At 37.6% G+C, this 72,089-nt stretch overlaps 5 protein-coding genes and 1 long non-coding RNA gene across 7 annotated transcripts in view; 3 read left to right on the plus strand and 3 right to left on the minus strand.

The window, feature by feature from the left end:
• Window positions 1–9,166: 9,166 nt before the first annotated feature.
• On the minus strand, window positions 9,167–18,757 carry LOC126809763 (E3 ubiquitin-protein ligase CHIP). Its single transcript, XM_050534526.2, has 7 exons — window positions 18,491–18,757; window positions 17,017–17,215; window positions 14,955–15,120; window positions 14,534–14,609; window positions 13,509–13,565; window positions 12,671–12,787; window positions 9,167–11,914 (listed from the first exon to the last, which is right to left on the minus strand). The coding sequence occupies exons 1-7, from the start codon at window positions 18,578–18,580 to the stop codon at window positions 11,789–11,791; spliced, it is 831 nt and encodes a 276-aa protein (XP_050390483.1). The 5' UTR covers window positions 18,581–18,757; the 3' UTR covers window positions 9,167–11,788.
• LOC126809755 (glutathione hydrolase-like YwrD proenzyme) lies at window positions 18,315–32,744 on the plus strand. Of its 2 annotated transcripts, XM_050534511.1 has the most exons (12): window positions 18,315–18,422; window positions 19,741–19,901; window positions 22,163–22,316; window positions 22,949–23,102; window positions 23,652–23,742; window positions 24,510–24,625; window positions 26,002–26,242; window positions 27,433–27,604; window positions 28,753–28,912; window positions 30,299–30,407; window positions 31,115–31,259; window positions 32,437–32,744. In XM_050534511.1, exons 2-12 carry the CDS (start codon window positions 19,790–19,792, stop codon window positions 32,663–32,665), a joined length of 1,683 nt encoding a protein of 560 aa, XP_050390468.1. In that variant the 5' UTR covers window positions 18,315–18,422; window positions 19,741–19,789; the 3' UTR covers window positions 32,666–32,744. The 2 variants fall into 2 exon arrangements, with proteins under 2 accessions (XP_050390468.1, XP_050390469.1); XM_050534512.2 differs by lacking the exon at window positions 19,741–19,901 and having other exon boundaries at window positions 18,326–18,422.
• A 404-nt stretch (window positions 32,745–33,148) lies between these two features.
• Window positions 33,149–41,052, minus strand: LOC126809749 (putative ankyrin repeat protein RF_0381). Its single transcript, XM_050534501.2, has 2 exons — window positions 40,891–41,052; window positions 33,149–37,374 (listed from the first exon to the last, which is right to left on the minus strand). The coding sequence occupies exon 2, from the start codon at window positions 37,358–37,360 to the stop codon at window positions 35,072–35,074; it is 2,289 nt and encodes a 762-aa protein (XP_050390458.1). The 5' UTR covers window positions 37,361–37,374; window positions 40,891–41,052; the 3' UTR covers window positions 33,149–35,071.
• LOC126809768 (uncharacterized) lies at window positions 41,033–41,712 on the plus strand. Its single transcript, XR_007674936.2, has 2 exons — window positions 41,033–41,411; window positions 41,527–41,712. It is a non-coding gene; the product is annotated as an uncharacterized LOC126809768 (long non-coding RNA).
• Window positions 41,713–42,120: 408 nt separating this feature from the next.
• Window positions 42,121–48,691, plus strand: LOC126809746 (uncharacterized). The gene is made up of 2 exons (XM_050534498.2): window positions 42,121–48,390; window positions 48,506–48,691. Exon 1 carries the CDS (start codon window positions 42,763–42,765, stop codon window positions 46,969–46,971), a length of 4,209 nt encoding a protein of 1,402 aa, XP_050390455.1. The 5' UTR covers window positions 42,121–42,762; the 3' UTR covers window positions 46,972–48,390; window positions 48,506–48,691.
• A 4,107-nt stretch (window positions 48,692–52,798) lies between these two features.
• LOC126809759 (protein arginine N-methyltransferase 6) overlaps window positions 52,799–72,089 on the minus strand; it is a 21,177-nt gene continuing 1,886 nt past the window's right edge. Inside the window, exons 2-13 of the mRNA XM_050534516.2 lie at window positions 72,024–72,089; window positions 70,891–70,956; window positions 63,265–63,374; window positions 62,398–62,498; window positions 61,846–61,893; window positions 59,827–59,895; window positions 59,338–59,408; window positions 58,878–58,960; window positions 57,996–58,105; window positions 57,185–57,294; window positions 54,533–54,643; window positions 52,799–54,038 (exon numbers count right to left, since the gene is read on the minus strand). The exon at window positions 72,024–72,089 is cut by the window's right edge and continues 15 nt beyond it. Coding sequence (XP_050390473.1) covers window positions 53,954–54,038; window positions 54,533–54,643; window positions 57,185–57,294; window positions 57,996–58,105; window positions 58,878–58,960; window positions 59,338–59,408; window positions 59,827–59,895; window positions 61,846–61,893; window positions 62,398–62,498; window positions 63,265–63,374; window positions 70,891–70,956; window positions 72,024–72,089 — 1,030 coding nt within the window. The 3' untranslated portion in view covers window positions 52,799–53,953. The remainder of the gene's footprint in view (window positions 54,039–54,532; window positions 54,644–57,184; window positions 57,295–57,995; window positions 58,106–58,877; window positions 58,961–59,337; window positions 59,409–59,826; window positions 59,896–61,845; window positions 61,894–62,397; window positions 62,499–63,264; window positions 63,375–70,890; window positions 70,957–72,023) is intronic.

Consider the following 72,089-nt stretch of genomic DNA (forward strand, 5'->3'; position numbering starts at 1 on the left):
ATCGTTTCTGTTTTTACTCTAATTTCTAATTATATACATCGGTAGTATTCCCCTACATGGGATATTTTTAGTCTCGTTCATCGAGTCACTCCATACAACCGGCTCTCGAAACCATTTTGGCAAAATTCGAGTGCCAATTTTAAAACTTTCAGTTTGTCTTAAATATTGGATATTCAATCTAATTAAAATATAGATCTATATTTCGTTTCGTTTTTTATACTTTCGATGACCTACACTACATGTAAAATCGAAATATTGAACTATAAAAACAGAACGAAATTGGATCTGTGTTTTCATCACATTGTTGGATATTAGAAGCTCATCTTTTCAGGGTAAGATAACAACATCAATGTTGATTTAAACTGACCAATAATTCGTGTTTGCAATGTCAAAGACTGTGGATGCTATTGAGTAAAAGACTTTGCTCCTTTAAGCAATTCGAATGCAGAAGATTGAGGTAAATCAATATTATGTACTTGTATAATATTGTCATATTGCAGTTCATACCGATTTCCAATAATTTCTATTCTACAAGATAACACGAACTGTCATGATAAACCTAGTATCAACATTTAGAGTAAGAAATTACAGAGATTGTGAGCTAGTCATTCGTCAGTATCATTGTATCTAAATATGAAATGAAATGAAATGGGGTTTAACGTCCTACTGTTTTGCTCCTAAACTGGGCTAATGAAGACGGGCATACGCCATACAGTGTGCTATGAGGGAAATTTTGCCCGGGCAGCAGCGCTACGGCCTACTCTTATATCGAATACCAACTGCCAAGGGATCTTTTACGTGCACGCCAATGTGTACACGGGACCTCGGTTTTCCGTCCCATCCGAACGACTAGACAGCTGTCCTTGCCAGGCCCTCCGTCCTGCATCACTGACAAGGGGAAACCACGCCGGAAAATCTGGATGAACTTTCTCGGCCAATGCAGGGATCGAATACCCCACCTCCAGGCTAGCGAGCCAGCGTCTTACCCACTTAGCCACGTGATCCCCGTATCTAAATATGATAATTTACTCCTGCAATGGCTGGGTGAGTGGAGAGCACCGAGGCTCGTTGAGTAAGACGCTGGATCACTAACCAAAAGGTTCCGGGTTCGATCCAGGTGTTGGCCGAGAAAGGTTTTCAGCGTTTTCCCGCTTTTACCGCTTTTCTCGCTTGGCAGTGGTGCCCATACACCTAGTGACCGGGAGATGTTGGGTTTGATCCCAATATTGACGAGAAAGTTCCTCGTCGCATTTCCAGAGTGGTTTCCCCTTGTCAGTGGTGCAAGGCGGACAAAGCTTCGTTTTAACCGGACGAAAAACCGCGGTTTTGCCTAACCGTAAAAAATCTGTTGACCCTTGCCTAGGATCTGGAAGAAATGAAACGGTGCGTTACGGCGAGTTCTTGGCGTGCTTTGGGTCAAAAGCCGCTAGTATGACCCCTGACGCAAACCCCCAATACAACTGGCCAGATCTTATGTAGTAGAGGCCATCGATAGTATATAAAAATAAACCGAAACGAAATATAGATCTGTATATATATACTATCCAGGACAAAATTCCTTTATAGCCCACTGCATTGCCCATCTACATTAGCCGGTGCGAGCTTATAGCCCACAGCAATGCGCGTCTACATTAGCCGGTTGGAGCTTATAGCCCACTACATTGCCCATCTACATTGCCCGGCGCGAGCTTATAGCCCACTACAATGCGCGTCTACATTAGCCGGTTGGAGCTTATAGCCCACTACATTGCCCATCTACATTGCCCGGCGCGAGCTTACAGCCCACAGCAATGCGCGTCTACATTAGCCGGTTGGAGCTTATAGCCCACTACATTTCCCATCTACATTGCCCGGCGCGAGCTTATAGCCCACTACAATGCGCGTCTACATTAGCCGGTTGGAGCTTATAGCCCACTACATTTCCCATCTACATTGCCCGGCGCGAGCTTATAGCCCACTACAATGCGCGTCTACATTAGCCGGTTGGAGCTTATAGCCCACTACATTGCCCATCTACATTGCCCGGCGCGAGCTTATAGCCCACAGCATTGTCCGTCTACATTAGCCGGTTGGAGCTTATAGCCCACTACATTGCCCATCTACATTGCCCGGCGCGAGCTTACAGCCCACAGCATTGTCCGTCTTCATTGGCCGGGCTAGAGCTTATTGCCCACTGCATTGCCCGTGCACTATTGTATAGACCGATTTATACTAAATAGGAAATATTTGTATCCAGGTATGCTTCAAACATCTTTATTTGATTTTCTAATACTTCGGAAAAATGTTTTAGAATTTAATTTCAAGAAGGAAAAAAGTTAATATTGTGAGCTAATGAACTCGCACCGAATATCCCCGGTTGATCAGTTTGATAAACTTGTAGGGTATTATAATGGTTGCAATTACCTTGTTCAAACCAGTTATTAATATTATCTTCCAAGATGGTGTATTTACTCTGGTATACTGGTCTGTAATTTCTACCACCTAATACCAAGCTTATTCAAACATAACTATAATCGTCTTTAAGGAGCTAACTCGCTAATATTTAGGACCTAGACATTGATACAAATAGGTCGCAATGCATATAATAATGTAATATGAATGTATATAAACTGATTTACATTCAATCGTTTCCGTTTTACTCTAATTTAGAATCAGTTATGTTCCTTAAAACACGCCAGAAGTCCCAATCGAATGGCAACATCTAGCGTCTGGTTATTCCAGTCTATACTTATAGTATTTATTGTGCATGCTTTTTCAGATCAGTACATGGCGTCACCGTTTGGCATGACTTTTGGAATATGTCTAGCCTCGTTCTTCGAGTCCCTTGTTACAAATGGCGCTGAAAAGCATTATGGTACATGATACCTGTACCAATGGTAAAATGTTTATTTTGTCTTATATATTGGATATCAGAAGCCCATCTTTTCCCGGTAAGATCGCAACACCAATGTTGATTTAAATTGACAAATAATTCGTGTTTTCAATGTCGAAGACTTTGGATGATAATGAGTTAGAGACTTAGCTACTTTAATTAATGGGTTGTACATCGTGTTTACAATGGAATTCAAAAATCGCCCCACACCCTCTCCCACCCACCTCTGGAACCGCCTAAGATAAATGAACAATATGTTTGTTTTTAAATTAATTGCAACCACCGTTAAAATATAATTCGCTTTAAGAAATATTGACTGAGCTAATTTTGAAATATTAATGAATATGTATTTTTTAATTCATTGCAAATATTTATTGCTTCACGAAATATTGATTGCGATCACTTTGAAATAAATGAGTCTGGTTATTTCCTATTGTACGCGTCTTTAAAACCAATTCTATGAAAGAAAAAAAAAGTCCACATAATACAGGTGCGAACACACATAAACTCGGTTTTAAAACAAGGTAAACCAATTCTACTCAGGTGAAATAGGTTCAAACACACAACGTGGCTTAGAAACAAACACAATCGATGTCAGCAGCATATTATGTTTTCGAAGTGACACGACGTCACTCGGCAAACCTAGCTGTAGGGCTACTGGACTCTCCTGAGGTTTGCCGAGTGGACAAGACGTGTGATGTAAAAGCTAAAGTTCGCTGGTTATAAGCCTTAAATGAAACAAACACTGTATTAGATGCATAGAATATAATCCTTGAGTGGCATTTAGCGATTGAACACATTAAAAACACAACACAGTTTATATGGAAATACAATCACTGGTTTATAAGTATAGCACGACGTTTCGACAAGTATTCTCTTATCGTTATCAAGCACAAATGATGATGTGCTTGAAAACGATAAGAGAATACTTGTCGAAACGTCGTGCTATACTTATAAACCAGTGATTGTATTTCCATATAAACTGAGATGCATAGAAATTCTATATATTATATCTATTCATAAACATATTTATACGAGACAATTAAACATATAATTACATAAAATAAAGTATTAATAATATATATACTAGTTTATGTAAATATTAATATGGCATTAATACTTTATTTTATTTTAACATAGACTACAATCCACAATAACATAAACTACAATCCTTTATAAAATAGACTACAATCCACAATAACATAGACTACAATCCTTTATAAAATAAACTACAATCGACAATAACAAAGACTACAATCCACATAGACTACAATTCACAATAACATAGACTACAATTCACAACAAAATAGACTACAATCCACAATAACATAAACTACAATCCACAAAAAATAGACCACAATCCATAATAACACAGACCACAATCCACAATAACACAGACTACAATGCACAACAATATAGACTACAATCCACAATAACATAAACTACAATCCACAATAACATAATCTACAATCCAAAATAACATATACTACAATCCACAATAACACAGACTACAATAACACAGACTACAAAAAATAGACCACAATCCATAATAACATAGACCACAATAACATAGACTACAATCCACAATAACATAGACTACAATCCACAATAACATAAACTACTATCCACAATAACATAATCTACAATCCACAATAACATATACTACAATCAACAATAACACAGACTACAATCCACAGACTACAATCCACGATAAAATAATACGTGTCATACCTGATATCGGTTCAGGAGAATTCCAAATTTATATAAGGATTTTAATGCACAAAATCGTTAAGGATGCTTGTCCCATATATTATATGAAATCTAAGTTTAATTTAGTAGAAGATGTTCACTTGTATATCTCTAGATCAAAGGTCTATAATGTTGTTGTTCCAAAATGCATTAATAATACTCAGCTCTTAATTCTGTTTATCATTCAGGTTTTAAAGCATGGAATCATTTTCCAATTAAACTGAAATGAAATGTCAAACTTTGGCGATTTAAAACATAGGTTAAAATGTATTTGTTAAAGTTCCAATCAGGACAGGATGAATGACTTTTGTTTCCATAGTAACGAATGTAACAGTTTCTAGAATAATAATAATAATAAAAAAAAGAAAAAAAAAGATCCAGACTCGTCAATCAGTTGGAGAACTGTCAGAAGGTTGAATAGCGTATTAAAATATACAGAATACTGTGCCGTGCCGTGTGAACAAAATCAGACTATTGTAGCAGCGACAAATATATATAAATCTTATGAAATACTGCATGAGGGACATTGTTTTAGTGATTAATGATAGTTGTTGTATAAATGAATAAATTAAATAAAAAAATAAATAGTGTTATATAACTGTTAATAGTTTTCTATATTTCATTCCCCGTGGGTGATCCTCTCTACCTGTGGGTTACGTGAACTAAATCAGCTTACAATAACCCAACTGATTATTATTACTCCTGGAAACTAATAACCCTTGATACGCCTCTAATCATTAGAGTATCAGAGATAATTACGAACCACAATTATCTCTATCCTATAACGACTATTAGAAAGATGTTCTGGCCAGGGATTTCAGACGTAGTCAAACATAACCAGCTTTTAGTTAAAATAGATGATCATTAATCTCCAATGGATAATAATTATATTACGGATACTGAGCGACATCATTATATAAGGTATATCATGTTATACCATTTGAAAATATTATCACCTGAGTCTACGGATGAAATATATTTTCCTCGAATTTTCGCTTGCATTTTGGCTTACGTAGTGTGATGGCGACTTTTCAAAAGTCGACAGCACTACAGCCAGGGCCCACGAGTGGGACACTTGTTAAAAATGTAAAAAAAAAAAAAAAAATAATACCGTAAAATACATTCGAGGATAAAAATCAATTAAATGGGTTTTTTTTTTTTTAAGAAAATGATATACAAATTCGATTCTTATATATAAAATAAATAAAAGATTCTACTCTCAGGTAAACTTATATAGAAATATGAGATTTGTAGAAAGAAAAAAAACTAATTTCATCTTAGCTAGCGCTTTCAAAAACTACGGGGATCACGAGGCAAATATGACAGCCCCTTTTAATTGGATTTCAGAAAAGAACTAATCAAGCTGCTATATGTGTAATATAGTACTTTTTACCGTTGATCAATCCAAATAGAATTAAGAGATCGAATTAAAGGGGAGCACAGTTTTAGCGGACGAGTTAAATGAACAATAAGTTTTAACGAACGAGTTACATGGACGATCAGTTTTAGCGAACGATGAGTTAAAACGATGATCTCCTTTAGCGAACGATGAGTTAAAGGGGTGATCAGGTTTAGTGGATGAGTTAAAGCGATGACTAGTTTTAGCGGATGAGTTAAAGTGACGACCAGTTTTAGCGGATCAGTTAAAGGGGAAATCAGTTTTAGCGGACGAGTTAAAGGGATGATCAGTTTTCGCGAACGAGTTAAATGGACGATCAGTTTTAGCGAACGAGTTAAAAGGGGGGTGGGGGTCAGTTTTAGGGGACGAGTTAAATGGGAGACGAGTTAAAGCGACTATGAGTTTTAGCGGACGATTTAATCGCAAGGTCAGTTTTAGAGGACGAGTTATATCTGCGATCAATTTTAGCGGACGAGTTAAAGGGACGATCAATTTCTCGGCCAACACCGGGATCGAACTCATAATTAGTAAGCTATTCAGTCCCATGCTCACAGAGCCACCGAGGCTGTGATCCCCCCCGCCTCCAAAAAAACAAAACAATAAAAAAAAAAAAAAAAAAAATAAACAAAAAACACAGGATTAAATGTCTTGGAATGTGATTATCATTCAATAGATTTTATCCACTTATTATTATTATTATTATTATAGGCTTGCAGCCAGACATTCTAGCTTGCTTAGAAACCCAATTTTATACTGGTCGGAGATTGTAGCTGGGTGGTGGTGGTGGTGGTGGAGGGGCTATTACTATAAGAGTGTATTTTGACAACTGGTTTCGCCTGGAAAAAGAGCCGGCTCCTTAACAATCGTCCTTCATAAGGCGACAACCCGACATCACGACAACCCGCCATCACATTTTAACCCGACAATACGACATTTCACTCGGCAAACCTCCAACAGATTCCAGTACCCTACATCTAATCTCGGCTGTATAACAAAGTCCGCCATTAGAACTACTTTCAAGTTCCCGGATTACAATGGCGTTGTCCATGACGACCAATGACGTCATTGATGACGACGTATTGGAAGAATGTTTTATCTTACAAAATTTTCAAAGTTTGAAGCTGTTTTTCTTTCAAGTTTATCCGATTTTCTTTAGACAAGGACAAATTTGCACTGAAAATTCTACACATTCTTCGAACGACGCAATTTTGAGAACTTCCTTCTAAACGCGGGCAAGTTTCCCTTATAAGTAAACCGGTGCCGCATCGCAAATGTATAGGCGTAGGTACATATCACTTACCGTCACACAGCCGAGGCTAGATGTAGGATACCGGAATCTGCCGAGGTTTGCCGAGTGTACGACATTTTACGCGACATCACGACATGATACCAATCAGCCACCATACAAAATATAAAAATCAACCATATTGACAATTGATACGTTTGTTTTTGATCCAAGTGAAAAAGAATTGTCAGTTTTATTCAAATTTGTTCGCCATTTTAGAAAAACATAGTATAGAAAGTAGAGTAATTGCTGTAATATAAATGTCGATCTCCTATAAAGGTCAAGGTCCAATATATAGAGTAGTTTACCGCTTCGTTGATAAAATGTGACAGGTTTAATAATGGAAAGGAAGTTGGCGTCCCTTGACACCCATAATAATACCATCAGTTTAATAAGTTCTTTCCCAAACAAAACAGAAATGTGGTATAACATCCAGTAGCGGATTATCAGTGAGGCTGATGAGGCTGCAGCCTCAGGGAGTCAGGCCCAAAGATTTTGTAAAAAATATTTTTTTAGACTTGTCTGATTCGATTAAAAACGCATAGACAGTGAATGTTAGGGGGGTTGGGTTTAGGCCCAACGGGAATCAACATAGGCCCTGACCCGAAATTAATTAGGCCCACGCCATTTTAAATAGGCTCTCCAGCAACTGCCGCCTCAGGCCTTGGTGGAGCTTAATCCGCCACTGATAACATCCACTCGATACAAACTAAATCATTTCATGACTTCCATATTGTTGGCTACAAGTTTAGTTTAAAGTTGCAATTTCATATTTTTAAGTTATATTTTTAAAATTTATTAAAAAAAAGCCATAAAATAGATGGTATCTATAAACAGTCCTACCTTGTTAAAGAATAATCCTATTAATCCTATAATTCACTATTGCCAGTTGAGAAATTGGCAAAAATATCATTTTCATCTTCAAATTCCAACGTTTGAAGATAACTACTCCATGGTGGAGAATAGAAAACAAGGGAGGTAATTGTGTTATTATTTCCGGTGTAAATGAGTTTTAAGTGTGAGAATGACACCTATGATCGTATAATAGTGAGTTGACAACCTATTGAGCAAAAGACTTAGAAATAATTATGTTTTGACTTTCTTAGAAAATATGAAATTGTAACTTTAATCCTGGGGTATTTAGAAGAGAGAGAGAGAGAGAGAAAGAGAGGGTCAGAGTCCACTCGACACAAACTAGGTCATTTTGGGACTAACATATGGTTCAATTTTATTTCAATAATTCGCTTGTGCGTAGGGGTCTTTAGCAGTGGGAGGAAACCAGAGCACTCGGAGAAAATCCACGAAATTGGACAGGCAACCCTACTCCTTGTCATGTAAAACTGGGGAATCGAAACCACGCCAGTTGACTCAATGACAGACCATATGATCCACCTCCCCCAATGAGCGTCAACAAGCACCAAATGAAAGACTTTAAAGAGGCACTACCAAAGTTTGTTTACCATGGACGCGTTAACGCGGGTGAAAATGGGGCTAATTTCCATGTAACCAGAGGAAACGCCACGAAAACACCTACATGGAAAACGGACCTTTCTTTAATGAGATTAAAATGAAATGAAATGGTATTTAATGTCCTCTTCTGCTCCTATGCTGGGCTAATGAAGACGGACATACGCCATACAGTGTGCTATGAAGGAAATTTTGCCCGGGCAGCGGCACTATCGCCTACTCTTATATCGAATTCCAACTGCCAAGGGATCTTTTACGTGCATTCCAATGTATACACGGGACCTCGGTTTTTCGTCTCATCCAAAGGACTAGACAGCTGTCCTTGTCATGCCCACTGACAAGGGGGAACCACGCCGGAAAATCTGGATGAACTTTTAATGAGATTCAAAGGAAGTAATATTTACAACATCTTTTATTACAAGTTTCAATTTCTGTCATATACAAAGATAATTATTACACATTTCAATTTCTGTCATATACAAAGATAATTATTTACATCCAGATGTATATAATAACCCAATAGTTTAAAAATACTTTCTAACAGGAAAATATATTTAAACACACACACAAATAATTGAAATCTAAAATTATTTTAGTGTCTGTGGAATTTTTTTAAAGAGAGAGAGAGAGACTAACATATGGTCCAATTTTCTTTCATTAATTCACTTACGCGTAGGGGTCTCTAGCAGTGGGAGGAAACTGGAGGACCCGGAGAAAACCCACGAGGCTGGACAGACGACCCTACTCCTTGTCACGTACAACCGGGGATTCGAAACCATGCCAGTTGACTCAATGACAGGCCGTATGATACAGCACGCACGTGCTAACTATTCGGCCACCCAACCCCCTTTTCCATTTCTACTGGACATAACTCATCAGGGTCCCAATCTGGTTAAAATACAGATCCTATTTCGTTTTGTTTTTATAGTTCAAAATTTCGTTTTACTTGTCTTTACTACACTTGGATCTGGAATGAAGGGTCAGCCAATCAAATGGTCTGTCGAATCAAGTGTTTGACCTTTTTTGCCCGGAACTGTGAGTAATCCACTAGTAACATCAATGCTGATTGATTAATCAAATGTCTGACGTCATAGGTCGGTCTTTTGACCCCTGACGTGACCTATCGCTATAACTTGTCAGATCTTCATGTAGTGTAGGCCATCGAAAGTATAAAAAAAACGAAATGAAATATAGATCTGTATTTTAATCAGATTGTCAGGTTCCAATATTTATTTTGATTTAAACATACATTATTCAAGAGTTAAATCTGTCTATTGCAGGTCTTTCTTTAAGTCTGAAATGTTATCTAAATTATTAATTAGACATTAATTACACATTTATTATCAACTCTCGATTTTTACGGTTCGCCATTTAAAAATGGGAAAGCGAGGCAAAGTCTCAAATATACCATTGCCCTGGTTACCACAATGCACGCATCTTGTCAAAACTACAAACAGTGATAACTTGGCTCAGAATGAAGTAATTTGAATGAAATTTTCAATTTTTTCTTTTTTTATCATCTATTTTTGAATTATTATAGCAAGAATGACTAACTCTTTAACTAATGTATCTTTAAATCAAAGGGTTCATAGTTTCCTTAATTATATTAAAATTCTAAAAATTTGTGAGATCGAGATCTTTAAAAGAAGATGTGAAACCTCAAGCAGTCAGTCTGGGACCTATTTCACGAAATTTTAACTAAAGATAAAATTCAATTTTAGTAGATACTTCCATTTTGAATGGCTAAGCACTAAAATCAATTGAATATTATCCAATCAAATTAATAAAATTTGGATTTTATCTTAGTTAAAATTTCATGATGTTTAACCCTATTAAAATCATTGTAGTCTAAAATCATCTTTTACGATCGCAAAGGTTTTTTTTCAACCCAATTCACAGAAAATATTATACATAATGTCAGTAGGTTGATAGATGTGCCAAAGGGCCTCAAGATACATCATTCTTTTACTGGTTTTAGTCATGAATTATCAATGTTCTGCATTACAAAGAGAAAGATAGGTTGCCAGGCAAACAGTATCCAAGTCATCTGGCCTGACTTGCTAAAAACAAATTATTCTGTCATCGATTGACTTGCTGAAATCAAATTATTGGGTTATTGACTTGCTGATAACAAATTATTGGGTCTTAGATTGACTCACTGACAACAAGTTATTGGGTCTTTGATTGACTTGCAGACAACAGATTATTGGATCTTTGATTGACTCGCTGACAACAAACTATTGGGTCTTAGATTGACTTGCCGACAACAAATTATTGGGTCTTAGATTAACTTGCTTACAACAAATTATTGTGTCTTAGATTGACTTGCTGACAACAGATTATTGGGTCTTAGATTGACATGCTGACAACAGATTATTGGGTCTTTGATTGACTTGCTAACAAATTATTGGGTCTTAGATTGACTTGCTGACAACAGATTATTGGGTCTTTAATAGATTTGCTGACACTTTAACTTCATTGGCATTTTTTTTTATCTAATCGATCTTTATAATAGACAATCTGTTAGTCTGTTTAGAAAATGCAAATTTAAAGATATATTGTAAAACTTCCAGACACAAGCTGGGCTGCAACCCAAGTAAATGCATTGTTGAAGGAGTCAAAGCTTGTATCTGACCTAATTTATGAAAAGCATACTTTTTTTTTTGTGCAAAACTGAGATTCGCCTTTTGACTCCACACCACAAAAAAATATTTAACTATGAACCTAAATAAAAAGTGTTATCCAGTGTTCTAAAAATTCCCATGTCTTTTGCATGACAACCATCAGGACCTGAAACTAATGCCCTGCCTTTTGCATGACAATCATCAGGACTTAAAGCTAATACTCAATGTCTAGCGAGGCCTTTTCCATCAAACCCAATTTAAATATCATCAATCCAGAATTCTTCCTTCCAGGAAAAACACATTTCACAGGATCTAGCAGAGAGCTTTTGATTTAAATTAAATTGGTGATACTCAAAATGTCAAACAGGAGAATCGTCTTATATTTAATAAATTTAATAGTCTTCAGCCCATGCATTCTCTTCTAGGAAATTATCAATGACTTCTTTCATGGCGAGATTAGGTATGAGCTGTTCTTGTGTCAGGACACTCCGAGTCACTGGATCAAAATGGCCAACTCTCTGAAATAAAACCCCAGAAAGGTAAATTAAATCTGTAATAAATGATATATATTTAAATATGTTCAAACATCTGATTATTCTGTGCCAACTGGTTTGGTGGAGCGAGAGAGAGAGAGAGTTTAAGGTCCACTGACACAAACTAGGTCATTTTGGGACTAACATATGACTCAATTTTATTTCAATAATTCACTTGCATGTGGGGTTCTTTAGCAGTGGGAGAAAACCGGAGGACCCAGAGAAACCCACGCAGTTAGACAGGCGACCCTACTCCTTGTCACATACAAGCTGGGAATCAAAACCATGCCAGTTGACTCAATGACAGACCTTATGATACAGCGCGCATGTGCTAACCATTCGGCCATCCACCCCCCCCCCCCCTCACCCCATATGTATAGAACATATTGTATGCCTATAACTGATATATTGTTACCTGTAAATGCTCTATAAAGGTAATACCACTGGGACTTATAACTGATATATTGTTACCTGTAAATGCTCTATAAAGGTAACACCACTGGGGCTTATAACTGATATATGGTTACCTGTAAATGTTCTATAAAGGTAATACCACTGGGGCTTTTAACTGATATATTGTTACCTGTAAATGTTCTATAAAGGTAATACCACTGGGGCTTAAAACTGATATATTGTTACCTGTAAATGTTCTATAAAGGTAACACCACTGGAGGTTATAATTGATATATTGTTACCTGTAAATGTTCTATAAAGGTGAGGTTATAACTGATATATTGTTACCTGTAAATGTTCTATGATATCTTGTTTATTATAGGTAATACCACTGGGGGTTATAACTGGGTCTCTCATAACTTCAAAACTTATTTTACCACACAACACATCAGGCACATCGCGTCTCTACAATACAATAGAATATAAAATATAATGAAAGGAAACGACAAGGAATTTTGCCCAGACAGCAGCACCACGGCCTCGAATTACAACAGTCAGTGAAAACTTTTACTTGCATGCCCCATCTGAACAACTATATGCTGTCCCTTGACAAGCCCTCTGTCCTGCACCACTGACAAGAGGGGACAGGAAAAACATGGCTCCTAATATAATAAAATTATTATATAACACAAACCATCCTGGAAATATTGATAGTCGTACCAGATTATGAACTAGTATTTTTGATCGCAAGATAGAGAGAGATATTTCCATTTCCGATCCAGAGATATGGAGTTTAACCTCCACTTGACAAAAACTATGTCATTTTGGGACTAACATATGGTTTTAATTTTACTTCAATTGTAAGCTTGTGCGTAGGGGTCTTTAGTAGTGGGAGAAATCCGGACGACCCAGAGAAAACCATGAGGTTGGACAGTTGACCTTACTCCTTGTCACATTCCAGTGGGGATTCGAAACCGGAGTGGTTTCGAATCCCCACTGGAATGTGACAAGGAGTAGGACATGAGTTATATAACAACTCTTCCAGATACTAGTGTAGTAAAGACAAGTAAAACGAGATTTCGAACTATAAAAAACAAAACGAAATAGGATCTTGTGTTTTAATCAGATTGAGATATGAATACAATTGAAATATTTCATCAAGAGTATAGTTAGTAAACTACTGTACCTTCCTTCTGTCATCCACTTCACTAAATAATCGATTTAACTCTTTTAATTTTAAATCCTGAAAAACACCAAAAACAAAACTCTTCTTATTTCAGGGCAACTTTTATAAAGATGCATTATGTAAGAGTTAAAACTGTCTATTGCAGGTCTTTTGAAAGGGGCTACAAATGTCATGTAAATTATTATTTAGACACATGGCAAGCCCATAACCAAGTAGCTAGACCATTGGATTGCTGTGATTAGAGAGAGAGAGAAATGGGGTTTAACGTCCATTGACACAAACCAGATCATTTCGGGACTAACATATGGTTCAATACAAATTGCATGCAGTGGGAGGAAACCTGAGGACGTAGAGAAAACCCACGAGGTTGAAAAGGCGACCCTACTCCTTGTCACGTACAACTGTGCTGTGATAAGAATACAATCGCCATTTAATAATTCAACAATAAAACGGATAATCAATACTTTGATTATTAAGGTATATGGAAATTGAAACTATATTGTCAAAACTTCAAACACTTATAACTTTGCTCAGAATAAAGTGGGCTATACTATATACCGGAAAACAACCGGAAAAAAAATGGAAAACTACCGGAAAACACCATGTTATACTGAATACCAGAAAACCACTAAATACTGGAAAACACACTAAATACCGAAAACCACAATAAATAGGTAACCCGGAGAAGGGCTATACTATAAACTGGAAACTAACCCTAACCCTAACCCAGGCACACAGAGGACTAGGCTCCCGGCTACCTATGTAGGGTGCCAGTCTCAGGGTTACCTATTTAGGGTATTTTACGGTATTTAGTGTTTTTCCGGTGTTTTCCGGTATTCAGTATAAAATGGTGTTTTCCGGTTGTTTTCCGGTATATAGTATTGCCAGAATAAAGTAATTTGACTGAAATTTAGAATATATTCTTTCCCTGTGATCAATTCCATCATGTAACACACCTCTACATTAACTCTATTAAACTGGATAATCAAGAATAATCATGTTTTTTGATTATCCAGGTAACTCACATGATCTGTTTCTATATTATCTGTTATTTCTTTTACATTTGCTTTACTCGACGTCTTCTTGGCTGTGGCCACCTTCCTGGAAATAATAAATAATAATCGAAATTTGATTAGCACTAACATTTGGTTCTATTTTATTTCAATAATTCGCTTGCGCGCAGGGATCTTTAGCATTGGGAGGAAACCGGAGGACCCAGAGAAAACCCACGAGGTTGGACAGGCAACTCAACTCCTTGTCACGTACAACCGGGGAATCCAAACCCAGCCAGTGGACCAGGACATATGGCCTGCTAGCTCAGTTTACCCTTGTCAGTTGAGCAAGACATACGAAGTTTTCTCGCTTACATGGAAATGGTCCCATTAAATTAGTATTAATCTGACGTTTCTGCTGGCGAAATGCCACTCCTTGAACAACCCAACTTACCTGTCTTTGTCGTCTTTAAGTAATTTATTAAGATATGTCTGTAGAGTGATTTCCTGTTGAATTCTTTTCTCTTCTATTCTGTTCCATCGTTTCTTTTTGGCTAATCTTAATGCCCCAGTAATATCATCTCCAAAATTTAACTTCTGTTCTTTCGCCAGATCAAAGGCTGAAAATGTATTTGAAACTAACATATTGGTATTTTTTTGCATGTGTAATGCATAGGAGGAGAATTTTAACCCTGGCATCACCAACCCATCAATAAATCTCAACTGTCTAGGGATCTCTTAACTCAACCAACCCAATACTAACTTTTAACTGTCAAGGGATCTTTCAACCAACCCATTACAAAATTGCAACTGTCTAGGCATCTTTCAACCAACCCATTAATAAATTTCAACTGTCAAGGGGTCGTTCAACCAACCCATTACTAAATTTCAACTGTCAAGGGATCTTTCAACCAACACATTACTAAATTTCAACTGTCGAGGGACCATTCAAACAACGCATTACTACATGTAAATTTCAACTGTCAAGGGATCTTTAATATGTACAGTTGTTGTCAGATTGATTAAACCTCATTTCTTTCCAGTTTAACAACATTTTTCTCCAGCATAACAACGTTTATTTTAGAAAAAAAAACATAATAATATAACCAGAACATATCGATGAGATTAACCCGATAGTCGACCCCATTCATATTTAGTACAAGCTTGGAATCTGAACCATGGATTTGACTGCAACCTCAAGGGGGACCTGATGAAAACCCACGAGGATGGACATGACTCTAAAAGCTCGGGATCCAAACAAATGAAATGGGGTATAACGTGATACTGTTCTGATCCGATTGAGCTAATGAAGACGGGCATACACCATACAGTGTGCTATGAGGGGTATTTTGCCCGGGCAGCGGCACTATGGCATACTCTTATATCAAATTCCAAATTTTGTCTCATCCGAATGACTAGACAGCTGTCCCGCACCACTGACAAGGGGAAACGTCGGAAAATGGATCCAAACAAACACTTAAGTCAATCACAGAACTTAAGCTCTAACACAGTCTGATTAAAACACAGATCCTATTTCGTTTTGTTTTTTATAATTCAAAATTTCGTTTCACTAGGATCTGGAAGAGTTAGTACATGTATATAACCCACAATGAACCGGTCTGTTATGGCGAGTTCTTGGCGTGTGGTTCACGGAACTGCAGGTATCCCACTAGAAACATCAACGCTGATTTGTTAATCAAATGTCTGACATCATAGGGTCAAAAGCCGCTTGTATGATCCCTGAAGCGACCTCCCACTACAACTGGTCAGACTTTCAAAGACGTGTAGGCAATCGAAAGTATAAAAGAGAGAGAGAGAAATGGGGTTTAACGTCCGCTCGACACAAACTAGGTCATTTCGGGACTAACATATGGTTTAATTTTATTTCAATAATTCGCTTGCGGACCTGGAGAAAACCAACGAGGTTGGACAGGCGACCCTACTCCTGGTCACGTACAACCGGGGATTCGAAACGACGCCAGTTGACTCAATGACAGGCTGTATGATACAGCACGCACGTGCTAACCATTCGGCCCGAAAGTATAAAACAATGAAAAGAAATGTAGATCTGTATTTTAATCAGATTGGATCTAACATGGTACAATTTGACTTTTAAAAGTTTAAGTAATTGATATGGTACAAGGATCTAGAGAGAGAGAGAGAGAGAGAGGGAGAGAGATGGGGTTTAAGTCCACTCGACACAAACTAGGTCATTTCGGGACTAACACATGATTCAATTTCATTTCAATAATTTGCTTGCGCGCAGGGATCTTTAGCAGTGGGAGGAATCTGGAGGACCTTGAGAAAACCCACGATGTTGGACAGGCTACCCTACTCCTTGTTACATACACCCGGGGAATCGAAACCATGCCAGTTGAATCAATGACCAGGGAAAAATCACGATGTTGGACGGGAGACCCTAATCCTTATTGTGTTCAAGCTTCCTAGCCACTCCACTGGCCCTCCCCCCCACCCCACTCCCCCTCCCCCACACAAATCTAATAAACATGTCTCACCTTTGTGTAGACTAGCAATGGCCTCATCATATGAACCCTGCTCCACAAACGCTTGACCCAAGAAGAAATGACCTTTGACCAATAATCTATCTAAATCTAAAGCTTGTTGACAATCCTTCACTGCAAAATCCCACTGGCGTAACTTCAGATAACATAAAGCTCGGTTGGTGAAAAATGTTGCAACATTTTGATTTTTAGCCTGAAAAAAATGAAAATGAAACAGGGTTTAATGTCCTACTGTTCTGCTCCAACTGGGCTAATGAAGAGAGAGAGAGAAAGAGAGAGAGAAGTTCAATTTTATTTCAATAATTCGCTTGGGTGTAGAGGTCTTTAGCAGTGGATGGAAACAGGTGGACCCGAAGAAAAAAAAACAAGGTTGGACAGGCGACCCTACTCTTTGTCACGTACAACCTGGGAATCAAACCTGGCAGTTGACTTAATGACAGACCGTATGATACAACGCGTTGTAATACTCCAGTTTCTTCTTTTTGGGAGAAAGGGGGATGTCGTATTGATCCTTTACAGGATGATCAATATTGTAATATAAGTCATGTGAGACAGGAGTTATCTGCCCCTGTCAACTCTTCACTGTAATATATATATTGAAGTTAATAAAACAGAGGACACATATACGCCGCATGCGCTAACCATTCAGCCATCCAATGAAGACAGATATAAGCCATACATTGTGCTATGAGGGAAATTTTTCCTGGGAAACCATACTGCATACTGGAAATCCAGATGATCTTTCTCAAACCAAAATGGGGCAAACCCGCTACCTCCAGATTAGCGAGCCAGTCTGAAAACAAATATGTAAAAACAAAATGAAAAATTCAATTTTTGTTGCCAATCTCTAATGAAACAGTTAGTTCATATGAATACATTATCTCTAGTATCATTATTACACATTCTATAGCACACAATTGGCATGCTATGATTTTAGATTTATATAAAAAAAATGACAATTTGGCATAAAGAATGTTATGATATCAAATATCGATATCAATTATTGTGATGTGGGTTGAAATAATGGTGGATTTTGGTAGATTTGGCTAAATATATCACCCGAATATTTGAAGTTGAAAATTTTAGATAAGGTACACTGACTATCTCATCTGAGTAGCCTATTTCTTTGACACAGTGCAGCCTTTCAGGCTTTTGATTTTACTAAGTAAGAAACTTTGTTTCATTTAGAGACCCCACCCCCCTCAAATTTTTAATTGTTTTTTTTTTTAGTAGAATAGAATATCATTCTACCGGATGCGGAAGTAGCAAAAAAAAAAAAAAAAAAAAAAAAAAAAAAACCCCATTAAAATCTGTATCGTGTATCCAGCAGTTTGTGTCCAACTGTCTAGATGAATGAATTATAGATGAAGCCGATACTGGAGATTTGTTTATTTTTCTTGGTAAGGTCTTTATCCTTTCTTTCCAGTAATACACCTCGTGATCGGCTTAAACTACAGCTTTTACTTACTATTGCTTTCGTGTAACAAGAAATGGCATTGTCATATTTCCTGGCAGCAAATAACTTGTTTCCCTGATTCTTCAGCTCTACGGCACTCATTTCTGCTAATTAAACTTCACAAGTAAAAAGATGAACTGTGGTATTAAAGATTTGACAAGGTCATTGTACAATATTTTATGTTACCATCCAATACGCAATAATTGTTTTTGTCACCTAAAAAGTTTTTGTTTGTGTCGACATTGCCAATCCCATCGCTTCCGGAAATACAGAAATTGTGAAATAGAGTTATTTCCCTTTAACGATAAACACAAACCATTTCATCTGGTCACAGCTCACTAATGATTTCCCCATTGACTTTAATGTTAATTCTCGTCTCTTAGACTGGCTCTAACTTTTCCCAAAATTTTCGTTGGGTAGAACGCTTTCTACCACAGATGGAGCAACATGTGGCAAACTCTTGCCCAAAAGCACGTATGAGGTTCTTTATGAAAAACTTGAAATAAACAAGCTGGAAGTAGAGATAAATAAACATGCAATTTTCGGCCCTACATTTCAACCTTACCAACCTCTCAACTCTTTTATCCTTCCGCCTCAAAATGATGAATATTCACCAAAACCTGACAGAAAATATATTTTCAAACCCTTTTCTTCGATTCTACCCAAAAGGGAGAGAAAGACTAAAAATAGATTTTGTGTCCATCTACAGGTATATACTTATCTATCACTAAATGAAATGTCTGATATTTTGGTATTAGTTATTTTTAGGTTTAATTTGGATAAATGGGGACTTGATGTGGAGGCGCCCTTGTTCAATAATATCGTAACGGGTTTCTTTATAGTCGGACGGGCTTACATTCATAAAGGCGCATGCAATCTATGGGGTTACAATATGTTAGTCCCGAAATGGCCTACTCTCTCTCTCTCTCTCTCTCTCTCTCTCTCACTCACTCGCTCTCTCTCTCTCTCTCTCTCTCTTGCCGCCATTGCTAACCCCGCATTTTCTGCATTCCTGTCCCCGCTCTTAACCCAACTCATGTACCCAGTCCTGCCCCTTTACTATTTCTGTCCTCGCAAAGGTCACACCGCTGACACACCCCACCCCCTCCCAAACCTTGTTGTCATCCTAGAAGTATTACAAAAAAGTATAAATTTTAAACGACTCTTTCACTTAAATGGGTGATATAGAGTGTTGTCAACTCCTAATTGTAACAAATCGTCTTCAATTATAGTCACGTGACACTATGATCGTTATCTTATAGGTCTTGTAACTGAAGACGGGGTTGAGAGAAATAGAGGAATACATAAACAATGGCTGCTATTATTGAAGATGAGTATAGGTTTACGTCACGTCGATCACCAGTCATCTCAATACATGGCCTAGTATCAACCAGTCAACCTCTAGCAACACAGATCGGTATCGGTAAGATCTATAGGCCATAGCTTTTTAACCTGCTGTATAGCCTACGCCTTACCTATATAACCTGCTATATACGTCATGGCTTTATAACCTGCTCTATACGTCATATTTATAACCTACTCTATACGTCATGCTTTATAACCTGCTCTATACGTCATAGCTCTATAACCTCCTCTATATGTCATAGCTCTATAACCTCCTCTATACGTCATAGCTTTATAACCTGCTCTATACGTCATAACCTGCTCTATACGTCATGCTTTATAACCTGCTCTATACGTCATAGCTTTATAATCTGCTCTATACGTCATAGCTTAGAACCTCCTCTATATGTCATAGCTCTATAACCTCCTCTATACGTCATAGATCTATAACCTCCTCTATCCGCCATAGCTCTATAACCTCATCTATACGTCATAACCTGCTCCACACACACATCAATGCCTTTATAACTTGCTCCATAAAGTAGGTCAGCTTTATTACTCTTATCTAAAATATGCACCATTTAGGTCGGGGAAAATTAGGTCAGTTTTATTATTCTTATCTAAAATAATAAGGGGAGCACGAGCACCCATTACGAAACTATTGTTTAAAAATGGGCGGGGATGGAAGGATCACTGTAAAAGGAGAAGGTGGTAGGGGTGCTGGCAGTGAGTGAACACTAGTTTTTAATACTGTTTTACCACGTGTCTCTCGCTCACTCTGGGTGCACCCTACCCCACTCCGGGGGGTTGGATGGCTGAATGGTTAGCGTGCGCGCGCTGTATCATAAAGTCTGTCATTGAGTTGACTGGCGTGGTTTCGAATCCCCGGTTGTACGTGACAAGGAGTAGGGTCGCCTGTCCAACCTCGTGGGTTTTCTCCGGGTTCTCCGGTTTCCTCCCACTGCTAAAGACCCCTACGCGCAAGCGAATTATTGAAATAAAATTGAACCATATGTTAGTCCCGAAATGAACTAGTTTGTGTCGAGTGGACGTTAAACCCCATTTCTCCCTCTCTCTCTACCCCACTCCCCTGAAACACCTTGACTCAGTAAGGCGCTGATTGATTAACTACGTTTTCCGACGTGGTTTCGCCTTGTCAGTAGTGTAGGACGGAGGGCCCGACAAGGACAGCTGTCTAGTTGTTTGGATGGTACGGAAAACCGAGGTCCCGTGTATACATTGGAATGCACGTAAAAGATCCCTTGGCAGTTGGAAGTCGATATAAGAGCAGGCCATAGTTCCTCATAGAACAAAGTATAGCGTATGCCCGTCTTCATTAGCCCAATTTAGGAGCAGAACAGTAGGACGTTGAACCCAATTTCATTTCATTTTCATTATATTTCCATAACTAGTTCGTCCCGGGTTCGACCCCTTGGCAAGGCAAGGGAAAGTCTCTAGTCGTACGGATAACCAAACAAACCGAGATTCCATGAACAGGGTGGCGTGCACGCAGATCAAATTAAATGAAATGAAATGGGGTTTAACATCCTACTGTTCTGTTTCTATGCTGGGCTAATGAAGACGGGCATGCCATACAGTATGCTATGAGGGATATTTTGCCCGGGCAGCGGCACTATCGCCTACTCTTATATCGAATTCCAACTGCCAAGGGATCTTTTACGTGCATTCCAATGTATACACGGGACCTCGATTTTTAGTCTCATCCGAAGGACTAGATAGCTGTCCTTGTCAGACCATCCGTCCTGCATCACTGACAAGGGGGAACCACGCCGGAAAATCTGGATGAACTTTCTCGGCCAATGCAGGGATCGAACACCCGACCTCCAGACGCAGATCAAAGTGTTGATAAAATTATAATTATACTTACAACTTTACAGCCATCGTTATATTTCTCTTAATATAATTGTGATAATGTTAATCATACATTATGCAAGAGCTAAATCTGCCTGTTGCAGGCCTTTCTTTAGGCCTGAAATGTTTTCTAAATTATTAATTAGGCATTAATTAACTGACCCAGGCCATAATCAACTCTCGATGGCATCGGATTTCTCCAATATTAAATTGATTAGAACAGTTCAGCCATATTTTGATTTAAGCTAAAAATGGACCCTTAGCTTCGAGTACAGTACGGTAGTTGAAATTATTGCACACGTCTTGTAAAACCTTCAAAGGCTAATATCATCACTCGCAATAGATTAATTTGAATTAAATTTTCAAATTATTCATGTTACAGTATCTATGTTCGAATTAGTATACCAAGAATGGCTAGCTCTTTATCTAAATCTTACATAATGTATCTTTAATCGACTTTTGTTTCAGATATTCTAAAAGCTGGTGGTAATGCCGCTGACGCAGCTGTAGCCGTAGCCGCAGCTTTAAATATAACCGAACCCTGTTCAACTGGTATCGGTGGAGACGCCTTTTGTTTATTCTACGATGGTAAAACTAAATCTGTCCATGGTGTCAATGGAAGGTAAACACATGTTAAGAAATTGGAATAAATGACTGGATTAAATGAATGAATAAATTGAATGGATTACATGAATGGATTAAATGAATGGATTACATGAACGGACTTTATGAATGGATTAAAATGAATGGATTACATGAATGGATTAAATGAATGGATTAAATGAAGGGGTTATGTGAATGGATTAAATGGATGGATTAAATGAATGGATTGCATGAATGGATTACATGAACGGATTAAATAAATGGATTATTTGAATGGATTTAATGCATAGCTTACATGAATGGGTTATATGAATGGATTAAATGAATGGATTATATGAATGGATTAAATGAATCGATTACATGAATGGATTAAATGAATCGACTACATGAATAGATTACACGAATGGATTACACGAATGGATTAAAATAAACGGATTAAATGAATGGATTAAATGAATTGATTAAATGAATGGATTAAAATGAATGGACTAAATGAGTGGATTGCATGCTGTTAAATTGCACATCAGCACCAAATCACAAAATGCAGACATGAAAAAAATAATAAATAGACCCCAAATAGCAATGTAAGAATCCACTGCATATAAGGCCATTTTGAGACTAACAATGTGTTGTTTTTTTATTCGTTAACAGTGGCAGAGCACCGTTGGCAGCTAATCTGGAATTATACAAATCACGTGGGTTTACACGTGACACGCCTGTACCAATGAGACATGGTTTAACTGTGACTGTGCCAGGCGCGGCGTCTGCCTGGGTTGACACTATAGACAAACATGGCAGCGGAAAGGTAGGCCAACGTGTAGCAATTCCTTCTAATAAATAAAAGCCCATTTTTATTTTATAAACGATCAAAGATGTGTAAAGAAAAAAAAACGTGAGTCGCTGTTTTGATTTCATTATCTTGATATCTTATTTATTTTGGGGGCCGCGGTTGTCAGGCGACAGGGCTCTGTCACAAAGATTCAGAATGTCCACGTCCATGGGGTCTGATCCTGGTTAACTGCCTGTTGGGCTGACAAGGAGAGTGTCCCCTGTCCTACAGGTAAAACTAAACACTTAGGTCCACCCGCATACACATTGGTATGCGAGTGACATGGGATCTCGACTTTTATTTCCGCAAACGACGGCATCACCAACCTCGGGAAACCTGAATAATTCCTCCCCCCCCCCGACTCCCTACCGTGGTTTCCTTACCCAGCGGAAAGGGACACGTGTCAAGAGATAGGAGCCGCGTGGCTCAATAGTAAAACTCAGCGATGTAGGACAGAGAGGCTTTCAAGGAACATCGTCAAGTCGTTCGGATAGGACGATAAACCGAGTTCTTCTTTATTTTTAGTTGACGTTAAAGGAGATTTTACAACCCGCCATTGATCTCGCAGAAAATGGAGCACCGATTCAACAGACGACGGCACATTTCTGGAACCAAGGTTTGTATACCAAATATAACACATACCTGTTATCTATGTGAGTTTCTTTAGTCATAAGTGTTATCAGGTGTCCTTTCTAGAAAAATGGGGGGTTGGATGGCCGAATGATTAGCACGTGCGTGTGCTGTATAATAAGGTCTGTCAATGAGTCAACTGGAGTGATTTCGAACTCGTGGGTTTTCTCCGGGTCCTCTGGTTTCCTCCCACTGCTAAAGACCCCTACGCGGAAGCAAATTATAGAAATAAAATTAAACCATGTTTTAGTCCCGAAATGACCTAGTTTGTGTCGAGTGGACGTTAAACCCCATCTCTCTCTCTCTCTCTCTCTCTCTTCTAGAAAAATAGCATACCTCGCATTGCACGCGATATCCGTAAATATATATTGCTAATGGACTGATATTTTCTACATTTTCATTAAGTTTAACCATGTTTTAGTCCCGAAATGACCAAGTTTGTGTCGAGTGGACGTTAAACCCCATTTCTCTCTCTCTCGTCTAGAAAAATAGCATACCTCGCATTGTACGCGATATCCGTAAATATATATTGCTAATGGACTGATGTTTTGTACATTTTCATGAAGTTTGACCATTTGGCCAAAGGTAATAGCACATAAGCAACGAAAAATAGAAAAAAAACCCAACACATCTTGGCATTCCCGGGGTATATAAGAGTTATTTAGGTTAACTGCCGACTGGCAGTAGGACGGCATATCGAAGTTTAACTGTAAATACAGAGCAATACCTGGTATTTGCGTATTTTCTTTATAGGTTGTCATTTATTGAAGGATCCGAAGAATATACACGGCAAAGATATGTTATTAAATGGTGAACCACCTGCACAAGGTGACGTCATTAAAATGCCCAAACTAGCCAATACATTCAGAGTAAGTTTTAATATGTCACTATTTGCAAATGAGAGAGAGAGAGAGAGAGGAGAATGGGGTTTAACGCCCACTCGACACAAACTAGGTCATTTCGGGACTAACATATGGTTTAATGTTATTTCGATAAGTCGCTTGCGCGTAGGGGACTTTAACAGTGGGAGGGAACTGGAATACCCATAGAAAACCCACGAGGTGGGACAGGCGACCCTACTCCTTGTCACGTACAACCGGGGATTCGAATTTAGGCCAGTTGACTCAATGACAGGCCTTATGATACAGCGCGCACGTGCTAATCATTCGGCCCCCCCCCCTCAATTGCAAATGAACTGAAATGGGTTCAACGTCCTACTGTTCTGTTCCGAGTGAGCAAATAAACATAGGTAACGTACAAATCAGTGCGGCACAAAATGGCAGAGTCAAGGTTATGTCTGACAATGTCTGTGACAGTTGCCCCTTTTTCAGGCTTGTTATTGATACCGATACTGATGCCTAAAGTGTATTATAAGGGAGATAATCAAACTCAGGGGCAAATAACTCATCGGAATCCACACTTAAAGATTACATTCCCGCGTACAAACTGGGTGATTTGATGGTATATTTGGCCTAAAAACATATTCATACTAATTAAGTTATCATAAATTTGCTTCAAATCCTTCTCAAAACATTGTCATTGTCAAGGAATACTCTTGCTATAAAAAAATCGATCAAAAGCGGTCATGCTTGTGTCACGTGACTTACGGGTGCGAGGTCGTAGGAGAATTCATTCCATACGCAAGACGATGCTGTCTCTAATCGCTGACTATTTATTACAAATATCGAATCCTAATTAAATTCCCCGATTATCCACTGCCCGCGCCTTTTTCCGTGATTTTTATCTCAGAAAGTGTTGAACGTCTAACTCTTCATAAAGTATATCAACATTTACACCAAACGCTCAATCTTCGCGTGCAACCTTCGACGTCACGCGTGCAGGTATTCCTAATCGTCCGGCTGTCGATTAGGGGAACCCTTACATTTTGTCCTGTATACTCCATGAGTGTTTTTCAGGGAATCCAGTATTTTGCTAGTAAGATTGGATATTTATACTTTCCATATATACTAAAATTGCCATACTTTTATTGGCAATAACCACCCGATAAATACTTTTCTGGGAACCGATCTTTAAAATATATTCTGAATTTCTGAAATACATTTTCACAACCTAAAAATGAAAATTTTTTGATCACCCGATTGTTCACCGTCGCTTAATAACTAATAGATAGCTTTTTTATTTATGTGTATATCTGGAGATGATAGCAAATGTTGTGGTAGGCTATGTGTTGTAGTTTTGGAGTAAATCGAGATCTCAGATTTCAGTTAATGTATTATTTTGGTAGGTATTAGCTAACAATGGGAAAGATGGTTTTTACAAAGGAAGAATAGCCCAGGCCGTAGTTGACGTCATAACTAATCATGGAGGAGTTATGTCCCTTGAAGACCTTGCGTCACACAAGACCACTTACGATCAGGCAATCAGCGTTGATTATAAAGGTTATCGTGTTTGGGAAATTCCACCAAATGGACAGGGCATTGTGGCTCTGATGGCGCTCAACATACTCGAAAAGTGTGATTTAAAAAGTAAGTATCCTTTTTCGGTAAACTTTGAATGATCCAAATCTGTCTCAATGTAACACGACGGGTAAATCTAATTGTTAAGTTCAGCTCAATTTTTGTCAAGGTCGCTGAGATGTAAATAAGGTTAGGGCACGAGATTGTTGGCGAGATTGTAGTTTAGGGTTTGGGTAAGCATTGGGACTAGGTCCAGGGTTAGGGTTAGGGTTGGGATAAGCGCTAACCCTGTTTACATCTCGAGACCAATGGCGAAAAATTGAACTGGCCTTATCATTTAGCACTAACTATGTAACGATGGAATAATAGTACGTAACTAACGTACGCAAATCAAATGGTAGCTAGCTGTCTCTGATGTTCAGAATGTGAAATACGATGATACGGTTTACACCTGTCAGTGGTATAAGACAGGCAAGTCCTGTTTATCCCACTGACAGGTCTGGAGCCACTCTACTTTGTGCGACATTTTTCGGGCATCGATTATTATTTGTGAATTCAGCTGCAACATTCTGGTTGGATGGTTGGAATTCAGAGTGGGATTTCGGTTACAAAACCATTGGATACTTTTGGAGTTGCTTATACGGGCTAGAATAGCAGAAAACGCATTTGCGGTGGTTACATTTGGACCAAATTGAAGTCGCAGTATACGCAGGCTGTGGACTGTAAACGATTGCTCTTTTGATTGGAATTCGAGTCAGCCATCTTAATTAGGCTATATTAGACCACTTTGAAGTTGCTTTGTTCACTGGCTGAAATAACAGGAAAACGTGTTTGCAGCCGTCAAACATTTCAAAATTTTCTTGGGGGGGGGGGGGGGTCATACAAGGTAAGCTCCGCTTCTTCGCCTCTTGAGGAAGACCGGCGTCGCTGTCTGCAAAGCAAACCCTAATTTTTTTCGGGCATTTAGGGGTCTGCCCCCCTAACTGTCATCGAGCCCGTATGCCTATGCTAGTCGTTCGGATAGGACGAAAAACCGAGGTCCCGTGTACACATTGGCATGCACGTAAAAGATCCCTTGACAGTTGGGATTCGATATAAGAGTAGGCCATAGTGCCGCTGTTCGGGCAGAGCAGTAGGACGTTAAACCCCATTCCATTTCATTTCATTTAATTTCATTTATTTGTTTGTACAGTTATTCGGAATTGAAGCTGTATATATTGTTTTAAATAGATTTAATCAATTTTGTTTTGTGATTTAAGATAAAGGTCACAATTCTGCTGAATACCTGCACCTGTTAATCGAGGCTTTAAGGCTAAGTTTCGCGGATGCCCAGTGGTATTGCGCTGATCCCAGCGTAACAGCAGTGCCAATGAAAGAACTTCTGTCTAAAGAATATGCAGCAACTAGAAGAAATCTCATTCACACAGAAAGGTAGTCCATTGTTTACATTTAGTAGAGAGAGAGAGAGAGAGAGAGAGAGAGAGAGAGAGATTAATATAGGTAGGCCTTTAGCCGGAGAGCCTATTTCTTGTCTCTGTTTGGAAGGACGAGCAGTTTGTATTTTCGAGTGAGTTTGTATTCTGAGAAGTGAGTTTTGTAGCATCTAACACCTGATGCCACTTCCCGCAGCTATAGTCTCCGGATTGTACAAATAAACCGATGTCCCATGTAAACATTGGCGTTCACGTAAATATAAGCACCCCTGACAGCTCATACTCCTCGCAGTGTTCCGTTTGATATACCTCATCCCATTTAACAGTGCTGTAAAGGAAGCAAATTTCTGTTCCAAATTATAACGGGTCAATAGTCCGATTAACAACCAACTCCGTAACAATATCATTATGCTTTAAACAGATCTCCAAATTGTACTAAATATGTTTACATAACGTTACGTCATGACTCACGATTTTATTATGCCCAATTAACCAGTGCATAGCAGAATATATCAGAAAAACTAATAGTGACAAACGAGGCTATCAAAACGAATACAATGTACACAATACTGTTTGGAGACGAACAATACTTTCACCGTTTTTAATACCTTAAATCACTGTCCAAAGTTTAGAGAAGACCCCAGATTAATCGAACGGCTGTCATGTTGCTATACTTGGGATAGATTTGATTGAGCGGGAAGAATAGACACACTCCCTCAAGGATCATAAGCCAATCCAGCAATGGCCAGAGGGGGATTTCTCGGGTCACTGCTTCAGGAATATGCCGACAGCGGGAATTCAAAATAACAGTAGGTTGTAAACCCCACATTTCATTCCATTGTCCATTTTCTTACAAGGGGGGTTGGATGACCGAATGGTTAGCACGGGCGTGCTGTATGATAAGGCGTGTCATTGAGTCAGCTGGCGTGGTTTCGATTCCTCGGTTGTACGTGACAAGGAATAGGGTCGCCTGTCCAACCTTGTGGGTTTTCTCCCGGTTCTCCGGTTTCCTCCTACTGCTAAAGACCTCTGGGCGCAAGCGAATTATTTGAAATAAAATTGAACCATATGTTAGTACCGAAATGACTTAGTTTGTGTCGTGTGGACGTTAAACCCCATTTCTCTATCTATCTCCTTTTCTTACAGAGCATCATCTGATATAAAGAAAGGTTCTCCATTTATAGGAAGTGACACTGTATATTTTACTGTTGCCGATGAACACGGGAACGCCTGCTCATTTATAAATTCTAATTTTATGGGATTCGGTACCGGCCTTGTACCTGAGGGATGTGGCTTTACCTTACAGGTACGTTGGTAATATATGTTAAATCTATTGCTTACCTATATTGGTAAAGACGACGTTGTTTCTGAATCTGTAGCCTACATTATTTTGATTAAAAGCTCTGATCTTTATTAAAGGGATTGTTAGTTCCTCCCTGAAAGGGGAGGGGGGAGTGGTCGATGCGCGTTGCATCATACAGCGGGGCTTATGTCGACTTTGCAACCCAAAGCAACCAGTTGCAGTCAGTTGCAAGAGTGCTTATGTCGATCATATTAGCAACTGAGGACAACTGGGAGCAATCGAATTCCGAGCGCTTCTGTCGACTCGGAACTGATAATTTATTCATCACATGCTCAACAGAATGGCGAATCACTTAGAAGAAGCAACCCAAAGGCATGGTCGGTCTTGCTACAATTCTATTAGCATATTATTGTCGACATCATCAAAACTTGAAAAGTTGGTGTCTTCGTTCGCTTCCATTTGCTTATTTATAAAGTCACATGACATATGTCTCTTATCACGTGATGTTATTTCCATGGAAACGAGTTGACTCCAGTTGCAAGAACGATAATGTCGACGACAACTAGTTGCCGCTAGTTGCAGCCAGTTGCAGAAAGTTGAACATGTGCAACTGACTGCAACTAGTTGCTTTGAGTTGTGAGAGGCGCCCAGGTCGACTTTTTTCAGTTGCTCCCAGTTGCAAGGTCTACATAAGCGCCCCCCTTAAGGCCTGTTATTGAGTCAAGTGGCGTGGTTTCGATTCCCTGCTTGTGCTTGGCAAGGAGTAGGGTTGCCTGTCGAACCTCATGGGTCTTCTCCCGTTCCGCCGGTTTCCTGACACTGCTAAAGACCCCTACGCGCAAGTAAATTATTAAAATAAAATTGAACCATATGTTAGTCCCGAAATGACCTAGTTTTTGTCGAGTGGTCGTTAAACCCCATCCCTCTCTTGGAATATTACCCTCTGTTGATGTTTTGACGTTGTTTTTTTAATTAAATGTTAAATAATCAATGTTTCCTGAAAATAATTGAAAACAGATTTTAAATCGCCATCCAGATTTTCCGATGTGGTTTCTCCTTGTCATTGATGCAGGACGGAGGGCCTGACAAGGACAGCTGTCTAGTTGTTCGGATGGGACGAAAAACCGAGGTCCCGTGTACACATTGGCGTGCACGTAAAAGATCCCTTGGCAGTTGGAATTCGATATAAGAGTAGGCCATAGCGCCGCTGCCCGGGCAACATTTCCCTCCCTCATAGCACACTGTATGGCGTATGCCCTCTTCATTAGCCCAGTATAGGAGCAGAACAGTAGGACGTTAAACCCCATTTCATTTCATTTCATTTCGTTTTGCAACCGAACCCAACGTTACACAGTATACATTAGTTGTTTTTATGTTTGCATCATATAGAATCGAGGTTATGGATTCAGTTTAGACCCAGATCATCCCAACAGATTAGAACCCGGTAAACGACCATACCATACTATAATACCAGCCATGGTTACCTCAGTCGATACAGGTTCGAAACACTTTCTGTTATGTTTTAATAATACATACACCGACCCCGCAATTAGAATCTTGTCATTTCTCAAAACTACTTTATAGCAAATATAATTATCATTTACATTAACCAAAATTGGGCTAATTAAAAACACAGAAGGAAATACTGCGTTGTCATGGATACTACGTTGTCATGGAGACTCTAGTTATTTTACCACACATATTGTCCGTTGTCACTTTGCATTGGATGCTTTGACAAGATCGATTGTATTATATATTTTATTTATTTAGTTTTTCGATTGGTAGAGCAACACACTGTTTTTAGACAACCAGCGATGCTTTTGAAATCACGATGGTGTACGTGTGTGCGTAAACAATGAATCTGTGGACAACGTGCATCATTATTGTGCTTGTTTTTTTTTCCGGCGTGGTTTCCCCTTGTCAGTGATGCAGGGCGGAGGGCCTGACAAGGACAGCTGTCTAGTCCTTCGGATGGGACGAAAAACCGAGGTCCTGTGTACACATAGGCGTGCACGTAAAAGATCCCTTGGCAGTTGGAATTTGTTATAAGAGTAGGCAGTAGCGCCGCTGCCTGGGCAAAATTCCCCTCATAGCACACTGTATGGCGTATGCCCGTCTTCGTTAGCCCAGTTTAGGAGCAGAACAGTAGGATGTTAAACCCCATTTTATTTCACTTCATTTCGTGTTTCTTTTTGTTTTCTATAGGTGAATTATTGTGTAGTTATGGAGTTATGGGTGGTTTCATGCAACCACAGGGACATGTTCAAGTTTTGTTAAATATGGTGGAGTTTCACATGAACCCACAACAAGCTTTAGATTCTCCAAGAATCTGTTTAGGAGGCGGTTATGGGTAAGTGAACACCATGTGACTAAACGTCACGTGATAAGATAACATCCTCGGTATCCCCAGTGTCATCTTCAATAGAAGGCTTGATCTCGTTTTAACTCCGTACATCTTGTCAAGGCCTTCACGTAATACCCTACATATTTCGGCACTAATTTCGATTGGGTACAAGCCCAGCTTGTGAGCCTATCAAAGTCCTCGATCATCGCGAATACCAAGTCTCGCGCTTTTAAGGTAAAATGTCTACATGTGATAATCGAGTTGTAAAGTTCAAGGTTCATTCAATGTCAAGGTTTCCGTGGAGGTCGCTATGACACAACCGCTGATTGGACGCTACTGTTCACGTGTCTGTAGATAATGTAGCTATAAGTTTGGGAATTGTGAAGTAATCTAGCAACGGCCAGATGTAAAACTCGCAGTCGTTGCTTCAGGAACATGCCCCAGTGTACTCATTCCGTTCAACTCCACTATACCCTGGGTTAATCCATAGGGTTTCCACGATTTCAAATTATCTGCCCTGGCCTTGATTGCAGCTATGGTCTACGAACCAATCAAAGACCTGTCGTTTCGCCTTTATGCCCATTTACAGAATGATTTATGTAAATAATGTACGTATATATTTCTAATTCGTTTATATTTAATTGTATTATCAAAATCTGTAGTATGTTTCGCTGATTTCTAATATGTATAACATCTATATGTTTGACTTTTATTATTCTTATTACTATTCGTTCTTTGTCTGTTTGTTATTAATGAATATGCATTTAACATAATTTGGACTTCTCTTATTTAGGCTAACTCCTAACCTTATCCGATGAGAGTTACTTCCCTTTGCCAAATCCTTTGCAATTAACAAATGATGGGATTGGTCGATAAAAATAGCACAATTATCAAGGGCGGTGAACTTGAAAACGTGCCTCCCCGCCCCCCTAGATTAACCCAGGGGCTATTGGAGTAGAACGGAATGAAACACTGGGGATACTGAGGATTGATATCAATTGAAAGAAGGAAAGCATATAACGTAACATACCGCGTGTACACTTTAAATTTTATTATATGTGGTATTAGGTTACTGACTAACGCACATGCTTTACACGCGCTGATTTTTGATTACAGTTCAGTTTGAAAATGGGAAAGATTAATCGAAATGATATTGCAACCTAATGTAAGTCCCGTCTTTCAGTTTAAGTGGTGATTGTGGTGTAGAAGAAGGCATCTCCGAGGGAACCATTGATAAACTGAAGTCTATGGGTCACAAAGTCACAGGTCCGGTCAAAGGTTACGAGAGGTCAATGTTTGGTCGAGGTCAGGTAATTACCAAAGGAAGCTGGTGGCGCCATGGTTCATCGCCAACGGATACATGGTGGGGTGGGTGTGATCCACGTGCTGATAGTGTTGCCATTGGATACTGAAGATTAATCTGATTCAAACTTTGATTCATTTCCTGTTGAGGTGAAACGATTTAAGTATTAAACACGTCAGTATGTTTCAGTATGTTTATAATTTTAAATGTACAGCGTTTAAGATTGCAAGGTTCACTCACTGACCATCAAACTCAGACTCCAACATTTTCTCATATTTTAATTGGGCTAAACGCGTTCCAGCACAGACGGAGCAACACTTGGCCATGGTTTTGTTCGAAATATCATATGACCTTGACTGGTCAAATTTTGAGATTCGCCAATTGGGAAGGAGCATACATTTCAAGTTTCAACGTAATCTACCATTTAACTTGGTTAAAAGCGTATTAATGCGTTCTCCCTTAGATATACTAACAAACATACATAAAATGCACCCAGGCACCCAGTCAACAAAAGCACAAAAATGAATATAATAACACTATTTTTATTGCAGTATGAATAACCACATTTAAATAATATTTTAGATTAGTCGATAGATTATACAAACAATGAAATGATGGGTAAATTATACAATCAAATGTGGGTAAATTATACAAGCAATGAAATAATATGTAAATTATACAAACAATGAAATGGTAGATATGTTATATAATAAAATGATGGGTAAATAACACAAGCAATGAAATAATAGGTAAATTATACAAACAATTAAATGGTAGATAGATTATACAAACAATCAAATGGTGGGCAAATTATACAACCAATGAAATAATGGGTACATTATACAAACAATCAAATGGTAGATTGACATTACAAACAATCAAATGGTGGGTAAATTATACAAGCAATGAAATAATGGGTAAATTATACAAACAATCAAATAGTAGATATAGTATACAAACAATCAAATGGTGGATAAATTATACAAGCAATGAAATAATGATTAAATTATACAAGCAATGAAATAATGATTAAATTATACAACCAACCAAATGGTGGGTAAATTATACAACCAATGAAATAATGGGTAAATTATACAAACAAACAAATGGTAGATAGATTATACAAACAATCAAATGGTGGGTAAATTATACAAGCAATGAAATAATGGGTAGATTGTACAAACAACCAAAGTGTAGATCGATTATACAAACAATCAAATGGTAGATAGATTATACAAACAATCAAATGGTGGGTTAATTATACAAACAATGAAATGATGGGTAAATTATACAAACAATCCAATGGTAGATAGATTATACAAACAATCAAATGGTCGGTAAATTATACAAGCAATGAAATGGTAGATAGATTATACAAACAATGAAATGATGGGTAAATTATACAAGCAATGAAATAATGGATAAATTATACAAACAATCAAATGGTAGATAGATTTTATAAACAATAAAATGGTGGGTCAATTATACAAGCAATGAAATTATACAAACAATCAAATGGTAGATAGATTATACAATCAAATGATGGGTAAATTATACAAGCAATGAAATAATGGGTAAATTATACAAGCAATCAAATGCTATATAGATTATACAAATGATGGGTAAATTATACAAGCATTGAAATGGTAGATAAATTATACAAACAATGAAATGATGGGTATATTATACAAGCAATGAAATGATGGGTAAATTATACAAGCAATGATAGATTATACAAACAATGAAATGATGGGTAGATTATACAAACAATGAAATCATGGGTAAATTATACAAGCAATGAAATGATGGGTAAATTATACAAACAATCAAATGGTAGATAGATTATACAAACAATCAAATGGTAGATAGATTATACAAACAATGAAATAATGGGTACATTATTCAAACAATCAACTGGTAGATAGATTATACAAACAATCAAACGGTGGGCAAATTATACAATCAATGAAATAATGATTAAATTATACAAACAATTAAATGGTAGATATATTATACAAGCAATCTAGTGGTGGGCAAATTATACAAGCAATGAAATAATGGGTAACTTATACAAACAATCAATGGTGGGTAAATTATACGAACAGTCAAATAGTGGATACATTATATTATACAAACATTAATAAAAAAAATATATCACAGTAAATATATATTAAAAACAAGTTTTTACAGTACTTAATTTTCGGGTGGTCCAGAAAAAACGAGTACACGATTTTTATCTTTACAGTATGGATTCGGTTGGTTAAATAACTTCTGTAATGAAGGGCAATGGTAGCATTTTAACTTAGGTCAAAATATGCTTCACTGTCAAAGGAACTTAACAGTGCTAACATTTCGGTTGGAAATAATAGTTTAAAAGTATGTGAGAGCGACACAAAACATCTTGGAGCTTGGAGTTTGACTTACAGGAGCACGGCCAGTATCCTAAGATAGACTTAATGTGATGGAGTTTGTGTCAGCAACTTCCCAAGACCGTTGTCAGTGGCAATACATAAAATCATGTGCGCCATGGAATTGCGTTATGACGATAACGCGCCTTAAAATAAATCGATTCCCACCGTGAAAGTTTGGCACCCTTGGAGATTAAATATTCAACTTTTTCACGAGATTGTACATCAGAGCCAAAACTCAAAGAAATAGGGGCGTGGCCTAATTTATCTTTAGTGGTGATATCCAGTCCTAAATTTACTAAATACTGAACGGTGTCTAATTTGCCGTCTGCACAAGCAAAGTGTAAAATACCTGCATTATTAATATCATCCCTATCATAAATTTTACCCCCCTTTGACCGTAATAATTCTATTTTACCAATTGCTTGTATTTTAGATTGACTACATATTAACATACATGTTCGACCTTCAAAACCTTTGGTGTTTATATCTAACCCTAGATCTATAAGATATCTTACTATATCTAATGTACCCCGAAGACAGGCCAAGTGTAACAAACCACTGTTTTTATTGTCAGTATCATGTATACTACCCCCCTTCGACCTTAGAAATTCTATTTTATCCATTGTTTGTATTTCAGAGATACTGCTCTGTAACATACACGTTCTACCTACAAAAGATTTTTTGTCTATATCTAGCCCCAGACCTATCAGATATTTTACGGTATCTAATGTACCATAAGCACAAGCCAGGTGTAATATACCATTGTTGTCGTCATCAGTATCATGGATATTACCTCCCTTTAGCCTTAATAATTCTATTTTCTTAATGGCTTGTGTTTCACATTTAATACAGTTTAAAATGCATGTTCTGCCTTTAAAGCCTTTAGTGTTTATATCGAAGCCTAGATCTATCAGATATCTTACGGTATCTAATGTACCAAAAGCACAAGCAAAGTGTAATATAAGATCATTATGTGTATCAAATATATAAGCCCCCTTCGACCTTAAGAATTCGATTTTCGCAATGGCCTGTGTTGTAGATTGACAACAATATACGATGCATGTGCACCCATCCCTCCCTTTGGTATTTATGTCCATCCCTAGACCTATCAGATATTTTACAGTATTTAACGTACCCGAAATACAAGCCATGTGCAATATACCATTATTATCGGCATCAACATCATGAATATCACCCCCCATTTGCCTTAGTAATTCTATTTTCTCGATGGCTTGTGTTTTGGATTGAGAACAATTTAAGATACATGTTCTGCCATACTCTCCGATCGTTTTGGTTTTGATACCTAACAGTAGTTTTATTTTATAATTTTCAAAACCTAATGGACCCAAACCACAAACCAAGTGTGACATACCATAGTTATCGGCATCAAAATCAATGATATTACCCCCACTTAGCCTTAATAACTTTAATCGCTTGGCAGCCTGTGATTTAAATGGATGTACATCTGGACAACATTTTAAACCAGACGTTCTGCCACGCCCTCCTTGAGAGTTTACATCTAACCCCAGATCAATTAGATATCTTACTGTATTTAATTTACCAAAAGTACAAGCCACGTTTAACATTTTGTCATTGTTATCATCACAATCGAAAATATTGCACCCCTTTGATCTTAATAATTCAATTTTTTTAATTGCTTGTGTTTGAGATTGACTGCATAATAATAAACATGTTCTGCCATACCTCCCTGTAGTGTGGATATCTAGACCTTGATCAATAAGATATCTAACAGTTTCTAGTGTACCACCAAGACAAGCTAGGTGTAACATACTATCATTATTTACATCAATATCTTGGATATTCCCACCGATTTTCCGTAACAATTCTATTTTGTCAATTGCTTGTGTTTTCGACTCACTACACGCCATGATACAGGATCTACCTTTAAACCCTTTAGTGTTGAAATCTACCCCTATATTTACAAGATACCGAACTGTTTCTAGCGTGCCTAAACCACACGCCAAATGTAACATACCATTGTTTTCATCGTCAATATCTTGAATATTGGCCTCATTTGACCTTAGTAATTCTATTTTTTCAATGGGTTCAATAAGTGATGTACAACAAAGTAAGATACAACTTCTGCCATATAAACCTTTCCTATTGACATCTACACCGTGATCTATCAGATGTTTAACATCACCTACAGATCCATTTCTACAAGCGTCTTGTAATGTATCGCTTTTATCGCTCCTGTCGTTGTTGACATTCTCTTTAAGTATCTGTTTGTGTATCATGGCCTGACCGGGTGCTAATCTTTGTGGTAAATCAGTTGTAGATGCTGTTTCGTGTTTGTCTGGAAATAATAACTTTTGGAGTTGCTCTGTTATGGACATATGTTCACCTCGATTGTTTAGTTCGTCAGCTGCCATCTCTTCTAATGATTCTATAAGAAATGAAATGGGTTTAACGTCCTGCCCTACTATGCTGCTATGAGTGGGTTAATGAAGACGGACATGCGCCTTACAGCGAGCCTTAAGGGAAGTTTTTTCCCGGACGCTGGCACTACGATCTACTCTTATTTCAAATTCGAACTGTCTATTTTTTTTTACGTACAAGCCAATGTGGACGCGAGACCTCGGTTTTTTCGTTCCATCCGAAGGACTATACTTTGTTAACCACCTGGCCCCACCCTTCCCCATTGACAAAGGGGATTCATAACATCAAAGTTCATTGATGATTAAGCCCCATTATTGCACCCTAAAGAGTTTTGAATTAAATATTTAAATTTAATATACTATACTAATATTTGTGACTGTCGTTTGTCTATTTGTCTGTCTGTCTGTTCGGGGTTGGCGGCTACACTAGGTCTGCCCCGAGTCTGAAATTTGGGGTATAGGGGTAGCTCGGACCGGGGAGTAACATAGGCCAGGTGGCGTTAGTCTACCACTTCCGGTTTGGGAGTTATGACCCCCGAGCGAAGCCGGGTATCCTGCTAGTATACTAATATTTCGTGCATTCCAGATAAAAGGAACTATGTTTAAGATGAATTAGTATCTCCCTTCCACGCCGTGGCTCATAAAAGTCTTATTTCGGAAACTGCGTCGTTCATGTTCTAGTCTGTGGACATGCTGTATACTTCAAAAAGAGACACAGATTATATTATTTTGACTAAGACAAGTAATTGCTACCCCTGGTCAGATGGACGAATGTTGTGCTTCTATTTATAGCAATTCTTGTTGACAATTGTTGTTAACTTTTGTTTCGGAAATGGAGGAGAATGTTTGAATTTCCCTTTTCTGCCACGGTTGAGTGAATGTTTGTGATTTTGGAGCGGAAGGATCAGGAAGTCGACAGGCGTAAACTATGGTGATCGAAAATGGCGTTTTTACCTATTTTTAGCAAATGATTATGATTCTTTGTGGTTCTAAAAATTCAGATCATCGGAATGTTGAAAAAATATGACAGGCCAAGAAATGCCATGGATTTAACACTGAAGTCTAAGAGGGAAAATGTTTGCTAATCTGGACTACATTAAACAGGCATTAATGCCAGAGCTAAATCTGCTATTGCAGGCCTTTCTTTAGGCCTTAAATGTGATATAAATTATTAATTAAACATTAATTAACTCACCAAGACCATAATCAACTCTCGATGCCATCGGATGGCTACGATATCAAGTAGATTTAAATACGTTTTGCGGTTGATGCGGTTACCGTAAAAATGGACAATCAAGGCAATCGAGACTAGACTATTGTAGTTATGACAATCGAGGCTAAACTATGGTAGTGATGACAATCGAGGGTAGACTATAATTGTATCGCCGATAGCTAGGCTCAACGTGAAGTAATTTGACCGAAATTTGCAACATATTCCCCTATTTTTTTTAACTATTATAGCGAGAACTGTCAACTCACCTTTCATTATCTATTTTTTAACTATTATAGCCAGAACTGTCAACTTTTTATCTAATCTCCCTTTAAGTATTATAATAATAAGACTGACTGAACATAGCTAATAATAGTTTGGTATGTGAGCTTTAATATGTGACTTATGAACTGTGGTGATAATTACAGAATAATATAAACACCCAATAGATCGAGCAAATAAATGATGTTCAAGAGAAAGAGAGGGAGATGGGGTTTAACGTCCACTCGACACAAACTAGGTCATTTCTGGACTAACACATGGTTCAATTTTTTATTTCAATAATTAGCTGCGCGTAGGAGTCTTTAGCAGTGGGGGGAAACCGGAGGACCCGGAGAAAACCCACGAGGTTGGACAGACTATCCTACTCCTTGTTACGTACAACCGGGGAATCGAAACCCCGCCAGTTGACTCAATGACAGACCGTGTGATACAGCGCACGTGCTAACCATTCGGCCATCCCACTCCCCTCCAGTTGAGATGCAAGAGAAGTTTGTTGAACAGTAACGAAAAGGCACTCAGAGCTTTATTTCAAGTGAGCTCCTAGTGTTGTAAATATTACGGTAGCAATGACACTCGAGACCAAAATGTTCTTCAAACGGCAATAACTCCGCCCAGAATGGAGTAATTTGACTGAAATTTTCAATATATTCCCTATTCATTATCTATTGTTTAACTATTATAACGAAAATTGACAGTTCGTTTCTGAATATTGCATAATGGCATTAATGCACCTTTAAGCTGTTGTCAGGCATATAAGGGCTGTAGATCCACAGGCACTTGAAGGGATTAAAATAAAATTTCTTACTACTGCTTGACTATATATTATAGTATATATATAGTCAAGCAGTAGTAAGAAATTTTATTTCAATCCCTTCAAGTGCCTGTGTGTAGATCCTATTCGACATAAACAAGGTTTGCTTTATGGCAAGCATCACAATTTCCCCGTGCATATAAATATATTCATTAACTACAGTTAATACGATCTCTTCGTAGAATTCTTTAGTTGCCAAGAATTTGTCCTTGGGGTCAGGTTTCTCAGTTTCACGTTTTCTACCAATCTGAACGACAGACTCACCCTACCTGCAGAGAAGTGACTCTGACACAGTGAATAGCCATGATAACCATATGGTGTTATCCAAACGTCACAGGTCATGAGGTCACATCAACAAACAAATGTAAACACCATCATTATGATCATTATCAACATTACAAGACACAATGTTACATTGTAAACAATAGCCTTCTTGCAGCCTTTAGGACTGTATAATCCGTACAGAACGTCCTATCGCTTCTTCCAATGATTTTTCACAAAAATCTAGATTTGACGTCGGTATATTGGCACTATTTTGTGCTTCGGTCGTGTCTATTTCAGATATACACAATCAATTCTGTTAATGTTATTAGCGTGGGGATTGACTAAAAGTTAATTTATTTTGTTCTAAACAAAAATTTAAAACTTTAACGCAATTTTAAAAAATAGCCAAATTTTGGCTGGGATTACTGAGCAAAATGGCCATTCACTGTATACGTGCGAAAAAAAAAGCCAGCTACCATTTAATTTTCGTACGTTAGTTACGTACGGTTTTCTACATAAGCTCGTCGTTTTTATAAACCCCTTTCTAGATTTGGGGCAATAGAATTGTTATTAAAAGTCAGTATTTAAGTTATATTTTGATACTTCCTTTATACATTTATTTTAGGGGTGCATTATGTAAGATTTGGATTACGCACTGGTTCTTTGAAGCTTAGTCTCGCTTCACCATTTTGTTTAGATAAAATCAAAATATGGCTGAACCGTTCTAATGTACTTAATATTGGAGATATCCGATGACATCGAGGGTTAATTATGGTCTTGCCATGTTAATAAAAGTCTAATTAATAGTTTACATAACATTTCAAGCGTTAAGAAAGACCTACAATAGGCAGATTTAGCTCTTGCATAATGTATGTTAAGATTAAAATGTCCATTATCCACGAAAGTAAAACCAGTCGATGCAGGTAAGATTAAAATGCCCTATCATAAAACACATACCTATACCTGTAGGTAAAATGTCCTACAGTAGAAAGTAAAGCCAGTCGATGCAGGTAAGATTATCTACCTATAGCCAGTCGATGTAGGTAAGAGCATCTACCTATAGCCAGTTGATGTAGATAATCTGCGAATCAATGCGCACATTCATACCATGTTATAAACATTTACAGGTTGTGTAACCGATTCATAAATCGGGTCAGTTTGTACGTTGGAACAGCCATAAGTTAATATGATAGAAGAGCTTTTAGTTTAAGGGATAGGTTATTGTTATTGTCTAATAATATGAACTCTGTGAACTGTTGTAATGTTTTTTTGATGTATGTTTTTTATGTATATTAATTTATTATGTTATAAACTTCCAGGCTGCGCTACGCTTCGTAAAATAGTAACCTAAAGCATTGATGTTAAATTGTTTAATATCCCTGCGTAATTAATGCTCCCTGTGTCAGTCTTGCAAATGGCTTTCCTAGAAACCATGTTTTTTCGTTTTTGCGTGTGGTCAAGTTAACAGGCTCTTGGAGGTAAATAATTCTGTAATATTGCATTTGTATGGCATATTTCGTTTAATGTAGTATTCATTTATTTGTCCTGCTAGGTTTTGCGTTGTGTTAAACTGTATTAATTTGTATTTTTCAGTTTTCACGTCTGTGTTACCGGCATGTCTTTTAATTCAAGTCTGGAAGTTCGAGTCTAAGTTGTTTGCGTTCATCATGATTGTATGATATTCTACGTTAGGCTATTTCCAATGTTTATACGATGATATCCTCGTCCGATGTCATGAAGCATTAAAGAGACAATGAATAAAGATATGTATATGGTGTATTACAGTTAATCGAGTCTCCTTTTCAATCTATGGTGTTATACTCCTGTTATCATGATCACAGGCTGGGTGCGTTCGTCTAGGTCTCCAGCTGCCTCTATAGTGAAAACTCCTCTGCACGGAGTTCGAACACCTTTCGAATGGAATGAAAGGAACTTTATGCGGTAAATATGTAAGTGAACTTTGAAGTTTTCTGACATTAGTGCGTCCTTAGTATTATTTGAACTGTTATAAAAATTGCGGCAGTATTGATGAAGAGGACATTATATTTTTTCGTTTGCGCATTGTTTACAATGGCTACGTCTGCGAGTGATCCAGTTGATCCTACTGATCAGAGTGCATACGGTTCTGTTAAATCAAGATCAGCGAAAAACTCTGAACGTTCATCAAAAAGATTGTCAGTTATTTCATTGAAGTTAATTCAAGCAGCCGAGGAAGCAGCTGTTATTGAACAGAAATTAAAGTATCATTCCATAGAAGCCGAAAAGAAATTAGAACTTGAAAATATTCAGCTACGTAAAGATTTGGATATTGCGAATGCAAAGGTGAATGCTCTTCGAAGATTTGAAAATGAAGATTTTAAAGTTGAATCCATGATACCAGTATGTGAACAAAATAAGTCAGAACTTGTCGCAACCTTTGTGAATAGTCATAATTTTTCTACAGATTATGGTGATCCGCCTCACTTGTCACCTGCAGTTAACCCTATTAACCCTGTGAGTTTGATAAGTAAACCTGTCATTCCTGCCAGTTCACCTTTGGTGTCTTTACCGCCGCCCCCAAATTCCAGTTAGTGATGTATATAATAATACCCCACCTATGAACAATGCTGATCACTCTCATGCGTCACAGTCCGCTCCTGCCCAAGTGTCTTCCGCTGTACATGTACCTGCCAGTGACTTGGTTCGTATTTTGACAGATCAGGCTAACTTTAATAGATTACCCCCTCCAGAACCACAGGTGTGTTTTCCGGTGACCCTTTGAAATATCCAAACTGGAAGTGTGCCTTTAAAACACTGATCGAACATAAGAACATTCCGAAAGAACAATGTATGCATTATCTGCATCGATATATCAGTGGTCCAGCTAAGGAAGCCATTGAAAGTTACTGTCTTCTTGACACTCCGACAGCATTTGAAGATGCAAAGTCATTGCTTGAAAAGCGATATGGCGATCCATTTATTGTGGCTAATGCATTTAGGGACAAATTAGAGGCTTGGCCAAAAGTACCTAACCGAGATGGTCCTGCACTGCGTCATTTTGCGGATTTTCTTAAACAGTGTTACACTGCGATGCGAACTATTAATTGCCTTAATGTACTGAATGATATGCGTGAAAATAGAAAACTGTTAAATAAACTCCCTGATTGGTTGGTGATGCGTTGGGGAAGAACTGTTAGTGATTATAGAAAAAAGAGACAAGAGTTCCCTCCCTTTAGTGAATTTGTTGGCTTTGTGACTGATGAAGCAGACATTGTATGTGACCCTTTAACTTCCATTACATATGCGCCTAATAAGAAAGAACATGTTCCTTCAACATATCAACGTAGAACTGCATTTTCAACTGAAATAAAGGAATATTCGAGTTATGTTCCAGAAAATTGTGCCTTTTGTCATAGATCAAGTCATTCCATTAATGATTGTACTTTATTCACTAAAAAATCAATGTCTGACCGTAAAGACTTTCTGAGGTCAAACAGATTATGTTTTGCTTGCTTATGTCTTGGGCATGTGTCACGTGCTTGTAAATCAAGACTCAGGTGTAGAATTTGTAATCATTTGCATCCTTCATTACTTCATGGAGATACTGGTCAACCAAGTAGGCCAATGCGTAATGAAAATACTGAAGTCAAGTCTGCTGTTTCGCATACTTTAAGAACTGGGACTGATAAGTGCGCTATGATCGTACCCGTGTGGTTGTCTCACAAAGATAATCCAAGTAAAGAAATTTTGACGTATGCTCTTTTGGATTCTCAGTCCGACACAACATTTGTTTTAGACAAAACATGTGATGCTCTTGACATAGAAGGACTTCCTGTTAAATTGTCTTTGTCTACTATGTTTGCTAAAGACACTCTTATCGACAGTCGTAAACTTAATGGTCTTGTTGTGCGTGGCTATAATTTTGACGTTAGAATCCCGCTGCCTGATACCTATACAAGAGATATTATGCCGGCTAATCGTACTCATATACCGACACCTGATGTGGCGAAGCGTTGGTCATATTTAGAACCCGTTGCAAATAAACTTCAACCTTTGATGAGTTGCGACGTTGGATTGCTCATTGGTTACGATTGCGCAAGAGCTCTAGTTCCACGCTATGTCATACCCCCCGAGAGTAATGGTCCATACGCTGAACGGGCAGACTTGGGTTGGGGCATCATTGGTATTGTAGATTTTAATTCGACTAATGAAGTAGATCATATTGGCTTGAGTCATCGCATAATAACTTGTGAAGTGCCTAATTTGAACACTGCGGACATTGATGGTCGACAGGATGTTGTCGATCCCTGCAATCAAGGTCAAGTTCATATTTCGTTTCGCAACAAGATAAAGGAAGTCATCAGTCCAGATTGTATTCTTAAGCTCATGGAAATGGATTTCAATGAACACTTGGATGACTCTTCAATTATGTCTAGTGACGACCGGAGATTTTTGGACATAATGTCGCGAGAGATTCATATTGCGCCAGATGGACATTACGAAATGCCATTACCGTTTCGGAGTTCTGAACCAGTTATGCAGAATAATAAAACTTTAGCACTTCGTCGTTTGTATCATTTAGAGTCACGTCTTCGTAGGGATAAACATTTGCGCTCAGATTACGTAAGTTTTATGGAAGACATTATTGATAAAGGATATGCCGAAAGGGTTAGTGATGATTCGTACATATCTGAACATGTTAATTATATTCCGCATCACGCCGTTTACAACCCAAAGAAACCTGGAAAAATCCGTGTGGTATTCGATTGTCAAGCTAAGTTCCGAGATAAATCTTTGAATGACTACCTGTTGAAAGGACCGTACTTAACAAACGCCTTAGTTGGTGTACTTTGTCGATTTCGGAAAGAACGAGTTGCCTTTATTTGCGATATCGAAAAGATGTTTTACCAGTTTCACGTTAATGTTGAACACCGAGACTACCTTCGATTTCTCTGGTGGAGAAATGGTAATTGTGACTCTAAACCTCAAGAATTCCGTATGACTGTTCATTTGTTTGGGGCTGGGTCATCTCCGGGATGCTCAAACTTTGCTTTAAAACAAGCCGCGAAAGATCACGAGAAAGATTTCGGCACAGTTGTCTCAAATTTCATTCAGAAGGATTTCTATGTTGACGATGGTTTAACGTCAGTTTCGTCTGTGAGTGAAGCTATCGACCTAATCAGTAAGAGTAAGGAACTTTTATTGTGTTGTGGAATACGTTTGCATAAATTTCTATCTAATTCAGCAGAAGTTATTGAATCTATACCGTGTCATGATCGTGCGGAAGGAGTAAAGAATCTCGATTTGACTATCGATGATCTCCCAACAGAACGTGCACTAGGGATTGAGTGGTGCATTGAGTCGGATGCGTTCCGATTTCGAATCAAACTTTCGGATAAACCTTTAACGAGAAGAGGTATACTTTCTATTATAAGTTCGATATACGATCCGCTTGGCTTCATATCTCCTTTGTTATTAGTTGGGAAACAAGTTTTACAAGAAATGTGTAGGCTTAACACTGGTTGGGATGATGTGATTCCTGAAGATTTGCTACCACGTTGGCAACGGTGGAGAGATGAACTGTTTAAAATTGAGACTCTTAAGATTGATAGATGTTTCAAGCCTGATGGTTTTGGAACTGTGGTTTCCGTAGGGATTCATAATTTTTCGGATGCGAGTACATTCGGCTATGGAGAATGCTCTTATTTGCGACTAGTGGATGCTAATCAACGTGTTTATGTTTCATTAGTCATGTCGAAGTCCAGAGTGACTCCGTTGCGAGCTATAACTATTCCACGTCTTGAACTGACTGCAGCTGTCGTTGCTGTCAATGTGAACTTACTTATTAAAAAAGAATTAGGATACCCTACAGTTGCTCAATATTTTTGGACTGATAGTCGTGTCGTATTAGGGTACATGTATATAAACAACGATGTTCGTCGCTTTCAAACATTTGTTGCAAATCGGTTCCAGAAAATCCGAGATCATTCACAACCGAGAGAATGGCATCATGTTACAACGAAAGCAAATCCTGCGGACATAGCGTCTAGGGGCGCATCTGCTAATGACTTAGTTGAAAATTCAATCTGGTTTAAAGGACCAGCGTTTCTGTGGAAATCTGTAATACCGGATGACACGGAAGATTATTCGAGTATCGCCTTTGAGGCAGATGATCCTAACATTTGTAAAATTAACTCTTTCGCTCTGAAAACCGAGAACAGTTTTGTTGTGATGAGACTGAGTTTTTGTTCTAGTTGGTTTCAACTTAAAAAGGTTATTGCCTACTGTTTACGTTACATGTCTATTCTTAGAAATCGAATTGCTAAGGACACTAATATTGAAAATCCTGTTGGACCTTTAAGGGTTAACGAACTTAATAAAGCAGAAATTGTGTTATTGAAGCTAGTTCAATCAGAAGTTTTTAGTAAGGAGTTGGAAACTTTGCGATCCGTGAAACAGCTTCAAAATGAGTCTAATAGAAATGACTTTCGTTTGCGTCGGAAGTATATACAAAAGAATTCAACTTTGAGTAAGTTAGATCCATTTTTGGATGATCATAACCTTTTACGAGTTGGTGGACGACTTGGTAACTCAAGACTAAGTTGTGCTGAGAAATACCCAATTATTATGCCGCGTAAGTCTTTCGTGACAGAACTTTTAATTGCTCATCATCATGAATTGTGTGAACACCAAGGTCGTGGACTTACTGTGAATGAACTTCGTTTAAACGGTTATTGGATTCTGGGATGTACCAGTGCGGTTTCGGAATACATTCATAAATGTGTTAAATGTAGGAAATTGCGTGGTCGATGTCAAGACCAGAAGATGTCAAATCTTCCCGAGGACAGATTGGAATCCACGGCGCCCTTTACGTATTGCGGAGTTGATTGTTTTGGCCCTTGGTTGATCAAAGAGGGGCGTAAAGAACTCAAGAGATATGGTGTTCTGTTTACCTGTTTAAATTGTCGCGCGATTCATGTAGAGACTGTCAATACCATGACTACTGATTCTTTTATCAATGCGTTGCATAGGTTTTTAACATTTCGTGGTCCAATATGAGTGCTTCGGTGTGACAACGGAACTAACTTTGTTGGAGCTAAGCGAGAGCTTAAGGATGCTTTCAAAGAGATGAATCATCAACACATCCGACAGTTCCTGCTTAAACGTAGTTGCGATTATTTTGAGTTCAAGATGAACGTCCCTTCTGCCAGTCACATGGGAGGCATTTGGGAACGGCAAATCCGTACCGTACGCAGTATTCTTTCTTCATTAATGGACCAATCCGGTACTCAACTAGATGACGAGTCACTTCGGACATTTATGTGCGAGGCAGCTGCAATCGTAAACAGCCGACCCTTAACGACTGATACTTTAAATGATATCAATTCTTTAGAACCTCTCACGCCTAACAATCTATTAACTATGAAATCAAAAATTCTGTTACAACCACCTGGTAATTTTCAACAACCTGACGTTTACTCTAGAAAACGTTGGAGACGAGTACAGTATTTGGCTAATGTTTTTTGGTCCCGTTGGCGAGTAGAATATTTACAGAATCTACAAACTCGACAGAAGTGGACTCAACCCATTCGAAATGTTCAAGTTGGTGACGTTGTTTTGATTAAGGATGCTGAATCTCCCCGAAATAGTTGGAACTTAGGAAGAGTTGTTGTTGCGGATCCAGACTCAGATGGACATGTGCGAAAGGTGAAGATTATGATTGGTGATCGTGCGTTGGATGATAACGGAAAGCGAGTTAATCCTACATGTATATCATACCTGGATCGTCCAATTCATAAACTAGTTGTTTTATTGGAAAACTAGACCGGGGTGTTCCCCATCGAGGAGCCTTCGTTTTTGCGATTACGATTACGTTAGTGCGTTGCGGGACATTTTGTTGTTCTATCTTGCCATACATATAGATGTAGGCCTATGTACATTTTCGTTGCGATTTGGTTAGTGCGATACGAATATGGGAATTCGAACATTCTGTAATAATTGTCAATTTTAGTCTTGGTAATGTGCGTGTATTTATGTACATGTAACATGTAATATCTTTCTGCGCAGATTGCAGAGTGTCTTGTCATGCTTCATTTTATGAAAATTAAATGTCTTTAATTTTGAGGAGCCATGTAACCGATTCATAAATCGGGTCAGTTTGTACGTTGGAACAGCCTTAAGTTAATATGATAGAAGAGCTTTTAGTTTAAGGGATAGGTTATTGTTATTGTCTAATAATATGAACTCTGTGAACTGTTGTAATGTTTTTTTGATGTATGTTTTTTATGTATATTAATTTATTACGTTATAAACTTCCAGGCTGCGCTACGCTTCGTAAAATAGTAACCTAAAGCATTGATGTTAAATTGTTTAATATCCCTGCGTAATTAATGCTCCCTGTGTCAGTCTTGCAAATGGCTTTCCTAGAAACCATGTTTTTTCGTTTTTGCGTGTGGTCAAGTTAACAGGCTCTTGGAGGTAAATAATTCTGTAATATTGCATTTGTATGTCATATTTCGTTTAATGTAGTATTCATTTATTTGTCCTGCTAGGTTTTACGTTGTGTTAAACTGTATTAATTTGTATTTTTCAGTTTTCACGTCTGTGTTACCGGCATGTCTTTTAATTCAAGTCTGGAAGTTCGAGTCTAAGTTGTTTGCGTTCATCATGATTGTATGATATTCTACGTTAGGCTATTTCCAATGTTTATACGATGATATCCTCGTCCGATGTCATGAAGCATTAAAGAGACAATGAATAAAGATATGTATATGGTGTATTACAGTTAGTCGAGTCTCCTTTTCAATCTATGGTGTTATACCCCTGTTGTCATGATCACAGGCTGGGTGCGTTCGTCTAGGTCTCCAGCTGCCTCTATAAGTTGTTTATTATTAATATTAAACTAGGTCAAACTTGACATAACAATCCCGTATAAAAGAAACATTGTAGAAACACTCCTATCAGGGGCGGATCAAGGAATTTTTGTAGGAGGGGATCTGCCAGGTTCCTGTTAAGGAAATTTGACAGTTGACAATGCATGATGCCATCATCTTCTCCAATTACGTAGGCATACATACACACTGAGCTTTTTAAAGAGAGAAATCCAACACCCCGTTTGACTTTTCATAAAAAAGTGTTGTTTTACAAATAAATTATGTAGACCCGCCCCCTGCCTATAAATAAATCTCAAGGTCGTTTTAAAAATACCACATCTATTGAAACCAGTTACAACAAATACAATTACTGAACCGCGTGTTTCATTCATGGTCGACATTATTTTTTTTATTTTGAATGTTAAAGGGGCAGAAATTATGTTTAAAATATCGGATTCTAAATCCCAAGTCTATTTACGGCAATTAATGTACCTAGTTAAACGCCTTGACAACTACTAAACATATCCGACAACACTTCTCCCGTCCAAAGGCAAAACCTAGTAACTCACTTTTTTTTTTTTTTTTATCAAAATTGAGTTAGGACCAAATTTGTAGTTACTAGGGTATGTGCTTCCTGTTGTTATACTAGATATTCCAATCTTTTGATTTTGGAAGCAGATACACCCATGACACAACCTAGCAACTTCCTTCATTTGCCTAGTATACCACCGCAAAACCTAGTAACTCAATAGTCAAATCAAAATGAATGAGCTGGGGTTTAATATTCATTCATTACGTTTTCCCTTGTTTTCTCAAAATAAGAAAAAAGTGAGTTACTAGGTGTTGACTTTTGACGGGAGACTTGTCCTTCGACAATGGATGGACGGATTAGTCTAAAATTGTCCATCTCTGAATTAACTGCATAGTCAAATGAGAGAGAGAGAAATTGGGTTTAACGTCCACTCGACACAAACTAGGTCATTTCGGGACTAACACATGGTTTTTAATTTTATTTCAATAATTCGCTTGCGCGTAGGGGTCTTTAGCAGTGGGAGGAAACCGGAGGACCCGGAGTAAACCCACGGTGTTGGACAGGCGACCCTATTCCTTGTCACGTACAACCGGGGATTCGAAACCACGCCAGTTGACTTAATGACCATAGGCAAATGACGTTGGATTAAATTAATGTCTCTATTATACAGGCCGGTGAAGATTTCCAAAGTGTACCTCTTTAAGCGAACTAGTATCCATGATATACGAGTACCATACATTAAATTCACATAATCCTTATAAGACAGAAGTAGATTTTACAAATTAAAGACACTTATATGAATATACTACTTGTGAATTTATTAACATGCTACGTTTCGATACACGTACAGATATCGTTATCTATATATTGCCCCACATTTTTTGTAAAATATCATTATTTGCTCGATAACGATATCTGTATGTGTATCGAAACGTAGCATGTTAATAAATTCAGAAGTAGTATATCCATATAAGTGTTTTTAATTCATTAAATTCACTATATAATCTGAAATGAAATGAGGTTTAACATCCAACTGTTCTGCTCTGAACTGGGCTAATGAAGACGGGCATACGCCATACAGTGTGCTATGAGGGAAATTTTGCCCAGACAGCGGCACTACGTCCTACTCTTGTATCGAATCCCAACTGTCAGGGGATTTTTTACGTGCACGCCAATGTGTACACGGGACCTCGGCTTTTCGTCCCACCCGAACGACCAGAGAGCTGTCCTTGGCAGGCCCACCGTGCTACATCACTGACAAGGGGGAACCACGCCGAAAAATCTGGATGAACTTTCTCGGCCAATGCAGGGATCGAACGCCCGACCTCCAGGCTAGCGAGCCAACGTCTTACACTTATGAAGCCTACACCACGTCATAATTACTTTGTAAGGGTAATTATAAAGCCCGTATCTTGGCTTGTCATGAATACCGCATGTGAAGCTTAATATGAAAGTGTGTCAAGCGGTTCTTGTTGGACAAACGATCAAAGTTCAAGCCGCTCTTGTGGGACTAACAACCGAGTTCTAGTCCGATTCGGGTTGTTACATGATTCCCATCCGTCAGTTTTTCGGGTAGAAATCGTGGAATAAGCTTTATTTTGAAGGTTTTGATGTTTAATGACAAAAAAACAATGTTGCCATTTTTTCTGAGTAGATCTTCATGGTGTGGGAGGCCATTATTTGGGGTAGCCGTTTTGCGATAATATTCCAACTTATTTTTTTATTTTCATCATATTTATAATGTTATTGACATATCAACTGTGATTTGGCAATGTATTAATATTGGCAGGGGTCGTAACTATATTTCGGATTTTTTTTTTACACATCATGAAGATATTTCCAAGATGGCGACCATTTATTGGCGGGAAAATCGGACCATGTGCGGATTTTGATTAAGTAGTAGTGTTTGGTGTCAATATATATGTTTTCAGGGACACAGATCCCATTTCTAACGTTTACAACTGTGTACAATTATCACAAGTTCACCTATTTTGCATATTTCCAAGATCGCGTCCATTTTTGGCAGGAAAATGGGACGGTGTGCTGATATTGATTAAGTAGCCGTCTTTGGTGCCAATATATATGTTTTTAGGGGCACAAATTCCATTTCTGCCAGTTAAAACAGTGTAAAATGATTACAAGTTCACCTATTTTGCATATTTCCAAGATGGCGGTAATGTGATGATGTGCTGATATTGATTAAGTAGTCGTCTTTGGTATCAGGAGTTCCAGTCGTTCCTGTTGGACTAACAACCGAGTTCAGGGGTGGGACTAACAACCGATTTCCAGCCGTTCTTGTGGGACTAACAACGGATTTCCAGTTTTTCTTGTAGGACAAGCAACGGTTTTCCAGCCGTGTTCAAATAGGTAGCTTTAGTAACTGATTAGTTTTGGAAGACGAATACGCCGAGAAAGAAGATTCCCCGGAAATATTGACAGTATTACAAGTGTCCAACTCCGATACCAAACACAGTTCGGTCATTCCAAACAAAACTATCTTGAACTAAAACAGGAAGAGCCAGTTTCTAGTTTGTTTTTAATATAACACTTTGGTTATACTCTATGGCATAGAGGGAAATTGTGTCCTGACGACAAAATGACATTGCAAGACGCATGCCACTGATGTAAAACACTGTGTCAGTACAAATATGCCTGTTATAAATGAAATGAAATGGGGTTTAACGTCCTACTGTTCTGCTCCTATACTGGGCTAATGAAGACGGGCATACGCCATACAGTGTGCTATGAGGGAAATTTTGCCCGGGCAGCGGCACTATCGCCTACTATTATATCGAATTCCAACTGCCAGGGGATCTTTTACGTGCATTCCAATATATACACGGGACCTCGGTTTTTCGTCTCATCCGAAGGACTAGACAGCTTTCCTTGTCAGGCCCTCGGTTCCGCACCACTGACAAGGGGAAACCACGTCGGAAAATATCGATGAACTTTCTCGGCCAAGGCAGGGATCGAACACCCGAACTCCAGGCTAGCGAGCCAGCGTCTTAACCACCTAGCCACCGTGGCTCCCATGCCTGTTATAGGACACACTACACTGATATACCACTTTTAAAAAAAGGTAACTAACCCTTGTATCCTATACCCAATCTCGATCACAGAAATAACTTTACTCTTCGTTTATCTCCAGTAAAACTCGCCGGCCATTTTGAAATCGGCAGCATTTCATTCTAACAAATCTAGCCGCCAATCAGCAGCCACTGGGGCGGAGCTAAGTAAATTTACCCTTCGTTGATCTCTGGTAAAACTCGCCGGCTATTTTGCCACCGGCAGCATAGCATTTCAATCTAACAAATCTAGCTAATTAGTAGCCACTTGGGCGGAGCTAACGAACCCATTTTACCCCGATTAATGGCCGGCGAGTTTTACAAGAGATAAACGAGATTGTCTTATACCTGATTGCAATGAGATTTATATCAGTTCGGCATTCCAAACAAACCTATACTAAATAAAATAGAAAGAGCCGTGTCTATTTTTGTTTTATTTTTACACTTGAGGTATACACGATGACCTGTTTTGAATTGAAATCCTTGAACACTTCGAATACACTATGAAATAAGAGGGGAATTTTTCCCGGACAGCGACACCACGCCCTACTCCTATATCGAATTCCAACTGCCGAGGGTCTAATAAGTTTAATCATGTATCCAATAAATTTCTAAAGCTGTATAATAGACTGCATATTTCTATGTTTTGGTGTGTTTAGATCCTATCATAGTCAAGCTGGTATCACAACTGTACATTCTATCATAGTCAGGCTGGTTTCACGACTGAAATATTGTGTGCTTAAATCATATCATAGTCAGGCTGATCTCACAACTGTTACATTGTGTGCTTAAATCCTGTCATAGCTGAGCTGATTATCACAACTGTCGTTACATTCGGCGTTTAAATCCTATCATAGTCAAGCTGATAACACAACTGGTACACGTTTAAAAATCCTATCATAGTCAAGCTGATATCACAACTGTACATGCTGTGTTTAAATCCTATCATAGTCAAGCTGATAACACAACTGGTACATGGTCAAAATACTATCATAGTCAAGCGGATATCACAACTGTACATGTTGTGTTTAATTCCTATCATAGTCAAGCGGATATCACAACTGTACATGTTGTGTTTAATTTCTATCATAGTCAAGCTGATATCACATCTGGTGCACTCGGTCTTTAGATCCTATCATAGTCAAGCTGATGTCACAACTGTACATGTTGTGTTTAATTCCTATGATAGTCATGCTGATATCACATCTGGTGCACTCGGTCTTTAGATTTATCATAGTCAAGCTGATGTCACAACTGTACATGTTGTGTTTAATTCCTATGATAGTCATTCGGTGTTTATTAATCTAGTTTATAATACTACCAGTCACAATATAATGTCAGGTTGTACACAAAATGTCATCTCAGCTACTCATAAATTAGCTGTTGGAACTCGAAACATTCTGAATATATCCACATCTCCGTCCACACATCGACTTTAAATACACTTATCATCACGATGTAAGCCTTCATACTCGAATACTTCAGCAATGCCAAGGTCATCCCTATTTATTTGGTTTTATTACACCGGAGAGTAGAAATCCATTCTACCCCCTTAGCCACTTATTCACCCTTCATGTCAAATGTTCGTCCATTAAGAATTTGTCAATCTTTACATCACCTTCGTCCTTTTTATGTACAAGACAGATATCCAAAAACCTGAAATGAGAAATGGTGAAAATAGACATTAGGAATATTGAAATGGTTAAAGGTGGTTGGGTATACATGGAAGTAGTTAATCCAATCCAAAGATTGGCGTAATACTAATTTTTTCAACACTATAGGATGCTAAAACAATACTCGCCCACTAGCAACTGTTTACCGTGGTTGATGCCATAGGTATACACTATGGGATGCTAAAACAATACTCGCCCACTAGCAAGTGTTTACTGTGTTTGGTGGGATAGGTATACACTATGGGATGCTAAAACAATACTCGCCCACTAGCAACCGTTGACTGTGGTTACCCCCCCCCCCAGTTGCAACACGAGATCCTTTATGGTGGGTTTATAAAAACAATATCTCTTCAAAATTCATAAATTGTACAAATATTTATACGAGGTCCTGTAACAGAGGATTTTACATTTAAATAAAACTGAAACAACAAAAGCTTCGGTTTACTGTCATTAGGTTTTATTAGAAGTATCACATACCTGGGTTTACCGTCATTAGGTTTTATTGTTATACTTCCACTAATTGTAGTATCCTGTTCAACACTGAAAGGGTCTCTGATGTGGAGTACAGTTTGAGCCCAATGAGTTTCACTGGAAAATCAAATCAAATCAAATAACAGAATATTTTATTCGCAAGGATATGAGGCCTACATTCGGGTAATTCCCTCTGATCCAAATCTTAGTGCGAGTGTGATAATTGCATATGTGTCAAAGTTTTCTGCTGGGAAAAGATTATAAATATGATGAGAGAGAGAGAGAGAGAGAGAGAGAGAGGTATGCCTTTAGATGTGGGAGGAATCCCGAGAGTCTATTTCTTGTCTCTGTTTGGAAGAAAGAGCAGTTTGTATTTGTCAGTGAGGAGTGAGTTTTGTAGCATCTACTGTCTGATTCATCGTAAATTTTAAACGGATTTCTTCGATTATGAACAAACTACTTAACTTTGGTTATTATAAACTTACCTGTGTGTTTGTAATGAACTCCCGTTCGATAAAATCCATTGCACAACTAATTATCACAACGATGAGAACAATTTCTCTCTTGAAAAATTTGAAAATTTACTTGTAATTTCAACAGAGTCGATGTCAACAATGTCTTCGTGACGTAATGGTCGAATCCAATATACCTGTTGCGGGGGTTGGTTAACATTGAAAGATAGTTTGACAGCGCGATCATTTTGATCGTATATGGGTTTGGGCGACGAAAAATATCAATTGAAGGCAATTACATAGGAGATTTATATGGAAACCATTGATCGCCAGTCTATCAAATTTTCTTCACAATTAAAATATCACTGATTGCACGGATACTCGTAAAAATAAAGTCATGAATAAACTATAAATATCCTATCTTCTTTATGTTATAAATAATTTAACAAGGATCATGAAGCTTACCTCCGAATTCTCTGAGTGTATTTTTAATTTTATACGCATTCTTTCGATAGAATAATAACCGCTTCAGTAACATCTTTAAGCGTGTTGCGGCAGCCCTCAGCGTGTCTATTGCCGTATTGGGTGCCCGGGTGGGTATATAATGCTACTAAGCCCGTATGACCCCGTAAGAAGCGGAACATTAATTCTCGATTCGACAGTTTTGACCGAAGTGTGATAAAGCCCGTAAAACGAATGTATAGTTGTGTTTGTGCGGCATGCGTGTTCAAAAGTAAATAATCCCATCCGAATCGCTAATCAAATAATTAGAACAAAATATTTCAAAAAGTAAAGCTATAAAATTTGCAGAGATTTTACTAGAATGTAAAAGACGGTAACTAAATACAGGAATGCGGGTAATTATGTGTGCGAACGCTCAAACTCAATGCCAATTGTCGTAGGTATCCAGACCACTCGGAGCAAAGACTACTCGGACTAAGACCAGTCGGACCAAAACAAGACCAGTCGGACCAATCAAATTATATTATAAGGCTAGACAATATGCTATTTATTTATTATTAAATCACAATACAAAGAAGCAAATAATTCTTATACGGAATTCTTATATTTAGAGTTGTTTGGTTCAATTTTGTGTACGGAAAATAAATCAACGATTAGTTTTAAAATTAATTAATAATGGTGCCAAAAAAAAATATCAATCTAATTTTTCTTTACTCTTGCAATGAGACTCGGTATGTCCAGACTTTTGACAGTTTCTACATATACGGGTATACTGTTCTTGTCTGATAGCCTAATTTTACTTTTTCCACATTCGCGGTATCCCCAGTGGTTTCATTCCGTTCTACCCCACTAACCCCTGGGTTACTATATATGGGGGGGGGGGGGGAGACACGTTTTCAAGTTATCCGCCCTTGATGCGTTAATATTAACAGCACATAATAATACGAAGACCGGACGTTTATATGCCCCTTTTTAAACGTGACTACAAGTGTGGTTCTCGATATTTTGCGATTTGGAATACAATTATCAATTTATTCAAACAACACGTTATTATTAGTTCGAGTAGTCATATTAAAACACACACACTTTTCAATTTATTCAAATAACACTTTATTATTGGTTCGAGTAGTCATATTAAAATAAACACAATTATCAATTTATTAAAATAACACTTTATTATTGGTTCGAGTAATTATATTAAAACAAACGCAATTATCAATTTATTAAAACAACATTTTATTATTGGTCCGAGTGGTCTTTCTGTTGGGTCCGAATAGTCTTTTTGTATGGTCCGAGTAGTCTATTTGTTTGGGCTGAGTGGTCTATCAGTTGGTCCGACTGGTCTTGAACCGAGTGGTCTTTGGGCCGAGTGGTCATGGATTCTTGTCGTAATTGTACTTGAATTTCCTATGCTGTCACCCCTAATACGAAATGATATCTTCCGCAGAGTGACGTAACCATCTTCCATATTGGTATTTTTCTCTGGGAAAAGTTTGTGATATTTCAATTTTTCAAGAGAGAACTTGTTTTCATCGTTGTGATAATTAGTTGTACAATGGATTTTATCGAACGGGAGTTCATTACAAACACACAGGTAAGTTTATAATAACCAACGTAAAGTAGTTTGTTTATAATCGAAGAAATCCGTTTAAAATTTACGATGAATCAGACAGTAACAAAGCGACTACGTGCTAATCATTCGGCAATCCAAACCCCCATCAATATTATGACATAGCCTACTTACTCGGTATAAGGTGAAGTGGTTAACGTTATATTAGCAGGAAATTCTACAGTAAACCAAGTCACGAATCCATGGATTGTAGAATGGCCGAAACATTTAAATTCAAAATTACTCTGAAAAATACACAAACAGTGTATACAACATTAAAACTGAATGTCATTAAAGACTTCTAGTTGCTATAGATTCCCTTGAATGGGATACAATATTTGGACTACTAGACTCACACTGCTCAGCAGTGAATATTCGCTAGGCCGCTACAATCACTGATAAGGATGACATCGATGTGACTTAATGAGTCACAAATATTAGCTTTATTCCACGGACAAATTAAATTCTAAAACATTTTTTTTTTATGTATTAGAAAAATAAATAAAGACGTTTGACGTATTTGTAGGTAAAAGTTATTCCTATTTAGTGTAAATGAGTATTAAAATGAGTAAAAGGCTCCATTGGGCCAATAATTGACGCCGCGTGATGAGTCGTCACGTGTTGAAGGTAGTCATCTTTTCCAGAGATATTAGAAGAATTAAACAGATTGTACCAGACTATGATGTCATTGCTCGATTTTAATCTACAAAACGTATATCTAATTAGCCCCGTGCTCATTGTCACTTGTACTAGCACATAAACCAGGGTATCCTTTAGAGAATTTAAATAACATCTACAGTACATATATGTATTGTATTACACAGGTTGGTCAAAACCTTTTAAAACAATTAAAGGCTTTGTAGTATAATAAATTGATAATTAACGATTTATACAATTTGAAACATAAATAAAATAGAAATAGCCAGCGAATAGGCGTATATCATACCTGGACGGTCTGTATTTCTGATAAACTGATTGTTTTTAAATTAGAAATAAATATTTGACAACCGTGGGACTGAACCCATTCTTGGGGAATACACATTATCTGGACAGTTTCTGTAAGCAAAGAATTGGGAGAGTATAAATACAAAGGTATAAAATTTTTCAAAAGAGTCGATTTAAATATTTTTCTGAAGATATTTGGTTTAGGAATACAACATTTTAACTTTGAAAAATTCGACTTAGAGAGAGAGAAAGAAATAGGGTTTAACGTCCACTCGACACAAACTAGGTCATTTCGGGACTAACACATGGTTCAACTTTATTTCAATAATTCGCTTGCGCGTAGGGGTCTTTAGCAGTGGGGGGAAACCGGAGGACCCGGAGAAACCCAAGAGGTTGGACAGGCGACCCCATGCCCTGTCATGTACAACCGGGGATCAGAAACCACGCTAGTTGAATCAATGACAGGCCTTATGATACGGCACGCACGTGCTAACCATTCGACCATCCAACCCACCAAAATAAGACTTAATGGATACCAGAAATCGGTATCCGTAACAAATAATCATTGGAAATGAAATGAAATGAGGTTTAACGTCTTAGTTTTCTGCTCCGACGGGGCTAATGATAACGGGCTGTGTGGGGAATTGTGCCCGAACAACGGAGTTATGACCTACTCTTATTTCTTTAACCTCGTTTCTCGATCCATCCGAAGGACTATGCGTTGTCCTTTGCCAGGCCCCCATCCTACACCAATGACATTGGGAAACCACACTGGAAAATCCCGATTAAATTTCTTGGGATCGAACCTTAAACCTCCAGGGTGAGCCAACGTCTTATTCACTTGGCAACTGTGATGAAAACGGTAGTCAAAATATAGACTTACTCGATATGCATTGTCTGGCATACGGTATCATACTTTTCATAGATACTTTATAAAAATCTTCAACATCATTCCAAATACACAATCTACAAAATACAAAACATCCAAATACACAATCTTCAAAGAATAAAACTTTCAAATACACAATCTACAAAATACAAAACATCCAAATACACAATCTACAAAGAATAAAACTTTCAAATACACAATCTACAAAATATAAAACATCCAAATACACAATTTACAAAACATCCAAATACACAATCTACAAAGAATAAAACTTTCAAATACACAATCTACAAAATATTCAAATACACAATCTACAAATTATCCAAATACACAATCTACAAAATATAAAATATCCAAATACGTCCCATCCGAACAACTGTACAGTGTCCCTTGCAAGGCCCTAACGGGGACCACGCCAGAAACTCCAAGAAGAAAAACGTGACTTGGAACATACCTGTCTGTATATTCATCGTCAGTAATTGGTGCCAAATATAGGGTAGCTTTATCAGGAAACATGTGGCCATCCTTAAAGATACATTATGTAAGATTTAGATAAAGAGCTGATGATTCTTGTTAGAATAGCTAAAAAAATAGATAATGTAAAATTAAAATATTGAAAATTTCATTCAAATTACTTCATTCTGAGCCAAGTTATCACTGTTTGTAGTTTTGGCAAGATGTGTGCATTGTGGTAACCAGGACACTGGTATATTCGAGATTTAGCCTCACTTTCCCATGCAGGGATCGAACACGCGACCTCCAGACTGGCTCCACTACACGAGACTTAATAAACAGTAATTGTATTCTGTAGAAACAATTTGTACTATTACACCTATTTGTCATTTTGTATCTATCGACTTTATGAATTATATATTTTATTTTATCCAACAAAAACATTTTTTCTAACTATTATATATATCAACCTAAAGTTCAATCCAATTACCTTTTTTAAAAATTTATCCCTGGCGAATAAAATGGATTCCAGCATAGACTCGTACAGTAAATTATATCCCTGAAAATTAACAAATTCTATATTTTTATTGAAATCTATATTAGGGGCCGATCCAGGAATATTTGTGGAAGGGGGTTTGCCACATTCCTGAGACAATGTATCCCCATCCCCCCCCCCCCCCGCCTTCATATTTTGGGATAAATACTTGGTCTCCATCGTCATTTTGGCGTATATACATACGCATCGAGCTTTTTAAAAAGGGAAATCCAATACCCCGTCTGCCGTCAATTTTTATTACGAATTAATACGATCATATTGTCATCAATTAATTGTGACATCACATATGTCTCTATCATTATCTCGCGCTTTGAGTGCCCATTCCGTCCCACCATCTGACAATAAAGGATAAAGCACACTGCCGAAACACTCTTCTCATGAAAAGAGTTGTTTTACAAAATTTCTTATGTACCTAGAAATCAAATAAGCGGACATTGTAAACCATATAAGAGAGTGAGAAATGGGGTTTAACGTCCACTCGACACAAAGTAGATCATTTCGGGACTAACATATGGTTCAATTTTATTTCAATAATTCGCTTGTGCGTAGGGGTCTTTAGCCGTGAGAAGACACCAGAGGACCCGGATAAAACCCACGAGGTTGGACAGGCGACCCTATTCCTTGTCACGTACAACCGGGGAATCGAAACCATACCAGTTGACTCAATGACAGACCTTATGATACAACGCGCACGCGCTACCCCCCCCCCCCCCGGTGTAAACCATATAAGCATTATCAAATCAAATGTTTATATGGCGTCGGTTCTTTTTAGAAGAGCTTCATGGTAAAGTTGATACACGGTCGTTTTAGGTTTTTCTTCCCGTATTAACCCTTTCACTGCGTATACCCGGTAGTACCGGGTATTATAAAATGTCGGTAAAATGCCCGTACCCGGTATTACCGTGTACTCAGTAAAGCCCTCGCTAAAATTAGTACCGTAACTGCAAGTGCCATCTATTGTATTTTCTATACACTAGAACATATTTCCACGTGTTTCAAAGCAGCAAACCGTAAAATGGCGGAGTGCATTGTGACAACGTAGACGATGCACTCTCGACGAAGTCGTGAATGACGTCTTGCTGACCAACATGTGGACAATTTCGAGGCGGGTGATACACATAATTCGTTTCCAGTTACTTGATAATGATAGTAGTCAGGACAGTGATTGGTATTATGAAGTGTGTGATTTGTTGCGCGACGTTCCGCCCATGGCTAGCTATGTCTCTCGTGCATGATGAACAAGCACAATGTGAACACGATAGCCCTGTGTCTGCAGTAGATTCTGACAATAATTCTGATGTTGATAATAATGCTGGCCTGCTGGATCGTAAAATACGTAGGTAATTCCTGATTCCCGAACGTGTAGATCTATTGACTGACTATATTGATAATGATGGGACTTGGGGATGAAAGTGAAAGTGAAAGTAAAAACAAGGTATTGCAATCCGCACGTGGTCATGGCAGCGGGAGACGTGATGCGCGTGTTCGCGGCGGCATTGCTCATGGCTGCTATTGATATTTTTGTTCATTTTATATATCTTTATCAAAATCCAGTAAAAAAAACAATATCTTTTAAGTATTTCATGGAGAAAAATTCGTTTTCGTGTTAGCTTTAGTGTGAAATGAGAAATCCAAAATGGCCGCCATGACGTCACGTGACTACATTATTATGCAAATTTCCAAAATTCTATTTTTTCCTCTTAGCCCAACCTCATGCCCATCCCAACAGACAAAAAGATTTTTCATAAAAGCTTCCATAAGTACTGCTTGGCATTCAGTTCCAACCTCCCTTTTTTCCTCAAAAAAGGGTCTAGCACAGGCAGTGGATTTACGTCTAGTGTTTCTTCCCGTATTAAGCACCGTTATTCATTCCTGTGATTACACGAAAACGACACCTAGCCTATGATGTCATTAAATTGTTTAAACTAAACATTGACCTATAATACAACCTACCATCCATTCACTAACAATAATATCAACTTTTTCTGATAACTCCGCCTCCTGAAATAAATATATAATCTTCTTATATAGTAACAATTTGAGTTTTATCTGGTATTATATATATAATATATAATATCAATTTGATTTTTATATCGAATTATATATCAAATATATCTAGTATTGTATATAATATTATATTATAATAATTTGAGTTACATCTGGTATTATATAAAATATAACAATTATATAAAATTTGAGTTTTATCTCGTATTATATAAAATATAACAATTGAGTTTTATCTCTATTATATGAACTATAACAATTTGAGTTCTATCTCGTATTATATAAAATATAACAATTTGGTTCTATCTGCTATTATATAAAATATAACAATTTGAGTTCTATCTCGTATTACATAAAATATTATAACAATTTGAGTTGTTATATAAAATATAATACTTGAGTTTTATCTCGTATTATATAAAATGTAATAATAATTTGAGTTATATATAAAATATAATAACAATTTGAGTTTATCTCGTATTTTATAAAATATTATCTAACCTCTACTTTACAGTTTATTACTTCAATTCTGTCATCCATTTCATTTTCTTTTACAATTCTTCTCGTCTGCTCAGCCATTTGACTAGCTTCTATAGCGTACACTGAAATAAAGTATAATAATACACGATATACATACGGGATAATGCCTGCGAATAGAAAGGGTGTATATACAAAGTGAAAACAGGCGCTACTTAGAATATGAGAGAGAGAGAGAGAGAGAGAGAGAGAGAGAGAGAGGATCTAAGGTCCACTCGATACAAACTAAGTCATTTCGGGACTAACACATGGTTCAATTCCAAGCCTGCGAATAGAATGGGAGCAATATACAAAGAGTGAGAGAGAGTGAGAGAGAGAGAGAGAGAGTGAGAGAGATGGGGTTTAAGGTACACTAGACACAAACTAAGTCATATGCTTCAATTTCATTTCAACAATTCGCTTGCGCGTAGGGGTCTTTAGGAATGGGAGGAAACCGGGGACCCGGAGAAAGCCCACGAGGATGGACAGACGACACTTCTCCTTGTCACGTAGAATCAGGGAAACGAAACCACGCCAGTTGACTCAATGACAGACTGTATGATACAACGCATCCTGATCTATTGCCCCAGTGGTCTCCAGATCTATTGCCCTAGTTGTCTCCTGATTTATTGCCCCAGTGGTCTCCCGATCTATTGCCCCAGTTGTCATGATCAAGGTGTCGTTGTGATCCGAAAAGGACGAGGAATGATCTCCTATGATCAGACCAGACCATATCACATTTTGAGAAACAATGGCCGTATTTTTTTTTACCTTGGACATGACCCCCTGGAAGCGGTGAATGAACTGACATGCGTAGTCGTCGATTAAACATAATATACCCTTGTAGCTTACCCTTTTTAGCTCCAGCTTGAACACAGAATAAACTTAAAATACCCGTCCCAGCTCCAACATCTAGTACTGTCTTACCATAAAACTTCTTATAATTCTTTAATATAGCCATTCTATAGAACAACAGAATCACGTGTCAGTTAATATAGAACAACAGAACAACAGAACAACCACGTGTCTGTTAATACAGAACCACGTGTCAGTTAATATAGAACAACAGATCTAGAATCACGTGTCAGTTAATATAGAACAACAGAATCACGTGTCAGTTAATATAGATCGACGTGTCAGTTAATATAGAACTACAGAATCACGTGTTAGTTAATACACTGAAAAAAAACTTGTGTTGAAACAACACAAACTTGTGTTATTTTCAACACAAGTTAGGTGTCTCTATTTAACAACACAATCTTGTGTTAAATGTTGAAACAACACAAAACTTGTGTTAAATGTTGAAACAACACAAAACTTGTGTTAAATGTTGAAACAACACAAAACTTGTGTTAAATGTTGAAATAACACAAAACTTGTGTGAAAATCTACACATTATTTGTGTTGAAATTTCTGAAACTTGTTTGTGTTGAAATTTCTGAAACTTGTGTTGAAATTTCTGAAACTCGTGTTGTTTCGTACAAACTTGTGTAGAACAAAAACTTGTGTTGTATTTTACCAATTTATATCCAGTATAGCAACCTTTCGAATGCAACCCCTTCTATTCGTTCTGTTTAAACTGTGATTATTGATAAATGACATAATAATTTTGTTTGTTAAATTATTATTTATTCAATAAATGATATGAAAAAATAAATTAATGCCTAATTAATACCAATACAGACATCTCGAAGGTTAATAAACAAAGTTAATTCCAATACTAATAAAATTGTGTTATACAATGAAAAAATACCCCCACCCCCCCATTCCAAATTATTAAATAAAAAGTAGCTATTTAAATTGAAAAATAAAGCACCGAGACATTTGGAATATTAATCAACAAAGTTAATTTCAATACTAATAAAATTGTGTTCAATAGTAACAATATCCCCCCACCCCTCAAAAAAAGCTATTTAATTTTTTTTTACAATTAACCTTAAAAAGAACTGAGAATATAATATATATGTTCACAATATCCCTACCCCATGGTCCCAAAACATACATTTTAAATAAATCTAAATTTAATATCAACCAAACCAAGCACTAAAGACATTAATAATGCACTAAATTGAAATACTTTTAAGAAAAAATAGTCCCTTTAACAGATTAGGAATTCAAAATTTTCTACAGTATATAAATGGGAACTAATAGATAAAGCACAGGCAAATAATTATAGATAGATAAAATAAATATAGCATAAAAATCAAACAAAATGGAGAAAATTAAAAATTTGTAAAACAAAAATTGATTAATTAATAAAACCATTTTATATAAAAGAGGCATTAACATTCGAAATGTTCACTAAATGTTTAAAAATAAAGGTTGATTTCATCCTACAATAATACATTTTTATAATTATCGAATGTTACTATTAATTATTGATGATCCCTCTATATTATTTCAAGTTTTCAGGCCAAATCTTTAGTGTTTAGGATTACACTGCATTCTATATAATGAAACATTATTAGAGATGGTTTGGTATTTGACATTAAAAACAAAAATGTGATTAAAAAGGCAATATAACTTTTGGGTTTCCACAATAAGATCTGTAAAAGAATTTGATGACTTTATATTCAGAATTTAGAGTTGTTTTCTTTCTTTGGTATTAATATTCACTAAATAGATATAATTCTCCAAGGATGTTCAAGTGATTATTATAAATACACTTATCGACAAATGGGGTTTTGATGTGGATTTAACTTGGTACACCAGTCATGGGTATAGAGTTATTTAGGGGGCGGGGAGTTGAAAAGAGCATAATTTAACAATATATTATATTATTTTGAGACTCATATGTATGACTACATGCGAATGCAAAAGGCGGGGGGGGGGGGTATTTTAGTCAGGTAGCATTATTGCTTACTCATGTACACCAAAAACACGTCATCTCGCCTAAACAGATGTTTTACGACAAAACGCTTCAACTTGATTGATTGCCATGTTTTTGGTGTATATTTATATCTTTTCTTGGGCGCCGAATCGAACTACGGCTTTTAAAATGTTCAAAAATCGACGTAAATTGATTTTTTCAACGTTAGTTGGTATACAACGATGAGCACATGAGTGAGTAGACTGTGGGAAAGTTACGACAACTCATTTCCAGGCGCCATTTTGGGTCCCAATTATGACGCCATAAAAGCTATGACGTCATGGCTTCATACAGTTTTACATACCAAAATTTGTTTTTTCTTGCAGTATTAGACGTTGAGGGATAATATAACGTTTTACCCTAAAAAAAATGCAAAAGAAACCAATGCAGTTTGGTTCAGTGATAAATATATCAAACAAAATCATACCCAAAATCGGGGAATTTTCTGAGAGCGATATCTCGTAATCAGTGTGTTTTACTATTTACTCGTTGGATTATAAATGATTTCTTTTTAAATTCCTCAAACACAGAGTGGTTATGAAAGCGAAAAGTGCCGAAAAATCGAATTTGACAAACGTCAAATTAAAAAAAAGAAGTATTTGTTATATGGTGCCGGGCGTTTCTTTCATAATGGCCACCAAATTTGGTAATATTATTATTATTATTATTATTACAGCATATTTATAGCGCGCCCTTTCATAAAACATGTTCAGGGGCACTCTACAAAGTGACAATGTAATCATAAATAAACAACAAGATTATGGACATGTTAACAATTGTATACAGAGTCAGTTAAAAGCCTCATTAAATAAATGTGATTTTAGTTGTTTTTTAAAAGAATATAGAGATGTACAACATCTTAAACTAAATGGTAGATTATCCCATAAAACAGGTGCTTGATAACTAAAAGAGACTAGTTGAACAGTTTTGGGCTTTAAAAATAGTTTATCTGATGTACGTAATGTTCGACCATTATATCGTGGTTATGTACGCGAAATGTGCGGAAATCGAATTTGACAAACATCAATTAAAGAAATGTATTTTCCATGTGGTGCCGGGCATTTCTTTTAAAAGAGCTACCGAATTTGGTAATACATGTATAAGGCAATTTAACAAAAAAAAACATAAATTTGGTAGACTAAAAGGGCATCTCTTAAGATACGTAAGATATGACTTTTGCAATGTCCTTTATGGTTTTCGATGTCTGTGAATTTGAAAATAAATTTTGAAAATACAAAATAGCAGCAACACCAATTGGCGGATATTAAATTAATCGTCATTTTTCCTGTTGGATATTAGATAGTGTCTCTTAAGCATGATGTACACTGTAGTTCGATGTACCCTTTAGTTCAGATATAGTCTCCAAACCGTGTTTACACTGACTGTAGTTTGGGTGTAGTTCGTCAAATGAAGATGAATTTTACGATACAAAAAAAATGAATATATTGTAAACGCGCTTTAAATATCTGGATGCGATAGACTTCGTGATAACAAATTCAAGGTACATTATATCATTGGCAATAATAAGATCCAATTTTAGTTTTTAGTTACACACTATTAACCACCAATAGATGTTTTAATGACAATAAATCATAAAATGTATTCAGCTCGACGTAAGACATAAATAGATACAGTTGGTTTAACTTGAATAGAAGTTTTAATTATCTATGCTGCATATATGCATATATCACCTTGATGTTCATATCGTCTTACGTATTTGTCAACATCAAGGTTAGTGCGACCCATTTGTGACAATTTCTAGTTCCCAAATATTAGCGATTTAGCTCCTTTAAAAGCGAATGCAAGTTAAATATGTTTAATCAGAGGCGGATTCAATGGGGGGCGCCCCCCCCCCCCCCCCCTAATTTTCAACAGTGCCCTTTTTTACGGCTGAAAGTGCCTTTTCTCAGACTCAAATATGTCCGTTCCCAACCCGTTGTAGGGATCCCAAATGACTCGAACCATTGACTCAAACACACCAGTCTGGGAAATAGCTCTTGGAATGGCTACAGATGCAAGGAAATGACGGATAATTTTCTTGGGGACCCCCCCCCCCCTCAGCGGCAAGCCCCGTCTCCGCGGTCAATGCCTTCATTTTGCAGCGCCCCCCCTTTTCAAAATTCCTAGATCCGCCCCTGGTTTAATAGTTATTTTATCTAGTGTATCTTTTATTTTGATTTTTCTTATAGAATAAGGCTATATAACAATAATGTGCGCTTCTTGTTGTATAATACTAATAATAGTATGTTCAGCTATACTTTTCGTTTAAAAAATGTATGTTTTATGTCCTATATACACTTATTCGCTGAAATCTATGACATCCAACAATATAATAGGTCATATAAATAGATAATAAGTTTGCATGACGTCATATGAAATTCCTGGCTTCACAGTTGTCGCAACTTTATCTATACACGGCGTTGCGTCGACCAACCATGCAATGTGAAGTAGATGTCAATATGGTTATGCGCATAGGCGTACGAGCTGGGGGGGGGGGGGGGGGGCTGGGAACCAAATACTGGGAAAATTTGGGCACACAATTGTACTTTGTAAAAGTTGTATAAAAAAATATTGTGTTCTTAATGTGTCCAATTTAACAGCGAATTTATTATTATTATGTAACATATTAAGAACCTAACTACATTTTTGGGGCACCAACCACCACCGCCCCCCAGTCAAAAATTTCCCCGTACGCCTATGGTTATGTGTAAGAATATTCAGTTCAATATATTCACGGTGTATGATTTTATTCATACTTCAATTTTAGTGAGTTAATTCTGCAACGTTTTTAGAAAAAATTGCTATTAATTTGGCCAGTACTGTAATAGCAAGTGTATAAATATTTTCTGTTCAGTCTGTACACAGTAACATATCTGAGAACCATATTATCATTTCTGCCCAAGGCTCCCTGTGCCTTATAGTTAGCAGTGATACAAGGCAATTACCAATTTTCCGTGCTCTTGGCCTGAAGAAATAAAATAATAAAAGTCAAGTTTTTATTATTATGCAAGTGGCAAAATACAATTCTTCATGGTATGATTTGAATAAATACAACTGATTTGAAGTTGGAATTATTATTTGTCTAAGATGACTGGGCATTTACAAATTGAAATAGCTACTCTTCATCAAGAAAATACATGAATATTTTTCCCAATTCACCTGGATTTTATTGTAGGTCTTTGTACGTGAAATAGCTTTATTTAACGTCCGCTACCACCGAAATGGTATTGCAGAAAATTAACAAATTCGGATTCACTTTTAAAGGAATTAGACTACACTATCGCTGGATTGTATTATATTCAAAATGGCGCCCAGAACACAAAACAAACATTGCAATTCAGGGCGGACTGGTGTCGAGGTTGTATCCTAAGAATGATTTTTTGAATATTTAATCAAACAGAAAAACAATTATGCACATGCAGTTATGATATAATATTAAATTAGCTTACCTCAAATACCTCGAAATATACTGTTTGGTCAGTTTGTCCGCCCGCCATATTTCTATTAGTCACACATCCTTCGGCCAATTAAAATGGAGGTATATTTTGTTTTAACCGAAACGAAAAATTTGCGTTATAAATACATTGTATTAAAAAATACCAAAATCACAAACCTGATATTCTTATTTTCTGAACAAACTTTTTTCACAACAATATCACTTTTTTCGATACTAATGCTTAATAATACAGTTAACATTTGCAGTACCACAGGGTTTAATACCGCAAAATTACTTCAATAAATATTTCTTTCTTTGTTTTAAGAGTAATTCATTTTAATTGGTCATTTACAGGTAAGAATAAATTTCCAATTTCGATTAATGAACCAATTAAATTAAATAAAAAGATTAACTCGACTATTTCCACGCCCATTCAAACATTTTTTTAAAACGTAGATATAACACAATTGTTATTGTCTTTGATGTGTCAAGTTTATTGGGGCGATATCAATCAGACACTTCCAAATGCAGACATTGTAATAACCTGTCTCTGTATATTGTCTGAGACAAGATGTGAAAATAAACAAAGAGTAGAATCAGAATAATCTTTTATTATATCTAATTAAATAAATAGTTTATATTTAGATAATAATTGACTAAAACTTTGATCTCTTATATCAGTATACTGTTATAAAATACGTTGTTTTAAAAGAGATATTAAATGCATCGCACGATACAAACATTGCGATTTCTACTTAATGTTTGTAATAATTAATATATCCTTTTAGATAATTAGAAATATTAAAAAATAAATCAAGTGAATTACTCGACATTCAAATTCAGGAAGAGTGGTTTTACATATAGGCTAGTGATAAAGGAACATAATAAATATTATCTTTAATGTCGACGTAATTAATTATATGGAAAAAAAACACATAAGATTTTATAAATGTACACAAGTTTGTGTTAAGACATTGAAAAAAAACACAAACTTGTGTCATTGCAATGCAATACAACACAAACATGTGTTAAATATTTTTAACACAAGTTCTTGTGTTGAGATCCAACACAAGGGTTTTTTCAGTGTACAGAACTACGTGTTAGTTAATGTAGAAAAACAAAACCACGTGTCAATCAATATAGAACAACAGAACCACGTGTCAGTTAATATAGAACAACTGAACCATTTGTCAATCAACAGGACTATAGAAATGAAATGAAATGGGGTTTATAATCCTACTGTTCTGCTCGAATTGGGCCAATGAAGACGGACATGCGTCATACAGTGTGCTATGAGGAAATTTGGCCCGGGCAGCGGCAATGTGGCCTACTGTTATTTCGAATTCCAACTGCCAAGGGATCTTTTACGTGCACGCCAATGTATACACGGGACCTCGATTTCCGTCCTATCCGACTGTTATCCTTTTCAGGCCCTCTATCCTGCATCACTGACAGAGGGGAAACCACACCGGAAAATCCAGATGCACCCTCTCCACCAATGCAGGAATCGAACAAGCAACCTGCACACAAGCGACCAAGCGGCATACCCAACTTAGCCACCGCGGCTCCCAAGCCTATAGACAATCCATAGACCTGTCATATATAACGTGCGTATAAAATCATTCATTGTCATATATAATGCCAAGTAGACCTTACTTTACTGGGGGGGGGGGGGGTAATATAAAGGGAGCCACGGTGGCTAGGTGGTTAAGGCGCTGGCTCACTAGCCTTGAGGTCGGGTGTTCGATCCCTGCATTGGCCGAGAAAGCTCATCGGGATTTTCCGACGTGGTTTCCCCTTGCCAGTGGCGCGAACGGAGGGTCTGACAAGGACAGCTGTCTAGTCCTTCCGATGAGACGAAAAACCGAGGTCCTGTGTATATACATTGGAATGCACGTAAAAGACCCCTTGGCAGTTGGAATTCGATATGAGAGCATGCCATAGTACCGCTGTCCGGACAAAAAGTCCCTCATAGCACCCTGTATGGCGTATGCCCGTCTTCATTTGCCCAGTATATGAGCAGAACAGTAGGACGTTAAACCCCATTTCATTTCATTTCATTTATTCATATAAAGCGTTTATAATTACGGCAAAGTAATATTCTAGACCAAGACAAATTACAACCAGAATGAAATAAAAATGAAATATTAAATTAAATTAAAACAGTGTTCACCTGTAAGCGTTTGTTCGTATCTTGTCTCGTAACATTTCTTCATGTATAGCTATATCACCATAATTCCTGAAAAGAAATATAAAAATTGCCTTTACTGGGAGTGGGAGGAGGAGATGGATGACCGAATGATTAGCACGTGGTCGCTGTATTATAAGGTCTGTCATTGAGTAGGAGTTTGTCCAACCTTGTGGGTTTTCTGCGAGTCCTCCGGTTCCCACCCACTGCTAAAGAACCCTATGCGCAAGCGAATTATAGAAATAAAATTAAACCATATGTTATTCCCGAAATGACCTAGTTTGTGTCGAGTGGACGTTAAAGCCCCCCCCCCTCTCTCTCTCTCTCTCTCCCTCTCTCGCCTTGACTGAGAGACCTCTGTCGAGTATTTGGCTAACGCTAACTGATTTTTACAGCAGTATTGTGTTCAAGATATCTGAATGGAAATGAAATGAAATATAATAGGGTGTAACATCCGACTGTTCTCTGTTCTGTCCCGACTAAGCTAATTAAGACGGGCATACGCCATATTGTGTGCAAAAAGGGATATTCTAATTTTGAATTCCAACTGCCAATGGATGATTAGGGATGTTTAGCGTGCACGCAAATGTGTACACGAGATCTTGGTTTTTCGTACCACCGGAACGACTAGACAGCTGTCCTGCACCAGTGACAAGGGGAAACCACACCGGAAAACCCCTATGAACTTTCTCGGCCAACACTGGGATCGAACCCACTACCTCCAGACTAGCGAGTCAGCGCCTCACTCACTTAGCCACCCTGGCTCCCATACCTGAGTGAGATTTGGCAAGCATCGTAAAAACCGTCCCATACAGAAAGCACCCTGTTCTAATTCTAATACACCCTCTTCTTCTATTGTATACAAAACATAATAAAGATCCCTTGGCAGTTGGAATTCGATAAAAGAGTAGATAGTGCCGCTGTCCGGGTAAAATTTCCCTCATAGCACACTGCATAGCGTATGTCCGGGCAAAATTTCCCTCATACTCATTGCACACGTATGGTGTATGCCCGACTTCATAAGCCCATGCTGTCAGAGCAGAACAGTAGGGCGTTAAACCCCATTTCATTTCATTTCATCTCTATTATATCCCATACAAAATAAATAATATACTAACTCAAAATAATCAGCGTCCATTTTCTGCTTCTTGGTTTGACCAATTTCGCTATCTTCAGTATCATTG

Source organism: Patella vulgata, chromosome 2, assembly GCF_932274485.2.
Source record: "Patella vulgata chromosome 2, xgPatVulg1.2, whole genome shotgun sequence".
In the NCBI taxonomy this organism is placed as follows: Eukaryota; Metazoa; Mollusca; class Gastropoda; family Patellidae; genus Patella; species Patella vulgata.

What these genes read in the sequence shown, in the direction of transcription:
- LOC126809763 (XM_050534526.2), bottom strand. Translation starts at nt 18,580, where the DNA reads ATGAGTGCCGTAGAGCTGAAGAATCAGGGAAACAAGTTATTTGCTGCC. An exon ending in AAGTGGATGACAGAAGGAAG is followed by an intron (nt 12,788 to 13,508) that starts GTACAGTAGTTT and finishes ATTGTATTGTAG; the next exon opens with AGACGCGATGTGCCTGATGT. An exon ending in ATATCATAGAACATTTACAG is followed by an intron (nt 11,915 to 12,670) that starts GTAACAATATAT and finishes GTTTTATTTCAG; the next exon opens with AGAGTTGGCCATTTTGATCC.
- LOC126809755 (XM_050534511.1), top strand. Translation starts at nt 19,790, where the DNA reads ATGGCTGCTATTATTGAAGATGAGTATAGGTTTACGTCACGTCGATCA. An exon ending in CGAAAAGTGTGATTTAAAAA is followed by an intron (nt 26,243 to 27,432) that starts GTAAGTATCCTT and finishes TTGTGATTTAAG; the next exon opens with ATAAAGGTCACAATTCTGCT. An exon ending in AATCTCATTCACACAGAAAG is followed by an intron (nt 27,605 to 28,752) that starts GTAGTCCATTGT and finishes CTTTTCTTACAG; the next exon opens with AGCATCATCTGATATAAAGA.
- LOC126809749 (XM_050534501.2), bottom strand. Translation starts at nt 37,360, where the DNA reads ATGGCAGCTGACGAACTAAACAATCGAGGTGAACATATGTCCATAACA.
- LOC126809746 (XM_050534498.2), top strand. Translation starts at nt 42,763, where the DNA reads ATGCATTATCTGCATCGATATATCAGTGGTCCAGCTAAGGAAGCCATT.